Source organism: Lonchura striata, chromosome 2 (assembly GCF_050655825.1).
Source record: "Lonchura striata isolate lonStrDom1 chromosome 2, ASM5065582v1, whole genome shotgun sequence".
Classification (NCBI taxonomy): Eukaryota; Metazoa; Chordata; class Aves; order Passeriformes; family Estrildidae; genus Lonchura; species Lonchura striata.
The window spans coordinates 78204435-78274915 of NC_140704.1; positions in this window are offsets into that span (position 1 = coordinate 78204435).

Sequence of the window (70481 nt, forward strand, 5' to 3'; positions counted from 1 at the left end):
AACACTGCTCTTTCCAGGGCAATAGAGAAGCTGCTTTCTGACGGCCGTGATCTTTCGATTACTCTTGCCCAGCTCGTTGTTTTAACGTGCACGTGCCGTCCTGGCATTCAGTGCACAGTGAAAGCAATCGCAAAAGTCCAGCACCTCCTGACTCCCAAACACAAGGCGCTGGCTATGTTCTTGCTTCTCGACAACACAACGCAGCCCTTCATTTCTGCAGTTGCCATCAAGGTCTCTGCATGTGGGAGCCTCAGAGGACGAGCAGGAGTTTCCCAGGAGGGGCTGCATCAGGAGGAATTCAAAACTCAGGAAAATTGTCCTGGAACACCTTCCATAATGATGCTAGAATGGAATTGAAGAGGCAGGCGAGCGGCCACCACGGTCCTCTAGCAGTCCTCTAGTGTGCGCGCAGAAGCCTGGTGCTCTGCGGCTTCGTTCTTCGCCCTCGTACAAGCTACCGCTCTGTCCGGCTCCCGGAGCAGGAGAAGCGGCTGCTTCGCCCACACAACAGCCGTACGCTCCGAAGCGCTGCTTCAGCCGAAAGACGCCGGCGACCGGCGCTTGGCTTCGGACAGCTCCGGAGAGCCGTAGTGTGCGTCTGCACAAGACTGCATGATAACGAAAAGCTTTGGCAGTGTGTCTCGCAGGGAGATAGCTTAGGAGCGCAGCGCACTTATGCCTCCCTTGTCCAGAAACACGATTTTACTGCACACTCCAAAAACACTGCCCTTTCCAAGGCAATAGAGAAGCTGCTTTCTGACGGCCGTGATCTTTCGATTACTCTTGCCCAGCTCGTTGTTTTAACGTGCACGTGCCGTCCTGGCATTCAGTGCACAGTGAAAGCAATCGCAAAAGTCCAGCACCTCCTGACTCCCAAACACAAGGCGCTGGCTATGTTCTAGCTACACGACAACTCAACGCAGCCCTTCATTTCTGCAGTTGCCATCGAGGTCTCTGCATGTCGGAGCCTCAGAGGACGAGCAGGAGTTTCCCAGGAGGGGCTGCATCAGGAGGAATTCAAAACTCCGGAAAATTGTCCTGGAACACCTTCCATAATGATGCTAGAATGGAATTGAAGTGGCAGGCGAGCGGCCACCACCGTCCTTTAGCAGTCCTTAGGGTGCGCGCAGAAGCCCGGTGCTCTGCGGCTTCGTTCTTCGCCCTCGTACAAGCTACCGCTCTGTCCGGCTCCCGGAGCAGGAGAAGCGGCTGCTTCGCGCACACAACAGCCGTACGCTCCGAAGCGCTGCTTCAGCCGAAAGACGCCGGCGACCGGCGCTTGGCTTCGGACAGCTCCGGAGAGCCGTAGTGTGCGTCTGCACAAGACTGCATGATAACGAAAAGCTTTGGCAGTGTGTCTCGCAGGGAGATAGCTTAGGAGCGCAGCGCACTTATGCCTCCCTTGTCCAGAAACACGATTTTACTGCACACTCCAAAAACACTGCTCTTTCCAGGGCAATAGAGAAGCTGCTTTCTGACGGCCGTGATCTTTCGATTACTCTTGCCCAGCTCGTTGTTTTAACGTGCACGTGCCGTCCTGGCATTCAGTGCACAGTGAAAGCAATCGCAAAAGTCCAGCAGCTTCTGACTTCCAAACACAAGGCGCTGGCTATGTTCTTGCTTCTCGACAACTCAACGCAGCCCTTCATTTCTGCAGTTGCCATCGAGGTCTCTGCATGTCGGAGCCTCAGAGGACGAGCAGGAGTTTCCCAGGAGGGGCTGCATCAGGAGGAATTCAAAACTCCGGAAAATTGTCCTGGAACACCCTCCATAATGATGCTAGAATGGAATTGAAGTGGCAGGCGAGCGGCCACCACGGTCCTCTAGCAGTCCTCTAGTGTGCGCGCAGAAGCCTGGTGCTCTGCGGCTTCGTTCTTCGCCCTCGTACAAGCTACCGCTCTGTCCGCCTCCCGGAGCAGGAGAAGCGGCTGCTTCGCGCACACAACAGCGGAGCGGCAGCCGTACTCTCCGAAGAGCTGCTTCGGCCGAAAGACGCCGGCGACCGGCGCTTGGCTTCGGACAGCTCCGGAGAGCCGTAGTGTGCGTCTGCACAAGACTGCATGATAACGAAAAGCTTTGGCAGTGTGTCTCGCAGGGAGATAGCTTAGGAGCGCAGCGCACTTATGCCTCCCTTGTCCAGAAACACGATTTTACTGCACACTCCAAAAACACTGCTCTTTCCAGGGCAATAGAGAAGCTGCTTTCTGACGGCCGTGATCTTTCGATTACTCTTGCCCAGCTCGTTGTTTTAACGTGCACGTGCCGTCCTGGCATTCAGTGCACAGTGAAAGCAATCGCAAAAGTCCAGCACCTCCTGACTCCCAAACACAAGGCGCTGGCTATGTTCTTGCTTCTCGACAACACAACGCAGCCCTTCATTTCTGCAGTTGCCATCGAGGTCTCTGCATGTCGGAGCCTCAGAGGACGAGCAGGAGTTTCCCAGGAGGGGCTGCATCAGGAGGAATTCAAAACTCAGGAAAATTGTCCTGGAAAACCTTCCATAATGATGCTAGAATGGAATTGAAGTGGCAGGCGAGCGGCCACCACGGTCCTCTAGCAGTCCTCTAGTGTGCGCGCAGAAGCCCGGTGCTCTGCGGCTTCGTTCTTCGCCCTCGTACAAGCTACCGCTCTGTCCGGCTCCCGGAGCAGGAGAAGCGGCTGCTTCGCGCACACAACAGCCGTACGCTCCGAAGCGCTGCTTCAGCCGAAAGACGCCGGCGACCGGCGCTTGGCTTCGGACAGCTCCGGAGAGCCGTAGTGTGCGTCTGCACAAGACTGCATGATAACGAAAAGCTTTGGCAGTGTGTCTCGCAGGGAGATAGCTTAGGAGCGCAGCGCACTTATGCCTCCCTTGTCCAGAAACACGATTTTACTGCACACTCCAAAAACACTGCTCTTTCCAGGGCAATAGAGAAGCTGCTTTCTGACGGCCGTGATCTTTCGATTACTCTTGCCCAGCTCGTTGTTTTAACGTGCACGTGCCGTCCTGGCATTCAGTGCACAGTGAAAGCAATCGCAAAAGTCCAGCACCTCCTGACTCCCAAACACAAGGCGCTGGCTATGTTCTTGCTTCTCGACAACACAACGCAGCCCTTCATTTCTGCAGTTGCCATCGAGGTCTCTGCATGTCGGAGCCTCAGAGGACGAGCAGGAGTTTCCCAGGAGGGGCTGCATCAGGAGGAATTCAAAACTCCGGAAAATTGTCCTGGAACACCTTCCATAATGATGCTAGAATGGAATTGAAGTGGCAGGCGAGCGGCCACCACGGTCCTCTAGCAGTCCTCTAGTGTGCGCGCAGAAGCCCGGTGCTCTGCGGCTTCGTTCTTCGCCCTCGTACAAGCTACCGCTCTGTCCGGCTCCCGGAGCAGGAGAAGCGGCTGCTTCGCGCACACAACAGCCGTACGCTCCGAAGCGCTGCTTCAGCCGAAAGACGCCGGCGACCGGCGCTTGGCTTCGGACAGCTCCGGAGAGCCGTAGTGTGCGTCTGCACAAGACTGCATGATAACGAAAAGCTTTGGCAGTGTGTCTCGCAGGGAGATAGCTTAGGAGCGCAGCGCACTTATGCCTCCCTTGTCCAGAAACACGATTTTACTGCACACTCCAAAAACACTGCTCTTTCCAGGGCAATAGAGAAGCTGCTTTCTGACGGCCATGATCTTTCGATTACTCTTGCCCAGCTCGTTGTTTTAACGTGCACGTGCCGTCCTGGCATTCAGTGCACAGTGAAAGCAATCGCAAAAGTCCAGCACCTCCTGACTCCCAAACACAAGGCGCTGGCTATGTTCTTGCTTCTCGACAACACAACGCAGCCCTTCATTTCTGCAGTTGCCATCGAGGTCTCTGCATGTCGGAGCCTCAGAGGACGAGCAGGAGTTTCCCAGGAGGGGCTGCATCAGGAGGAATTCAAAACTCAGGAAAATTGTCCTGGAACACCTTCCATAATGATGCTAGAATGGAATTGAAGTGGCAGGCGAGCGGCCACCACGGTCCTCTAGCAGTCCTCTAGTGTGCGCGCAGAAGCCCGGTGCTCTGCGGCTTCGTTCTTCGCCCTCGTACAAGCTACCGCTCTGTCCGGCTCCCGGAGCAGGAGAAGCGGCTGCTTCGCGCACACAACAGCCGTACGCTCCGAAGCGCTGCTTCAGCCGAAAGACGCCGGCGACCGGCGCTTGGCTTCGGACAGCTCCGGAGAGCCGTAGTGTGCGTCTGCACAAGACTGCATGATAACGAAAAGCTTTGGCAGTGTGTCTCGCAGGGAGATAGCTTAGGAGCGCAGCGCACTTATGCCTCCCTTGTCCAGAAACACGATTTTACTGCACACTCCAAAAACACTGCTCTTTCCAGGGCAATAGAGAAGCTGCTTTCTGACGACCGTGATCTTTCGATTACTCTTGCCCAGCTCGTTGTTTTAACGTGCACGTGCCGTCCTGGCATTCAGTGCACAGTGAAAGCAATCGCAAAAGTCCAGCACCTCCTGACTCCCAAACACAAGGCGCTGGCTATGTTCTTGCTTCTCGACAACACAACGCAGCCCTTCATTTCTGCAGTTGCCATCGAGGTCTCTGCATGTCGGAGCCTCAGAGGACGAGCAGGAGTTTCCCAGGAGGGGCTGCATCAGGAGGAATTCAAAACTCAGGAAAATTGTCCTGGAACACCTTCCATAATGATGCTAGAATGGAATTGAAGTGGCAGGCGAGCGGCCACCACGGTCCTCTAGCAGTCCTCTAGTGTGCGCGCAGAAGCCTGGTGCTCTGCGGCTTCGTTCTTCGCCCTCGTACAAGCTACCGCTCTGTCCGGCTCCCGGAGCAGGAGAAGCGGCTGCTTCGCGCACACAACAGCCGTACGCTCCGAAGCGCTGCTTCAGCCGAAAGACGCCGGCGACCGGCGCTTGGCTTCGGACAGCTCCGGAGAGCCGTAGTGAGCGTCTGCACAAGACTGCATGATAACGAAAAGCTTTGGCAGTGTGTCTCGCAGGGAGATAGCTTAGGAGCGCAGCGCACTTATGCCTCCCTTGTCCAGAAACACGATTTTACTGCACACTCCAAAAACACTGCTCTTTCCAGGGCAATAGAGAAGCTGCTTTCTGACGGCCGTGATCTTTCGATTACTCTTGCCCAGCTCGTTGTTTTAACGTGCACGTGCCGTCCTGGCATTCAGTGCACAGTGAAAGCAATCGCAAAAGTCCAGCAGCTTCTGACTCCCAAACACAAGGCGCTGGCTATGTTCTTGCTTCTCGACAACACAACGCAGCCCTTCATTTCTGCAGTTGCCATCGAGGTCTCTGCATGTCGGAGCCTCAGAGGACGAGCAGGAGTTTCCCAGGAGGGGCTGCATCAGGAGGAATTCAAAACTCAGGAAAATTGTCCTGGAACACCTTCCATAATGATGCTAGAATGGAATTGAAGAGGCAGGCGAGCGGCCACCACGGTCCTCTAGCAGTCCTCTAGTGTGCGCGCAGAAGCCCGGTGCTCTGCGGCTTCGTTCTTCGCCCTCGTACAAGCTACCGCTCTGTCCGGCTCCCGGAGCAGGAGAAGCGGCTGCTTCGCGCACACAACAGCCGTACGCTCCGAAGCGCTGCTTCAGCCGAAAGACGCCGGCGACCGGCGCTTGGCTTCGGACAGCTCCGGAGAGCCGTAGTGTGCGTCTGCACTAGACTGCATGATAACGAAAAGCTTTGGCAGTGTGTCTCGCAGGGAGATAGCTTAGGAGCGCAGCGCACTTATGCCTCCCTTGTCCAGAAACACGATTTTACTGCACACTCCAAAAACACTGCTCTTTCCAGGGCAATAGAGAAGCTGCTTTCTGACGGCCGTGATCTTTCGATTACTCTTGCCCAGCTCGTTGTTTTAACGTGCACGTGCCGTCCTGGCATTCAGTGCACAGTGAAAGCAATCGCAAAAGTCCAGCACCTCCTGACTCCCAAACACAAGGCGCTGGCTATGTTCTTGCTTCTCGACAACACAACGCAGCCCTTCATTTCTGCAGTTGCCATCGAGGTCTCTGCATGTCGGAGCCTCAGAGGACGAGCAGGAGTTTCCCAGGAGGGGCTGCATCAGGAGGAATTCAAAACTCCGGAAAATTGTCCTGGAACACCTTCCATAACGATGCTAGAATGGAATTGAAGAGGCAGGCGAGCGGCCACCACGGTCCTCTAGCAGTCCTCTAGTGTGCGCGCAGAAGCCCGGTGCTCTGCGGCTTCGTTCTTCGCCCTCGTACAAGCTACCGCTCTGTCCGGCTCCCGGAGCAGGAGAAGCGGCTGCTTCGCGCACACAACAGCCGTACGCTCCGAAGCGCTGCTTCAGCCGAAAGACGCCGGCGACCGGCGCTTGGCTTCGGACAGCTCCGGAGAGCCGTAGTGTGCGTCTGCACAAGACTGCATGATAACGAAAAGCTTTGGCAGTGTGTCTCGCAGGGAGATAGCTTAGGAGCGCAGCGCACTTATGCCTCCCTTGTCCAGAAACACGATTTTACTGCACACTCCAAAAACACTGCTCTTTCCAGGGCAATAGAGAAGCTGCTTTCTGACGGCCGTGATCTTTCGATTACTCTTGCCCAGCTCGTTGTTTTAACGTGCACGTGCCGTCCTGGCATTCAGTGCACAGTGAAAGCAATCGCAAAAGTCCAGCACCTCCTGACTCCCAAACACAAGGCGCTGGCTATGTTCTTGCTTCTCGACAACACAACGCAGCCCTTCATTTCTGCAGTTGCCATCAAGGTCTCTGCATGTGGGAGCCTCAGAGGACGAGCAGGAGTTTCCCAGGAGGGGCTGCATCAGGAGGAATTCAAAACTCAGGAAAATTGTCCTGGAACACCTTCCATAATGATGCTAGAATGGAATTGAAGAGGCAGGCGAGCGGCCACCACGGTCCTCTAGCAGTCCTCTAGTGTGCGCGCAGAAGCCTGGTGCTCTGCGGCTTCGTTCTTCGCCCTCGTACAAGCTACCGCTCTGTCCGGCTCCCGGAGCAGGAGAAGCGGCTGCTTCGCCCACACAACAGCCGTACGCTCCGAAGCGCTGCTTCAGCCGAAAGACGCCGGCGACCGGCGCTTGGCTTCGGACAGCTCCGGAGAGCCGTAGTGTGCGTCTGCACAAGACTGCATGATAACGAAAAGCTTTGGCAGTGTGTCTCGCAGGGAGATAGCTTAGGAGCGCAGCGCACTTATGCCTCCCTTGTCCAGAAACACGATTTTACTGCACACTCCAAAAACACTGCTCTTTCCAGGGCAATAGAGAAGCTGCTTTCTGACGGCCGTGATCTTTCGATTACTCTTGCCCAGCTCGTTGTTTTAACGTGCACGTGCCGTCCTGGCATTCAGTGCACAGTGAAAGCAATCGCAAAAGTCCAGCACCTCCTGACTCCCAAACACAAGGCGCTGGCTATGTTCTTGCTTCTCGACAACTCAACGCAGCCCTTCATTTCTGCAGTTGCCATCGAGGTCTCTGCATGTCGGAGCCTCAGAGGACGAGCAGGAGTTTCCCAGGAGGGGCTGCATCAGGAGGAATTCAAAACTCCGGAAAATTGTCCTGGAACACCCTCCATAATGATGCTAGAATGGAATTGAAGTGGCAGGCGAGCGGCCACCACGGTCCTCTAGCAGTCCTCTAGTGTGCGCGCAGAAGCCCGGTGCTCTGCGGCTTCGTTCTTCGCCCTCGTACAAGCTACCGCTCTGTCCGGCTCCCGGAGCAGGAGAAGCGGCTGCTTCGCGCACACAACAGCCGTACGCTCCGAAGCGCTGCTTCAGCCGAAAGACGCCGGCGACCGGCGCTTGGCTTCGGACAGCTCCGGAGAGCCGTAGTGTGCGTCTGCACAAGACTGCATGATAACGAAAAGCTTTGGCAGTGTGTCTCGCAGGGAGATAGCTTAGGAGCGCAGCGCACTTATGCCTCCCTTGTCCAGAAACACGATTTTACTGCACACTCCAAAAACACTGCTCTTTCCAGGGCAATAGAGAAGCTGCTTTCTGACGGCCGTGATCTTTCGATTACTCTTGCCCAGCTCGTTGTTTTAACGTGCACGTGCCGTCCTGGCATTCAGTGCACAGTGAAAGCAATCGCAAAAGTCCAGCACCTCCTGACTCCCAAACACAAGGCGCTGGCTATGTTCTTGCTTCTCGACAACACAACGCAGCCCTTCATTTCTGCAGTTGCCATCGAGGTCTCTGCATGTCGGAGCCTCAGAGGACGAGCAGGAGTTTCCCAGGAGGGGCTGCATCAGGAGGAATTCAAAACTCAGGAAAATTGTCCTGGAACACCTTCCATAATGATGCTAGAATGGAATTGAAGTGGCAGGCGAGCGGCCACCACGGTCCTCTAGCAGTCCTCTAGTGTGCGCGCAGAAGCCTGGTGCTCTGCGGCTTCGTTCTTCGCCCTCGTACAAGCTACCGCTCTGTCCGGCTCCCGGAGCAGGAGAAGCGGCTGCTTCGCGCACACAACAGCCGTACGCTCCGAAGCGCTGCTTCAGCCGAAAGACGCCGGCGACCGGCGCTTGGCTTCGGACAGCTCCGGAGAGCCGTAGTGAGCGTCTGCACAAGACTGCATGATAACGAAAAGCTTTGGCAGTGTGTCTCGCAGGGAGATAGCTTAGGAGCGCAGCGCACTTATGCCTCCCTTGTCCAGAAACACGATTTTACTGCACACTCCAAAAACACTGCTCTTTCCAGGGCAATAGAGAAGCTGCTTTCTGACGGCCGTGATCTTTCGATTACTCTTGCCCAGCTCGTTGTTTTAACGTGCACGTGCCGTCCTGGCATTCAGTGCACAGTGAAAGCAATCGCAAAAGTCCAGCAGCTTCTGACTCCCAAACACAAGGCGCTGGCTATGTTCTTGCTTCTCGACAACACAACGCAGCCCTTCATTTCTGCAGTTGCCATCGAGGTCTCTGCATGTCGGAGCCTCAGAGGACGAGCAGGAGTTTCCCAGGAGGGGCTGCATCAGGAGGAATTCAAAACTCAGGAAAATTGTCCTGGAACACCTTCCATAATGATGCTAGAATGGAATTGAAGAGGCAGGCGAGCGGCCACCACGGTCCTCTAGCAGTCCTCTAGTGTGCGCGCAGAAGCCCGGTGCTCTGCGGCTTCGTTCTTCGCCCTCGTACAAGCTACCGCTCTGTCCGGCTCCCGGAGCAGGAGAAGCGGCTGCTTCGCGCACACAACAGCCGTACGCTCCGAAGCGCTGCTTCAGCCGAAAGACGCCGGCGACCGGCGCTTGGCTTCGGACAGCTCCGGAGAGCCGTAGTGTGCGTCTGCACTAGACTGCATGATAACGAAAAGCTTTGGCAGTGTGTCTCGCAGGGAGATAGCTTAGGAGCGCAGCGCACTTATGCCTCCCTTGTCCAGAAACACGATTTTACTGCACACTCCAAAAACACTGCTCTTTCCAGGGCAATAGAGAAGCTGCTTTCTGACGGCCGTGATCTTTCGATTACTCTTGCCCAGCTCGTTGTTTTAACGTGCACGTGCCGTCCTGGCATTCAGTGCACAGTGAAAGCAATCGCAAAAGTCCAGCACCTCCTGACTCCCAAACACAAGGCGCTGGCTATGTTCTTGCTTCTCGACAATACAACGCAGCCCTTCATTTCTGCAGTTGCCATCGAGGTCTCTGCATGTCGGAGCCTCAGAGGACGAGCAGGAGTTTCCCAGGAGGGGCTGCATCAGGAGGAATTCAAAACTCCGGAAAATTGTCCTGGAACACCTTCCATAACGATGCTAGAATGGAATTGAAGAGGCAGGCGAGCGGCCACCACGGTCCTCTAGCAGTCCTCTAGTGTGCGCGCAGAAGCCCGGTGCTCTGCGGCTTCGTTCTTCGCCCTCGTACAAGCTACCGCTCTGTCCGGCTCCCGGAGCAGGAGAAGCGGCTGCTTCGCGCACACAACAGCCGTACGCTCCGAAGCGCTGCTTCAGCCGAAAGACGCCGGCGACCGGCGCTTGGCTTCGGACAGCTCCGGAGAGCCGTAGTGTGCGTCTGCACAAGACTGCATGATAACGAAAAGCTTTGGCAGTGTGTCTCGCAGGGAGATAGCTTAGGAGCGCAGCGCACTTATGCCTCCCTTGTCCAGAAACACGATTTTACTGCACACTCCAAAAACACTGCTCTTTCCAGGGCAATAGAGAAGCTGCTTTCTGACGGCCGTGATCTTTCGATTACTCTTGCCCAGCTCGTTGTTTTAACGTGCACGTGCCGTCCTGGCATTCAGTGCACAGTGAAAGCAATCGCAAAAGTCCAGCACCTCCTGACTCCCAAACACAAGGCGCTGGCTATGTTCTTGCTTCTCGACAACACAACGCAGCCCTTCATTTCTGCAGTTGCCATCAAGGTCTCTGCATGTGGGAGCCTCAGAGGACGAGCAGGAGTTTCCCAGGAGGGGCTGCATCAGGAGGAATTCAAAACTCAGGAAAATTGTCCTGGAACACCTTCCATAATGATGCTAGAATGGAATTGAAGAGGCAGGCGAGCGGCCACCACGGTCCTCTAGCAGTCCTCTAGTGTGCGCGCAGAAGCCTGGTGCTCTGCGGCTTCGTTCTTCGCCCTCGTACAAGCTACCGCTCTGTCCGGCTCCCGGAGCAGGAGAAGCGGCTGCTTCGCCCACACAACAGCCGTACGCTCCGAAGCGCTGCTTCAGCCGAAAGACGCCGGCGACCGGCGCTTGGCTTCGGACAGCTCCGGAGAGCCGTAGTGTGCGTCTGCACAAGACTGCATGATAACGAAAAGCTTTGGCAGTGTGTCTCGCAGGGAGATAGCTTAGGAGCGCAGCGCACTTATGCCTCCCTTGTCCAGAAACACGATTTTACTGCACACTCCAAAAACACTGCTCTTTCCAGGGCAATAGAGAAGCTGCTTTCTGACGGCCGTGATCTTTCGATTACTCTTGCCCAGCTCGTTGTTTTAACGTGCACGTGCCGTCCTGGCATTCAGTGCACAGTGAAAGCAATCGCAAAAGTCCAGCAGCTTCTGACTTCCAAACACAAGGCGCTGGCTATGTTCTTGCTTCTCGACAACTCAACGCAGCCCTTCATTTCTGCAGTTGCCATCGAGGTCTCTGCATGTCGGAGCCTCAGAGGACGAGCAGGAGTTTCCCAGGAGGGGCTGCATCAGGAGGAATTCAAAACTCCGGAAAATTGTCCTGGAACACCCTCCATAATGATGCTAGAATGGAATTGAAGTGGCAGGCGAGCGGCCACCACGGTCCTCTAGCAGTCCTCTAGTGTGCGCGCAGAAGCCTGGTGCTCTGCGGCTTCGTTCTTCGCCCTCGTACAAGCTACCGCTCTGTCCGCCTCCCGGAGCAGGAGAAGCGGCTGCTTCGCGCACACAACAGCGGAGCAGCAGCCGTACTCTCCGAAGAGCTGCTTCGGCCGAAAGACGCCGGCGACCGGCGCTTGGCTTCGGACAGCTCCGGAGAGCCGTAGTGTGCGTCTGCACAAGACTGCATGATAACGAAAAGCTTTGGCAGTGTGTCTCGCAGGGAGATAGCTTAGGAGCGCAGCGCACTTATGCCTCCCTTGTCCAGAAACACGATTTTACTGCACACTCCAAAAACACTGCTCTTTCCAGGGCAATAGAGAAGCTGCTTTCTGACGGCCGTGATCTTTCGATTACTCTTGCCCAGCTCGTTGTTTTAACGTGCACGTGCCGTCCTGGCATTCAGTGCACAGTGAAAGCAATCGCAAAAGTCCAGCACCTCCTGACTCCCAAACACAAGGCGCTGGCTATGTTCTTGCTTCTCGACAACACAACGCAGCCCTTCATTTCTGCAGTTGCCATCGAGGTCTCTGCATGTCGGAGCCTCAGAGGACGAGCAGGAGTTTCCCAGGAGGGGCTGCATCAGGAGGAATTCAAAACTCAGGAAAATTGTCCTGGAACACCTTCCATAATGATGCTAGAATGGAATTGAAGTGGCAGGCGAGCGGCCACCACGGTCCTCTAGCAGTCCTCTAGTGTGCGCGCAGAAGCCCGGTGCTCTGCGGCTTCGTTCTTCGCCCTCGTACAAGCTACCGCTCTGTCCGGCTCCCGGAGCAGGAGAAGCGGCTGCTTCGCGCACACAACAGCCGTACGCTCCGAAGCGCTGCTTCAGCCGAAAGACGCCGGCGACCGGCGCTTGGCTTCGGACAGCTCCGGAGAGCCGTAGTGTGCGTCTGCACAAGACTGCATGATAACGAAAAGCTTTGGCAGTGTGTCTCGCAGGGAGATAGCTTAGGAGCGCAGCGCACTTATGCCTCCCTTGTCCAGAAACACGATTTTACTGCACACTCCAAAAACACTGCTCTTTCCAGGGCAATAGAGAAGCTGCTTTCTGACGGCCGTGATCTTTCGATTACTCTTGCCCAGCTCGTTGTTTTAACGTGCACGTGCCGTCCTGGCATTCAGTGCACAGTGAAAGCAATCGCAAAAGTCCAGCACCTCCTGACTCCCAAACACAAGGCGCTGGCTATGTTCTTGCTTCTCGACAACACAACGCAGCCCTTCATTTCTGCAGTTGCCATCGAGGTCTCTGCATGTCGGAGCCTCAGAGGACGAGCAGGAGTTTCCCAGGAGGGGCTGCATCAGGAGGAATTCAAAACTCAGGAAAATTGTCCTGGAACACCTTCCATAATGATGCTAGAATGGAATTGAAGTGGCAGGCGAGCGGCCACCACGGTCCTCTAGCAGTCCTCTAGTGTGCGCGCAGAAGCCCGGTGCTCTGCGGCTTCGTTCTTCGCCCTCGTACAAGCTACCGCTCTGTCCGGCTCCCGGAGCAGGAGAAGCGGCTGCTTCGCGCACACAACAGCCGTACGCTCCGAAGCGCTGCTTCAGCCGAAAGACGCCGGCGACCGGCGCTTGGCTTCGGACAGCTCCGGAGAGCCGTAGTGTGCGTCTGCACAAGACTGCATGATAACGAAAAGCTTTGGCAGTGTGTCTCGCAGGGAGATAGCTTAGGAGCGCAGCGCACTTATGCCTCCCTTGTCCAGAAACACGATTTTACTGCACACTCCAAAAACACTGCTCTTTCCAGGGCAATAGAGAAGCTGCTTTCTGACGGCCGTGATCTTTCGATTACTCTTGCCCAGCTCGTTGTTTTAACGTGCACGTGCCGTCCTGGCATTCAGTGCACAGTGAAAGCAATCGCAAAAGTCCAGCACCTCCTGACTCCCAAACACAAGGCGCTGGCTATGTTCTTGCTTCTCGACAACACAACGCAGCCCTTCATTTCTGCAGTTGCCATCGAGGTCTCTGCATGTCGGAGCCTCAGAGGACGAGCAGGAGTTTCCCAGGAGGGGCTGCATCAGGAGGAATTCAAAACTCAGGAAAATTGTCCTGGAACACCCTCCATAATGATGCTAGAATGGAATTGAAGTGGCAGGCGAGCGGCCACCACCGTCCTCTAGCAGTCCTCTAGTGTGCGCGCAGAAGCCCGGTGCTCTGCGGCTTCGTTCTTCGCCCTCGTACAAGCTACCGCTCTGTCCGGCTCCCGGAGCAGGAGAAGCGGCTGCTTCGCGCACACAACAGCCGTACGCTCCGAAGCGCTGCTTCAGCCGAAAGACGCCGGCGACCGGCGCTTGGCTTCGGACAGCTCCGGAGAGCCGTAGTGTGCGTCTGCACAAGACTGCATGATAACGAAAAGCTTTGGCAGTGTGTCTCGCAGGGAGATAGCTTAGGAGTGCAGCGCACTTATGCCTCCCTTGTCCAGAAACACGATTTTACTGCACACTCCAAAAACACTGCTCTTTCCAGGGCAATAGAGAAGCTGCTTTCTGACGGCCGTGATCTTTCGATTACTCTTGCCCAGCTCGTTGTTTTAACGTGCACGTGCCGTCCTGGCATTCAGTGCACAGTGAAAGCAATCGCAAAAGTCCAGCACCTCCTGACTCCCAAACACAAGGCGCTGGCTATGTTCTTGCTTCTCGACAACACAACGCAGCCCTTCATTTCTGCAGTTGCCATCGAGGTCTCTGCATGTCGGAGCCTCAGAGGACGAGCAGGAGTTTCCCAGGAGGGGCTGCATCAGGAGGAATTCAAAACTCAGGAAAATTGTCCTGGAACACCTTCCATAATGATGCTAGAATGGAATTGAAGTGGCAGGCGAGCGGCCACCACGGTCCTCTAGCAGTCCTCTAGTGTGCGCGCAGAAGCCTGGTGCTCTGCGGCTTCGTTCTTCGCCCTCGTACAAGCTACCGCTCTGTCCGGCTCCCGGAGCAGGAGAAGCGGCTGCTTCGCGCACACAACAGCCGTACGCTCCGAAGCGCTGCTTCAGCCGAAAGACGCCGGCGACCGGCGCTTGGCTTCGGACAGCTCCGGAGAGCCGTAGTGTGCGTCTGCACAAGACTGCATGATAACGAAAAGCTTTGGCAGTGTGTCTCGCAGGGAGATAGCTTAGGAGCGCAGCGCACTTATGCCTCCCTTGTCCAGAAACACGATTTTACTGCACACTCCAAAAACACTGCTCTTTCCAGGGCAATAGAGAAGCTGCTTTCTGACGGCCGTGATCTTTCGATTACTCTTGCCCAGCTCGTTGTTTTAACGTGCACGTGCCGTCCTGGCATTCAGTGCACAGTGAAAGCAATCGCAAAAGTCCAGCAGCTTCTGACTCCCAAACACAAGGCGCTGGCTATGTTCTTGCTTCTCGACAACACAACGCAGCCCTTCATTTCTGCAGTTGCCATCGAGGTCTCTGCATGTCGGAGCCTCAGAGGACGAGCAGGAGTTTCCCAGGAGGGGCTGCATCAGGAGGAATTCAAAACTCAGGAAAATTGTCCTGGAACACCTTCCATAATGATGCTAGAATGGAATTGAAGAGGCAGGCGAGCGGCCACCACGGTCCTCTAGCAGTCCTCTAGTGTGCGCGCAGAAGCCCGGTGCTCTGCGGCTTCGTTCTTCGCCCTCGTACAAGCTACCGCTCTGTCCGGCTCCCGGAGCAGGAGAAGCGGCTGCTTCGCGCACACAACAGCCGTACGCTCCGAAGCGCTGCTTCAGCCGAAAGACGCCGGCGACCGGCGCTTGGCTTCGGACAGCTCCGGAGAGCCGTAGTGTGCGTCTGCACTAGACTGCATGATAACGAAAAGCTTTGGCAGTGTGTCTCGCAGGGAGATAGCTTAGGAGCGCAGCGCACTTATGCCTCCCTTGTCCAGAAACACGATTTTACTGCACACTCCAAAAACACTGCTCTTTCCAGGGCAATAGAGAAGCTGCTTTCTGACGGCCGTGATCTTTCGATTACTCTTGCCCAGCTCGTTGTTTTAACGTGCACGTGCCGTCCTGGCATTCAGTGCACAGTGAAAGCAATCGCAAAAGTCCAGCACCTCCTGACTCCCAAACACAAGGCGCTGGCTATGTTCTTGCTTCTCGACAACACAACGCAGCCCTTCATTTCTGCAGTTGCCATCGAGGTCTCTGCATGTCGGAGCCTCAGAGGACGAGCAGGAGTTTCCCAGGAGGGGCTGCATCAGGAGGAATTCAAAACTCAGGAAAATTGTCCTGGAACACCTTCCATAACGATGCTAGAATGGAATTGAAGAGGCAGGCGAGCGGCCACCACGGTCCTCTAGCAGTCCTCTAGTGTGCGCGCAGAAGCCCGGTGCTCTGCGGCTTCGTTCTTCGCCCTCGTACAAGCTACCGCTCTGTCCGGCTCCCGGAGCAGGAGAAGCGGCTGCTTCGCACACACAACAGCCGTACGCTCCGAAGCGCTGCTTCAGCCGAAAGACGCCGGCGACCGGCGCTTGGCTTCGGACAGCTCCGGAGAGCCGTAGTGTGCGTCTGCACAAGACTGCATGATAACGAAAAGCTTTGGCAGTGTGTCTCGCAGGGAGATAGCTTAGGAGCGCAGCGCACTTATGCCTCCCTTGTCCAGAAACACGATTTTACTGCACACTCCAAAAACACTGCTCTTTCCAGGGCAATAGAGAAGCTGCTTTCTGACGGCCGTGATCTTTCGATTACTCTTGCCCAGCTCGTTGTTTTAACGTGCACGTGCCGTCCTGGCATTCAGTGCACAGTGAAAGCAATCGCAAAAGTCCAGCACCTCCTGACTCCCAAACACAAGGCGCTGGCTATGTTCTTGCTTCTCGACAACACAACGCAGCCCTTCATTTCTGCAGTTGCCATCGAGGTCTCTGCATGTCGGAGCCTCAGAGGACGAGCAGGAGTTTCCCAGGAGGGGCTGCATCAGGAGGAATTCAAAACTCAGGAAAATTGTCCTGGAACACCTTCCATAATGATGCTAGAATGGAATTGAAGTGGCAGGCGAGCGGCCACCACGGTCCTCTAGCAGTCCTCTAGTGTGCGCGCAGAAGCCTGGTGCTCTGCGGCTTCGTTCTTCGCCCTCGTACAAGCTACCGCTCTGTCCGGCTCCCGGAGCAGGAGAAGCGGCTGCTTCGCGCACACAACAGCCGTACGCTCCGAAGCGCTGCTTCAGCCGAAAGACGCCGGCGACCGGCGCTTGGCTTCGGACAGCTCCGGAGAGCCGTAGTGTGCGTCTGCACAAGACTGCATGATAACGAAAAGCTTTGGCAGTGTGTCTCGCAGGGAGATAGCTTAGGAGCGCAACGCACTTATGCCTCCCTTGTCCAGAAACACGATTTTACTGCACACTCCAAAAACACTGCTCTTTCCAGGGCAATAGAGAAGCTGCTTTCTGACGGCCGTGATCTTTCGATTACTCTTGCCCAGCTCGTTGTTTTAACGTGCACGTGCCGTCCTGGCATTCAGTGCACAGTGAAAGCAATCGCAAAAGTCCAGCAGCTTCTGACTTCCAAACACAAGGCGCTGGCTATGTTCTTGCTTCTCGACAACACAACGCAGCCCTTCATTTCTGCAGTTGCCATCGAGGTCTCTGCATGTCGGAGCCTCAGAGGACGAGCAGGAGTTTCCCAGGAGGGGCTGCATCAGGAGGAATTCAAAACTCCGGAAAATTGTCCTGGAACACCCTCCATAATGATGCTAGAATGGAATTGAAGTGGCAGGCGAGCGGCCACCACGGTCCTCTAGCAGTCCTCTAGTGTGCGCGCAGAAGCCTGGTGCTCTGCGGCTTCGTTCTTCGCCCTCGTACAAGCTACCGCTCTGTCCGCCTCCCGGAGCAGGAGAAGCGGCTGCTTCGCGCACACAACAGCGGAGCGGCAGCCGTACTCTCCGAAGAGATGCTTCGGCCGAAAGACGCCGGCGACCGGCGCTTGGCTTCGGACAGCTCCGGAGAGCCGTAGTGTGCGTCTGCACAAGACTGCATGATAACGAAAAGCTTTGGCAGTGTGTCTCGCAGGGAGATAGCTTAGGAGCGCAGCGCACTTATGCCTCCCTTGTCCAGAAACACGATTTTACTGCACACTCCAAAAACACTGCTCTTTCCAGGGCAATAGAGAAGCTGCTTTCTGACGGCCGTGATCTTTCGATTACTCTTGCCCAGCTCGTTGTTTTAACGTGCACGTGCCGTCCTGGCATTCAGTGCACAGTGAAAGCAATCGCAAAAGTCCAGCACCTCCTGACTCCCAAACACAAGGCGCTGGCTATGTTCTTGCTTCTCGACAACTCAACGCAGCCCTTCATTTCTGCAGTTGCCATCGAGGTCTCTGCATGTCGGAGCCTCAGAGGACGAGCAGGAGTTTCCCAGGAGCGGCTGCATCAGGAGGAATTCAAAACTCCGGAAAATTGTCCTGGAAAACCTTCCATAATGATGCTAGAATGGAATTGAAGTGGCAGGCGAGCGGCCACCACGGTCCTCTAGCAGTCCTCTAGTGTGCGCGCAGAAGCCCGGTGCTCTGCGGCTTCGTTCTTCGCCCTCGTACAAGCTACCGCTCTGTCCGGCTCCCGGAGCAGGAGAAGCGGCTGCTTCGCGCACACAACAGCCGTACGCTCCGAAGCGCTGCTTCAGCCGAAAGACGCCGGCGACCGGCGCTTGGCTTCGGACAGCTCCGGAGAGCCGTAGTGTGCGTCTGCACAAGACTGCATGATAACGAAAAGCTTTGGCAGTGTGTCTCGCAGGGAGATAGCTTAGGAGCGCAGCGCACTTATGCCTCCCTTGTCCAGAAACACGATTTTACTGCACACTCCAAAAACACTGCTCTTTCCAGGGCAATAGAGAAGCTGCTTTCTGACGGCCGTGATCTTTCGATTACTCTTGCCCAGCTCGTTGTTTTAACGTGCACGTGCCGTCCTGGCATTCAGTGCACAGTGAAAGCAATCGCAAAAGTCCAGCACCTCCTGACTCCCAAACACAAGGCGCTGGCTATGTTCTTGCTTCTCGACAACACAACGCAGCCCTTCATTTCTGCAGTTGCCATCGAGGTCTCTGCATGTCGGAGCCTCAGAGGACGAGCAGGAGTTTCCCAGGAGGGGCTGCATCAGGAGGAATTCAAAACTCAGGAAAATTGTCCTGGAACACCTTCCATAATGATGCTAGAATGGAATTGAAGTGGCAGGCGAGCGGCCACCACGGTCCTCTAGCAGTCCTCTAGTGTGCGCGCAGAAGCCTGGTGCTCTGCGGCTTCGTTCTTCGCCCTCGTACAAGCTACCGCTCTGTCCGGCTCCCGGAGCAGGAGAAGCGGCTGCTTCGCGCACACAACAGCCGTACGCTCCGAAGCGCTGCTTCAGCCGAAAGACGCCGGCGACCGGCGCTTGGCTTCGGACAGCTCCGGAGAGCCGTAGTGTGCGTCTGCACAAGACTGCATGATAACGAAAAGCTTTGGCAGTGTGTCTCGCAGGGAGATAGCTTAGGAGCGCAGCGCACTTATGCCTCCCTTGTCCAGAAACACGATTTTACTGCACACTCCAAAAACACTGCTCTTTCCAGGGCAATAGAGAAGCTGCTTTCTGACGGCCGTGATCTTTCGATTACTCTTGCCCAGCTCGTTGTTTTAACGTGCACGTGCCGTCCTGGCATTCAGTGCACAGTGAAAGCAATCGCAAAAGTCCAGCACCTCCTGACTCCCAAACACAAGGCGCTGGCTATGTTCTTGCTTCTCGACAACACAACGCAGCCCTTCATTTCTGCAGTTGCCATCGAGGTCTCTGCATGTCGGAGCCTCAGAGGACGAGCAGGAGTTTCCCAGGAGGGGCTGCATCAGGAGGAATTCAAAACTCAGGAAAATTGTCCTGGAACACCTTCCATAATGATGCTAGAATGGAATTGAAGTGGCAGGCGAGCGGCCACCACGGTCCTCTAGCAGTCCTCTAGTGTGCGCGCAGAAGCCCGGTGCTCTGCGGCTTCGTTCTTCGCCCTCGTACAAGCTACCGCTCTGTCCGGCTCCCGGAGCAGGAGAAGCGGCTGCTTCGCGCACACAACAGCCGTACGCTCCGAAGCGCTGCTTCAGCCGAAAGACGCCGGCGACCGGCGCTTGGCTTCGGACAGCTCCGGAGAGCCGTAGTGTGCGTCTGCACAAGACTGCATGATAACGAAAAGCTTTGGCAGTGTGTCTCGCAGGGAGATAGCTTAGGAGCGCAGCGCACTTATGCCTCCCTTGTCCAGAAACACGATTTTACTGCACACTCCAAAAACACTGCTCTTTCCAGGGCAATAGAGAAGCTGCTTTCTGACGGCCGTGATCTTTCGATTACTCTTGCCCAGCTCGTTGTTTTAACGTGCACGTGCCGTCCTGGCATTCAGTGCACAGTGAAAGCAATCGCAAAAGTCCAGCACCTCCTGACTCCCAAACACAAGGCGCTGGCTATGTTCTTGCTTCTCGACAACACAACGCAGCCCTTCATTTCTGCAGTTGCCATCGAGGTCTCTGCATGTCGGAGCCTCAGAGGACGAGCAGGAGTTTCCCAGGAGGGGCTGCATCAGGAGGAATTCAAAACTCAGGAAAATTGTCCTGGAACACCTTCCATAATGATGCTAGAATGGAATTGAAGTGGCAGGCGAGCGGCCACCACGGTCCTCTAGCAGTCCTCTAGTGTGCGCGCAGAAGCCCGGTGCTCTGCGGCTTCGTTCTTCGCCCTCGTACAAGCTACCGCTCTGTCCGGCTCCCGGAGCAGGAGAAGCGGCTGCTTCGCGCACACAACAGCCGTACGCTCCGAAGCGCTGCTTCAGCCGAAAGACGCCGGCGACCGGCGCTTGGCTTCGGACAGCTCCGGAGAGCCGTAGTGTGCGTCTGCACAAGACTGCATGATAACGAAAAGCTTTGGCAGTGTGTCTCGCAGGGAGATAGCTTAGGAGCGCAGCGCACTTATGCCTCCCTTGTCCAGAAACACGATTTTACTGCACACTCCAAAAACACTGCTCTTTCCAGGGCAATAGAGAAGCTGCTTTCTGACGGCCGTGATCTTTCGATTACTCTTGCCCAGCTCGTTGTTTTAACGTGCACGTGCCGTCCTGGCATTCAGTGCACAGTGAAAGCAATCGCAAAAGTCCAGCAGCTTCTGACTCCCAAACACAAGGCGCTGGCTATGTTCTTGCTTCTCGACAACACAACGCAGCCCTTCATTTCTGCAGTTGCCATCGAGGTCTCTGCATGTCGGAGCCTCAGAGGACGAGCAGGAGTTTCCCAGGAGGGGCTGCATCAGGAGGAATTCAAAACTCAGGAAAATTGTCCTGGAACACCTTCCATAATGATGCTAGAATGGAATTGAAGAGGCAGGCGAGCGGCCACCACGGTCCTCTAGCAGTCCTCTAGTGTGCGCGCAGAAGCCCGGTGCTCTGCGGCTTCGTTCTTCGCCCTCGTACAAGCTACCGCTCTGTCCGGCTCCCGGAGCAGGAGAAGCGGCTGCTTCGCGCACACAACAGCCGTACGCTCCGAAGCGCTGCTTCAGCCGAAAGACGCCGGCGACCGGCGCTTGGCTTCGGACAGCTCCGGAGAGCCGTAGTGTGCGTCTGCACTAGACTGCATGATAACGAAAAGCTTTGGCAGTGTGTCTCGCAGGGAGATAGCTTAGGAGCGCAGCGCACTTATGCCTCCCTTGTCCAGAAACACGATTTTACTGCACACTCCAAAAACACTGCTCTTTCCAGGGCAATAGAGAAGCTGCTTTCTGACGGCCGTGATCTTTCGATTACTCTTGCCCAGCTCGTTGTTTTAACGTGCACGTGCCGTCCTGGCATTCAGTGCACAGTGAAAGCAATCGCAAAAGTCCAGCACCTCCTGACTCCCAAACACAAGGCGCTGGCTATGTTCTTGCTTCTCGACAACACAACGCAGCCCTTCATTTCTGCAGTTGCCATCGAGGTCTCTGCATGTCGGAGCCTCAGAGGACGAGCAGGAGTTTCCCAGGAGGGGCTGCATCAGGAGGAATTCAAAACTCAGGAAAATTGTCCTGGAACACCTTCCATAATGATGCTAGAATGGAATTGAAGTGGCAGGCGAGCGGCCACCACGGTCCTCTAGCAGTCCTCTAGTGTGCGCGCAGAAGCCTGGTGCTCTGCGGCTTCGTTCTTCGCCCTCGTACAAGCTACCGCTCTGTCCGCCTCCCGGAGCAGGAGAAGCGGCTGCTTCGCGCACACAACAGCGGAGCGGCAGCCGTACTCTCCGAAGAGCTGCTTCGGCCGAAAGACGCCGGCGACCGGCGCTTGGCTTCGGACAGCTCCGGAGAGCCGTAGTGTGCGTCTGCACAAGACTGCATGATAACGAAAAGCTTTGGCAGTGTGTCTCGCAGGGAGATAGCTTAGGAGCGCAGCGCACTTATGCCTCCCTTGTCCAGAAACACGATTTTACTGCACACTCCAAAAACACTGCTCTTTCCAGGGCAATAGAGAAGCTGCTTTCTGACGGCCGTGATCTTTCGATTACTCTTGCCCAGCTCGTTGTTTTAACGTGCACGTGCCGTCCTGGCATTCAGTGCACAGTGAAAGCAATCGCAAAAGTCCAGCACCTCCTGACTCCCAAACACAAGGCGCTGGCTATGTTCTTGCTTCTCGACAACACAACGCAGCCCTTCATTTCTGCAGTTGCCATCGAGGTCTCTGCATGTCGGAGCCTCAGAGGACGAGCAGGAGTTTCCCAGGAGGGGCTGCATCAGGAGGAATTCAAAACTCCGGAAAATTGTCCTGGAAAACCTTCCATAATGATGCTAGAATGGAATTGAAGTGGCAGGCGAGCGGCCACCACGGTCCTCTAGCAGTCCTCTAGTGTGCGCGCAGAAGCCTGGTGCTCTGCGGCTTCGTTCTTCGCCCTCGTACAAGCTACCGCTCTGTCCGGCTCCCGGAGCAGGAGAAGCGGCTGCTTCGCGCACACAACAGCCGTACGCTCCGAAGCGCTGCTTCAGCCGAAAGACGCCGGCGACCGGCGCTTGGCTTCGGACAGCTCCGGAGAGCCGTAGTGTGCGTCTGCACAAGACTGCATGATAACGAAAAGCTTTGGCAGTGTGTCTCGCAGGGAGATAGCTTAGGAGCGCAGCGCACTTATGCCTCCCTTGTCCAGAAACACGATTTTACTGCACACTCCAAAAACACTGCTCTTTCCAGGGCAATAGAGAAGCTGCTTTCTGACGGCCGTGATCTTTCGATTACTCTTGCCCAGCTCGTTGTTTTAACGTGCACGTGCCGTCCTGGCATTCAGTGCACAGTGAAAGCAATCGCAAAAGTCCAGCACCTCCTGACTCCCAAACACAAGGCGCTGGCTATGTTCTTGCTTCTCGACAACACAACGCAGCCCTTCATTTCTGCAGTTGCCATCGAGGTCTCTGCATGTCGGAGCCTCAGAGGACGAGCAGGAGTTTCCCAGGAGGGGCTGCATCAGGAGGAATTCAAAACTCAGGAAAATTGTCCTGGAACACCTTCCATAATGATGCTAGAATGGAATTGAAGTGGCAGGCGAGCGGCCACCACGGTCCTCTAGCAGTCCTCTAGTGTGCGCGCAGAAGCCCGGTGCTCTGCGGCTTCGTTCTTCGCCCTCGTACAAGCTACCGCTCTGTCCGGCTCCTGGAGCAGGAGAAGCGGCTGCTTCGCGCACACAACAGCCGTACGCTCCGAAGCGCTGCTTCAGCCGAAAGACGCCGGCGACCGGCGCTTGGCTTCGGACAGCTCCGGAGAGCCGTAGTGTGCGTCTGCACAAGACTGCATGATAACGAAAAGCTTTGGCACTGTGTCTCGCAGGGAGATAGCTTAGGAGCGCAGCGCACTTATGCCTCCCTTGTCCAGAAACACGATTTTACTGCACACTCCAAAAACACTGCTCTTTCCAGGGCAATAGAGAAGCTGCTTTCTGACGGCCGTGATCTTTCGATTACTCTTGCCCAGCTCGTTGTTTTAACGTGCACGTGCCGTCCTGGCATTCAGTGCACAGTGAAAGCAATCGCAAAAGTCCAGCAGCTTCTGACTCCCAAACACAAGGCGCTGGCTATGTTCTTGCTTCTCGACAACACAACGCAGCCCTTCATTTCTGCAGTTGCCATCGAGGTCTCTGCATGTCGGAGCCTCAGAGGACGAGCAGGAGTTTCCCAGGAGGGGCTGCATCAGGAGGAATTCAAAACTCAGGAAAATTGTCCTGGAACACCTTCCATAATGATGCTAGAATGGAATTGAAGTGGCAGGCGAGCGGCCACCACGGTCCTCTAGCAGTCCTCTAGTGTGCGCGCAGAAGCCTGGTGCTCTGCGGCTTCGTTCTTCGCCCTCGTACAAGCTACCGCTCTGTCCGGCTCCCGGAGCAGGAGAAGCGGCTGCTTCGCGCACACAACAGCCGTACGCTCCGAAGCGCTGCTTCAGCCGAAAGACGCCGGCGACCGGCGCTTGGCTTCGGACAGCTCCGGAGAGCCGTAGTGAGCGTCTGCACAAGACTGCATGATAACGAAAAGCTTTGGCAGTGTGTCTCGCAGGGAGATAGCTTAGGAGCGCAGCGCACTTATGCCTCCCTTGTCCAGAAACACGATTTTACTGCACACTCCAAAAACACTGCTCTTTCCAGGGCAATAGAGAAGCTGCTTTCTGACGGCCGTGATCTTTCGATTACTCTTGCCCAGCTCGTTGTTTTAACGTGCACGTGCCGTCCTGGCATTCAGTGCACAGTGAAAGCAATCGCAAAAGTCCAGCAGCTTCTGACTCCCAAACACAAGGCGCTGGCTATGTTCTTGCTTCTCGACAACACAACGCAGCCCTTCATTTCTGCAGTTGCCATCGAGGTCTCTGCATGTCGGAGCCTCAGAGGACGAGCAGGAGTTTCCCAGGAGGGGCTGCATCAGGAGGAATTCAAAACTCAGGAAAATTGTCCTGGAACACCTTCCATAATGATGCTAGAATGGAATTGAAGAGGCAGGCGAGCGGCCACCACGGTCCTCTAGCAGTCCTCTAGTGTGCGCGCAGAAGCCCGGTGCTCTGCGGCTTCGTTCTTCGCCCTCGTACAAGCTACCGCTCTGTCCGGCTCCCGGAGCAGGAGAAGCGGCTGCTTCGCGCACACAACAGCCGTACGCTCCGAAGCGCTGCTTCAGCCGAAAGACGCCGGCGACCGGCGCTTGGCTTCGGACAGCTCCGGAGAGCCGTAGTGTGCGTCTGCACTAGACTGCATGATAACGAAAAGCTTTGGCAGTGTGTCTCGCAGGGAGATAGCTTAGGAGCGCAGCGCACTTATGCCTCCCTTGTCCAGAAACACGATTTTACTGCACACTCCAAAAACACTGCTCTTTCCAGGGCAATAGAGAAGCTGCTTTCTGACGGCCGTGATCTTTCGATTACTCTTGCCCAGCTCGTTGTTTTAACGTGCACGTGCCGTCCTGGCATTCAGTGCACAGTGAAAGCAATCGCAAAAGTCCAGCACCTCCTGACTCCCAAACACAAGGCGCTGGCTATGTTCTTGCTTCTCGACAACACAACGCAGCCCTTCATTTCTGCAGTTGCCATCGAGGTCTCTGCATGTCGGAGCCTCAGAGGACGAGCAGGAGTTTCCCAGGAGGGGCTGCATCAGGAGGAATTCAAAACTCCGGAAAATTGTCCTGGAACACCTTCCATAATGATGCTAGAATGGAATTGAAGAGGCAGGCGAGCGGCCACCACGGTCCTCTAGCAGTCCTCTAGTGTGCGCGCAGAAGCCCGGTGCTCTGCGGCTTCGTTCTTCGCCCTCGTACAATCTACCGCTCTGTCCGGCTCCCGGAGCAGGAGAAGCGGCTGCTTCGCGCACACAACAGCCATACGCTCCGAAGCGCTGCTTCAGCCGAAAGACGCCGGCGACCGGCGCTTGGCTTCGGACAGCTCCGGAGAGCCGTAGTGTGCGTCTGCACAAGACTGCATGATAACGAAAAGCTTTGGCAGTGTGTCTCGCAGGGAGATAGCTTAGGAGCGCAGCGCACTTATGCCTCCCTTGTCCAGAAACACGATTTTACTGCACACTCCAAAAACACTGCTCTTTCCAGGGCAATAGAGAAGCTGCTTTCTGACGGCCGTGATCTTTCGATTACTCTTGCCCAGCTCGTTGTTTTAACGTGCACGTGCCGTCCTGGCATTCAGTGCACAGTGAAAGCAATCGCAAAAGTCCAGCACCTCCTGACTCCCAAACACAAGGCGCTGGCTATGTTCTTGCTTCTCGACAACACAACGCAGCCCTTCATTTCTGCAGTTGCCATCGAGGTCTCTGCATGTCGGAGCCTCAGAGGACGAGCAGGAGTTTCCCAGGAGGGGCTGCATCAGGAGGAATTCAAAACTCAGGAAAATTGTCCTGGAACACCTTCCATAATGATGCTAGAATGGAATTGAAGTGGCAGGCGAGCGGCCACCACGGTCCTCTAGCAGTCCTCTAGTGTGCGCGCAGAAGCCTGGTGCTCTGCGGCTTCGTTCTTCGCCCTCGTACAAGCTACCGCTCTGTCCGGCTCCCGGAGCAGGAGAAGCGGCTGCTTCGCGCACACAACAGCCGTACGCTCCGAAGCGCTGCTTCAGCCGAAAGACGCCGGCGACCGGCGCTTGGCTTCGGACAGCTCCGGAGAGCCGTAGTGAGCGTCTGCACAAGACTGCATGATAACGAAAAGCTTTGGCAGTGTGTCTCGCAGGGAGATAGCTTAGGAGCGCAGCGCACTTATGCCTCCCTTGTCCAGAAACACGATTTTACTGCACACTCCAAAAACACTGCTCTTTCCAGGGCAATAGAGAAGCTGCTTTCTGACGGCCGTGATCTTTCGATTACTCTTGCCCAGCTCGTTGTTTTAACGTGCACGTGCCGTCCTGGCATTCAGTGCACAGTGAAAGCAATCGCAAAAGTCCAGCACCTCCTGACTCCCAAACACAAGGCGCTGGCTATGTTCTAGCTACACGACAACTCAACGCAGCCCTTCATTTCTGCAGTTGCCATCGAGGTCTCTGCATGTCGGAGCCTCAGAGGACGAGCAGGAGTTTCCCAGGAGGGGCTGCATCAGGAGGAATTCAAAACTCAGGAAAATTGTCCTGGAACACCTTCCATAATGATGCTAGAATGGAATTGAAGTGGCAGGCGAGCGGCCACCACCGTCCTTTAGCAGTCCTTAGGGTGCGCGCAGAAGCCCGGTGCTCTGCGGCTTCGTTCTTCGCCCTCGTACAAGCTACCGCTCTGTCCGGCTCCCGGAGCAGGAGAAGCGGCTGCTTCGCGCACACAACAGCCGTACGCTCCGAAGCGCTGCTTCAGCCGAAAGACGCCGGCGACCGGCGCTTGGCTTCGGACAGCTCCGGAGAGCCGTAGTGTGCGTCTGCACAAGACTGCATGATAACGAAAAGCTTTGGCAGTGTGTCTCGCAGGGAGATAGCTTAGGAGCGCAGCGCACTTATGCCTCCCTTGTCCAGAAACACGATTTTACTGCACACTCCAAAAACACTGCTCTTTCCAGGGCAATAGAGAAGCTGCTTTCTGACGGCCGTGATCTTTCGATTACTCTTGCCCAGCTCGTTGTTTTAACGTGCACGTGCCGTCCTGGCATTCAGTGCACAGTGAAAGCAATCGCAAAAGTCCAGCACCTCCTGACTCCCAAACACAAGGCGCTGGCTATGTTCTTGCTTCTCGACAACACAACGCAGCCCTTCATTTCTGCAGTTGCCATCGAGGTCTCTGCATGTCGGAGCCTCAGAGGACGAGCAGGAGTTTCCCAGGAGGGGCTGCATCAGGAGGAATTCAAAACTCAGGAAAATTGTCCTGGAACACCTTCCATAATGATGCTAGAATGGAATTGAAGTGGCAGGCGAGCGGCCACCACGGTCCTCTAGCAGTCCTCTAGTGTGCGCGCAGAAGCCTGGTGCTCTGCGGCTTCGTTCTTCGCCCTCGTACAAGCTACCGCTCTGTCCGGCTCCCGGAGCAGGAGAAGCGGCTGCTTCGCGCACACAACAGCCGTACGCTCCGAAGCGCTGCTTCAGCCGAAAGACGCCGGCGACCGGCGCTTGGCTTCGGACAGCTCCGGAGAGCCGTAGTGAGCGTCTGCACAAGACTGCATGATAACGAAAAGCTTTGGCAGTGTGTCTCGCAGGGAGATAGCTTAGGAGCGCAGCGCACTTATGCCTCCCTTGTCCAGAAACACGATTTTACTGCACACTCCAAAAACACTGCTCTTTCCAGGGCAATAGAGAAGCTGCTTTCTGACGGCCGTGATCTTTCGATTACTCTTGCCCAGCTCGTTGTTTTAACGTGCACGTGCCGTCCTGGCATTCAGTGCACAGTGAAAGCAATCGCAAAAGTCCAGCACCTCCTGACTCCCAAACACAAGGCGCTGGCTATGTTCTTGCTTCTCGACAACTCAACGCAGCCCTTCATTTCTGCAGTTGCCATCGAGGTCTCTGCATGTCGGAGCCTCAGAGGACGAGCAGGAGTTTCCCAGGAGGGGCTGCATCAGGAGGAATTCAAAACTCAGGAAAATTGTCCTGGAAAACCTTCCATAATGATGCTAGAATGGAATTGAAGTGGCAGGCGAGCGGCCACCACGGTCCTCTAGCAGTCCTCTAGTGTGCGCGCAGAAGCCCGGTGCTCTGCGGCTTCGTTCTTCGCCCTCGTACAAGCTACCGCTCTGTCCGGCTCCCGGAGCAGGAGAAGCGGCTGCTTCGCGCACACAACAGCCGTACGCTCCGAAGCGCTGCTTCAGCCGAAAGACGCCGGCGACCGGCGCTTGGCTTCGGACAGCTCCGGAGAGCCGTAGTGTGCGTCTGCACAAGACTGCATGATAACGAAAAGCTTTGGCAGTGTGTCTCGCAGGGAGATAGCTTAGGAGCGCAGCGCACTTATGCCTCCCTTGTCCAGAAACACGATTTTACTGCACACTCCAAAAACACTGCTCTTTCCAGGGCAATAGAGAAGCTGCTTTCTGACGGCCGTGATCTTTCGATTACTCTTGCCCAGCTCGTTGTTTTAACGTGCACGTGCCGTCCTGGCATTCAGTGCACAGTGAAAGCAATCGCAAAAGTCCAGCACCTCCTGACTCCCAAACACAAGGCGCTGGCTATGTTCTTGCTTCTCGACAACACAACGCAGCCCTTCATTTCTGCAGTTGCCATCGAGGTCTCTGCATGTCGGAGCCTCAGAGGACGAGCAGGAGTTTCCCAGGAGGGGCTGCATCAGGAGGAATTCAAAACTCAGGAAAATTGTCCTGGAACACCTTCCATAATGATGCTAGAATGGAATTGAAGTGGCAGGCGAGCGGCCACCACGGTCCTCTAGCAGTCCTCTAGTGTGCGCGCAGAAGCCCGGTGCTCTGCGGCTTCGTTCTTCGCCCTCGTACAAGCTACCGCTCTGTCCGGCTCCCGGAGCAGGAGAAGCGGCTGCTTCGCGCACACAACAGCCGTACGCTCCGAAGCGCTGCTTCAGCCGAAAGACGCCGGCGACCGGCGCTTGGCTTCGGACAGCTCCGGAGAGCCGTAGTGTGCGTCTGCACAAGACTGCATGATAACGAAAAGCTTTGGCAGTGTGTCTCGCAGGGAGATAGCTTAGGAGCGCAGCGCACTTATGCCTCCCTTGTCCAGAAACACGATTTTACTGCACACTCCAAAAACACTGCTCTTTCCAGGGCAATAGAGAAGCTGCTTTCTGACGGCCGTGATCTTTCGATTACTCTTGCCCAGCTCGTTGTTTTAACGTGCACGTGCCGTCCTGGCATTCAGTGCACAGTGAAAGCAATCGCAAAAGTCCAGCACCTCCTGACTCCCAAACACAAGGCGCTGGCTATGTTCTTGCTTCTCGACAACACAACGCAGCCCTTCATTTCTGCAGTTGCCATCGAGGTCTCTGCATGTCGGAGCCTCAGAGGACGAGCAGGAGTTTCCCAGGAGGGGCTGCATCAGGAGGAATTCAAAACTCAGGAAAATTGTCCTGGAACACCTTCCATAATGATGCTAGAATGGAATTGAAGTGGCAGGCGAGCGGCCACCACGGTCCTCTAGCAGTCCTCTAGTGTGCGCGCAGAAGCCTGGTGCTCTGCGGCTTCGTTCTTCGCCCTCGTACAAGCTACCGCTCTGTCCGGCTCCCGGAGCAGGAGAAGCGGCTGCTTCGCGCACACAACAGCCGTACGCTCCGAAGTGCTGCTTCAGCCGAAAGACGCCGGCGACCGGCGCTTGGCTTCGGACAGCTCCGGAGAGCCGTAGTGTGCGTCTGCACAAGACTGCATGATAACGAAAAGCTTTGGCAGTGTGTCTCGCAGGGAGATAGCTTAGGAGCGCAGCGCACTTATGCCTCCCTTGTCCAGAAACACGATTTTACTGCACACTCCAAAAACACTGCTCTTTCCAGGGCAATAGAGAAGCTGCTTTCTGACGGCCGTGATCTTTCGATTACTCTTGCCCAGCTCGTTGTTTTAACGTGCACGTGCCGTCCTGGCATTCAGTGCACAGTGAAAGCAATCGCAAAAGTCCAGCAGCTTCTGACTCCCAAACACAAGGCGCTGGCTATGTTCTTGCTTCTCGACAACACAACGCAGCCCTTCATTTCTGCAGTTGCCATCGAGGTCTCTGCATGTCGGAGCCTCAGAGGACGAGCAGGAGTTTCCCAGGAGGGGCTGCATCAGGAGGAATTCAAAACTCAGGAAAATTGTCCTGGAACACCTTCCATAATGATGCTAGAATGGAATTGAAGAGGCAGGCGAGCGGCCACCACGGTCCTCTAGCAGTCCTCTAGTGTGCGCGCAGAAGCCCGGTGCTCTGCGGCTTCGTTCTTCGCCCTCGTACAAGCTACCGCTCTGTCCGGCTCCCGGAGCAGGAGAAGCGGCTGCTTCGCGCACACAACAGCCGTACGCTCCGAAGCGCTGCTTCAGCCGAAAGACGCCGGCGACCGGCGCTTGGCTTCGGACAGCTCCGGAGAGCCGTAGTGTGCGTCTGCACTAGACTGCATGATAACGAAAAGCTTTGGCAGTGTGTCTCGCAGGGAGATAGCTTAGGAGCGCAGCGCACTTATGCCTCCCTTGTCCAGAAACACGATTTTACTGCACACTCCAAAAACACTGCTCTTTCCAGGGCAATAGAGAAGCTGCTTTCTGACGGCCGTGATCTTTCGATTACTCTTGCCCAGCTCGTTGTTTTAACGTGCACGTGCCGTCCTGGCATTCAGTGCACAGTGAAAGCAATCGCAAAAGTCCAGCACCTCCTGACTCCCAAACACAAGGCGCTGGCTATGTTCTTGCTTCTCGACAACACAACGCAGCCCTTCATTTCTGCAGTTGCCATCGAGGTCTCTGCATGTCGGAGCCTCAGAGGACGAGCAGGAGTTTCCCAGGAGGGGCTGCATCAGGAGGAATTCAAAACTCAGGAAAATTGTCCTGGAACACCTTCCATAATGATGCTAGAATGGAATTGAAGTGGCAGGCGAGCGGCCACCACGGTCCTCTAGCAGTCCTCTAGTGTGCGCGCAGAAGCCTGGTGCTCTGCGGCTTCGTTCTTCGCCCTCGTACAAGCTACCGCTCTGTCCGGCTCCCGGAGCAGGAGAAGCGGCTGCTTCGCGCACACAACAGCGGAGCGGCAGCCGTACTCTCCGAAGAGCTGCTTCGGCCGAAAGACGCCGGCGACCGGCGCTTGGCTTCGGACAGCTCCGGAGAGCCGTAGTGTGCGTCTGCACAAGACTGCATGATAACGAAAAGCTTTGGCAGTGTGTCTCGCAGGGAGATAGCTTAGGAGCGCAGCGCACTTATGCCTCCCTTGTCCAGAAACACGATTTTACTGCACACTCCAAAAACACTGCTCTTTCCAGGGCAATAGAGAAGCTGCTTTCTGACGGCCGTGATCTTTCGATTACTCTTGCCCAGCTCGTTGTTTTAACGTGCACGTGCCGTCCTGGCATTCAGTGCACAGTGAAAGCAATCGCAAAAGTCCAGCACCTCCTGACTCCCAAACACAAGGCGCTGGCTATGTTCTTGCTTCTCGACAACTCAACGCAGCCCTTCATTTCTGCAGTTGCCATCGAGGTCTCTGCATGTCGGAGCCTCAGAGGACGAGCAGGAGTTTCCCAGGAGGGGCTGCATCAGGAGGAATTCAAAACTCCGGAAAATTGTCCTGGAAAACCTTCCATAATGATGCTAGAATGGAATTGAAGTGGCAGGCGAGCGGCCACCACGGTCCTCTAGCAGTCCTCTAGTGTGCGCGCAGAAGCCCGGTGCTCTGCGGCTTCGTTCTTCGCCCTCGTACAAGCTACCGCTCTGTCCGGCTCCCGGAGCAGGAGAAGCGGCTGCTTCGCGCACACAACAGCCGTACGCTCCGAAGCGCTGCTTCAGCCGAAAGACGCCGGCGACCGGCGCTTGGCTTCGGACAGCTCCGGAGAGCCGTAGTGTGCGTCTGCACAAGACTGCATGATAACGAAAAGCTTTGGCAGTGTGTCTTGCAGGGAGATAGCTTAGGAGCGCAGCGCACTTATGCCTCCCTTGTCCAGAAACACGATTTTACTGCACACTCCAAAAACACTGCTCTTTCCAGGGCAATAGAGAAGCTGCTTTCTGACGGCCGTGATCTTTCGATTACTCTTGCCCAGCTCGTTGTTTTAACGTGCACGTGCCGTCCTGGCATTCAGTGCACAGTGAAAGCAATCGCAAAAGTCCAGCACCTCCTGACTCCCAAACACAAGGCGCTGGCTATGTTCTTGCTTCTCGACAACACAACGCAGCCCTTCATTTCTGCAGTTGCCATCGAGGTCTCTGCATGTCGGAGCCTCAGAGGACGAGCAGGAGTTTCCCAGGAGGGGCTGCATCAGGAGGAATTCAAAACTCAGGAAAATTGTCCTGGAACACCTTCCATAATGATGCTAGAATGGAATTGAAGTGGCAGGCGAGCGGCCACCACCGTCCTTTAGCAGTCCTTAGGGTGCGCGCAGAAGCCCGGTGCTCTGCGGCTTCGTTCTTCGCCCTCGTACAAGCTACCGCTCTGTCCGGCTCCCGGAGCAGGAGAAGCGGCTGCTTCGCGCACACAACAGCCGTACGCTCCGAAGCGCTGCTTCAGCCGAAAGACGCCGGCGACCGGCGCTTGGCTTCGGACAGCTCCGGAGAGCCGTAGTGTGCGTCTGCACAAGACTGCATGATAACGAAAAGCTTTGGCAGTGTGTCTCGCAGGGAGATAGCTTAGGAGCGCAGCGCACTTATGCCTCCCTTGTCCAGAAACACGATTTTACTGCACACTCCAAAAACACTGCTCTTTCCAGGGCAATAGAGAAGCTGCTTTCTGACGGCCGTGATCTTTCGATTACTCTTGCCCAGCTCGTTGTTTTAACGTGCACGTGCCGTCCTGGCATTCAGTGCACAGTGAAAGCAATCGCAAAAGTCCAGCAGCTTCTGACTCCCAAACACAAGGCGCTGGCTATGTTCTTGCTTCTCGACAACACAACGCAGCCCTTCATTTCTGCAGTTGCCATCGAGGTCTCTGCATGTCGGAGCCTCAGAGGACGAGCAGGAGTTTCCCAGGAGGGGCTGCATCAGGAGGAATTCAAAACTCAGGAAAATTGTCCTGGAACACCTTCCATAATGATGCTAGAATGGAATTGAAGTGGCAGGCGAGCGGCCACCACGGTCCTCTAGCAGTCCTCTAGTGTGCGCGCAGAAGCCTGGTGCTCTGCGGCTTCGTTCTTCGCCCTCGTACAAGCTACCGCTCTGTCCGGCTCCCGGAGCAGGAGAAGCGGCTGCTTCGCGCACACAACAGCCGTACGCTCCGAAGCGCTGCTTCAGCCGAAAGACGCCGGCGACCGGCGCTTGGCTTCGGACAGCTCCGGAGAGCCGTAGTGAGCGTCTGCACAAGACTGCATGATAACGAAAAGCTTTGGCAGTGTGTCTCGCAGGGAGATAGCTTAGGAGCGCAGCGCACTTATGCCTCCCTTGTCCAGAAACACGATTTTACTGCACACTCCAAAAACACTGCTCTTTCCAGGGCAATAGAGAAGCTGCTTTCTGACGGCCGTGATCTTTCGATTACTCTTGCCCAGCTCGTTGTTTTAACGTGCACGTGCCGTCCTGGCATTCAGTGCACAGTGAAAGCAATCGCAAAAGTCCAGCAGCTTCTGACTCCCAAACACAAGGCGCTGGCTATGTTCTTGCTTCTCGACAACACAACGCAGCCCTTCATTTCTGCAGTTGCCATCGAGGTCTCTGCATGTCGGAGCCTCAGAGGACGAGCAGGAGTTTCCCAGGAGGGGCTGCATCAGGAGGAATTCAAAACTCAGGAAAATTGTCCTGGAACACCTTCCATAATGATGCTAGAATGGAATTGAAGAGGCAGGCGAGCGGCCACCACGGTCCTCTAGCAGTCCTCTAGTGTGCGCGCAGAAGCCCGGTGCTCTGCGGCTTCGTTCTTCGCCCTCGTACAAGCTACCGCTCTGTCCGGCTCCCGGAGCAGGAGAAGCGGCTGCTTCGCGCACACAACAGCCGTACGCTCCGAAGCGCTGCTTCAGCCGAAAGACGCCGGCGACCGGCGCTTGGCTTCGGACAGCTCCGGAGAGCCGTAGTGTGCGTCTGCACTAGACTGCATGATAACGAAAAGCTTTGGCAGTGTGTCTCGCAGGGAGATAGCTTAGGAGCGCAGCGCACTTATGCCTCCCTTGTCCAGAAACACGATTTTACTGCACACTCCAAAAACACTGCTCTTTCCAGGGCAATAGAGAAGCTGCTTTCTGACGGCCGTGATCTTTCGATTACTCTTGCCCAGCTCGTTGTTTTAACGTGCACGTGCCGTCCTGGCATTCAGTGCACAGTGAAAGCAATCGCAAAAGTCCAGCACCTCCTGACTCCCAAACACAAGGCGCTGGCTATGTTCTTGCTTCTCGACAACACAACGCAGCCCTTCATTTCTGCAGTTGCCATCGAGGTCTCTGCATGTCGGAGCCTCAGAGGACGAGCAGGAGTTTCCCAGGAGGGGCTGCATCAGGAGGAATTCAAAACTCCGGAAAATTGTCCTGGAACACCTTCCATAATGATGCTAGAATGGAATTGAAGAGGCAGGCGAGCGGCCACCACGGTCCTCTAGCAGTCCTCTAGTGTGCGCGCAGAAGCCCGGTGCTCTGCGGCTTCGTTCTTCGCCCTCGTACAATCTACCGCTCTGTCCGGCTCCCGGAGCAGGAGAAGCGGCTGCTTCGCGCACACAACAGCCATACGCTCCGAAGCGCTGCTTCAGCCGAAAGACGCCGGCGACCGGCGCTTGGCTTCGGACAGCTCCGGAGAGCCGTAGTGTGCGTCTGCACAAGACTGCATGATAACGAAAAGCTTTGGCAGTGTGTCTCGCAGGGAGATAGCTTAGGAGCGCAGCGCACTTATGCCTCCCTTGTCCAGAAACACGATTTTACTGCACACTCCAAAAACACTGCTCTTTCCAGGGCAATAGAGAAGCTGCTTTCTGACGGCCGTGATCTTTCGATTACTCTTGCCCAGCTCGTTGTTTTAACGTGCACGTGCCGTCCTGGCATTCAGTGCACAGTGAAAGCAATCGCAAAAGTCCAGCAGCTTCTGACTCCCAAACACAAGGCGCTGGCTATGTTCTTGCTTCTCGACAACACAACGCAGCCCTTCATTTCTGCAGTTGCCATCGAGGTCTCTGCATGTCGGAGCCTCAGAGGACGAGCAGGAGTTTCCCAGGAGGGGCTGCATCAGGAGGAATTCAAAACTCAGGAAAATTGTCCTGGAACACCTTCCATAATGATGCTAGAATGGAATTGAAGTGGCAGGCGAGCGGCCACCACGGTCCTCTAGCAGTCCTCTAGTGTGCGCGCAGAAGCCTGGTGCTCTGCGGCTTCGTTCTTCGCCCTCGTACAAGCTACCGCTCTGTCCGGCTCCCGGAGCAGGAGAAGCGGCTGCTTCGCGCACACAACAGCCGTACGCTCCGAAGCGCTGCTTCAGCCGAAAGACGCCGGCGACCGGCGCTTGGCTTCGGACAGCTCCGGAGAGCCGTAGTGAGCGTCTGCACAAGACTGCATGATAACGAAAAGCTTTGGCAGTGTGTCTCGCAGGGAGATAGCTTAGGAGCGCAGCGCACTTATGCCTCCCTTGTCCAGAAACACGATTTTACTGCACACTCCAAAAACACTGCTCTTTCCAGGGCAATAGAGAAGCTGCTTTCTGACGGCCGTGATCTTTCGATTACTCTTGCCCAGCTCGTTGTTTTAACGTGCACGTGCCGTCCTGGCATTCAGTGCACAGTGAAAGCAATCGCAAAAGTCCAGCACCTCCTGACTCCCAAACACAAGGCGCTGGCTATGTTCTAGCTACACGACAACTCAACGCAGCCCTTCATTTCTGCAGTTGCCATCGAGGTCTCTGCATGTCGGAGCCTCAGAGGACGAGCAGGAGTTTCCCAGGAGGGGCTGCATCAGGAGGAATTCAAAACTCAGGAAAATTGTCCTGGAACACCTTCCATAATGATGCTAGAATGGAATTGAAGTGGCAGGCGAGCGGCCACCACCGTCCTTTAGCAGTCCTTAGGGTGCGCGCAGAAGCCCGGTGCTCTGCGGCTTCGTTCTTCGCCCTCGTACAAGCTACCGCTCTGTCCGGCTCCCGGAGCAGGAGAAGCGGCTGCTTCGCGCACACAACAGCCGTACGCTCCGAAGCGCTGCTTCAGCCGAAAGACGCCGGCGACCGGCGCTTGGCTTCGGACAGCTCCGGAGAGCCGTAGTGTGCGTCTGCACAAGACTGCATGATAACGAAAAGCTTTGGCAGTGTGTCTCGCAGGGAGATAGCTTAGGAGCGCAGCGCACTTATGCCTCCCTTGTCCAGAAACACGATTTTACTGCACACTCCAAAAACACTGCTCTTTCCAGGGCAATAGAGAAGCTGCTTTCTGACGGCCGTGATCTTTCGATTACTCTTGCCCAGCTCGTTGTTTTAACGTGCACGTGCCGTCCTGGCATTCAGTGCACAGTGAAAGCAATCGCAAAAGTCCAGCACCTCCTGACTCCCAAACACAAGGCGCTGGCTATGTTCTTGCTTCTCGACAACACAACGCAGCCCTTCATTTCTGCAGTTGCCATCGAGGTCTCTGCATGTCGGAGCCTCAGAGGACGAGCAGGAGTTTCCCAGGAGGGGCTGCATCAGGAGGAATTCAAAACTCAGGAAAATTGTCCTGGAACACCTTCCATAATGATGCTAGAATGGAATTGAAGTGGCAGGCGAGCGGCCACCACGGTCCTCTAGCAGTCCTCTAGTGTGCGCGCAGAAGCCTGGTGCTCTGCGGCTTCGTTCTTCGCCCTCGTACAAGCTACCGCTCTGTCCGGCTCCCGGAGCAGGAGAAGCGGCTGCTTCGCGCACACAACAGCCATACGCTCCGAAGCGCTGCTTCAGCCGAAAGACGCCGGCGACCGGCGCTTGGCTTCGGACAGCTCCGGAGAGCCGTAGTGTGCGTCTGCACAAGACTGCATGATAACGAAAAGCTTTGGCAGTGTGTCTCGCAGGGAGATAGCTTAGGAGCGCAGCGCACTTATGCCTCCCTTGTCCAGAAACACGATTTTACTGCACACTCCAAAAACACTGCTCTTTCCAGGGCAATAGAGAAGCTGCTTTCTGACGGCCGTGATCTTTCGATTACTCTTGCCCAGCTCGTTGTTTTAACGTGCACGTGCCGTCCTGGCATTCAGTGCACAGTGAAAGCAATCGCAAAAGTCCAGCACCTCCTGACTCCCAAACACAAGGCGCTGGCTATGTTCTTGCTTCTCGACAACTCAACGCAGCCCTTCATTTCTGCAGTTGCCATCGAGGTCTCTGCATGTCGGAGCCTCAGAGGACGAGCAGGAGTTTCCCAGGAGGGGCTGCATCAGGAGGAATTCAAAACTCAGGAAAATTGTCCTGGAAAACCTTCCATAATGATGCTAGAATGGAATTGAAGTGGCAGGCGAGCGGCCACCACGGTCCTCTAGCAGTCCTCTAGTGTGCGCGCAGAAGCCCGGTGCTCTGCGGCTTCGTTCTTCGCCCTCGTACAAGCTACCGCTCTGTCCGGCTCCCGGAGCAGGAGAAGCGGCTGCTTCGCGCACACAACAGCCGTACGCTCCGAAGCGCTGCTTCAGCCGAAAGACGCCGGCGACCGGCGCTTGGCTTCGGACAGCTCCGGAGAGCCGTAGTGTGCGTCTGCACAAGACTGCATGATAACGAAAAGCTTTGGCAGTGTGTCTCGCAGGGAGATAGCTTAGGAGCGCAGCGCACTTATGCCTCCCTTGTCCAGAAACACGATTTTACTGCACACTCCAAAAACACTGCTCTTTCCAGGGCAATAGAGAAGCTGCTTTCTGACGGCCGTGATCTTTCGATTACTCTTGCCCAGCTCGTTGTTTTAACGTGCACGTGCCGTCCTGGCATTCAGTGCACAGTGAAAGCAATCGCAAAAGTCCAGCACCTCCTGACTCCCAAACACAAGGCGCTGGCTATGTTCTTGCTTCTCGACAACACAACGCAGCCCTTCATTTCTGCAGTTGCCATCGAGGTCTCTGCATGTCGGAGCCTCAGAGGACGAGCAGGAGTTTCCCAGGAGGGGCTGCATCAGGAGGAATTCAAAACTCCGGAAAATTGTCCTGGAACACCTTCCATAATGATGCTAGAATGGAATTGAAGAGGCAGGCGAGCGGCCACCACGGTCCTCTAGCAGTCCTCTAGTGTGCGCGCAGAAGCCCGGTGCTCTGCGGCTTCGTTCTTCACCCTCGTACAATCTACCGCTCTGTCCGGCTCCCGGAGCAGGAGAAGCGGCTGCTTCGCGCACACAACAGCCGTACGCTCCGAAGCGCTGCTTCAGCCGAAAGACGCCGGCGACCGGCGCTTGGCTTCGGACAGCTCCGGAGAGCCGTAGTGTGCGTCTGCACAAGACTGCATGATAACGAAAAGCTTTGGCAGTGTGTCTCGCAGGGAGATAGCTTAGGAGCGCAGCGCACTTATGCCTCCCTTGTCCAGAAACACGATTTTACTGCACACTCCAAAAACACTGCTCTTTCCAGGGCAATAGAGAAGCTGCTTTCTGACGGCCGTGATCTTTCGATTACTCTTGCCCAGCTCGTTGTTTTAACGTGCACGTGCCGTCCTGGCATTCAGTGCACAGTGAAAGCAATCGCAAAAGTCCAGCACCTCCTGACTCCCAAACACAAGGCGCTGGCTATGTTCTTGCTTCTCGACAACACAACGCAGCCCTTCATTTCTGCAGTTGCCATCGAGGTCTCTGCATGTCGGAGCCTCAGAGGACGAGCAGGAGTTTCCCAGGAGGGGCTGCATCAGGAGGAATTCAAAACTCAGGAAAATTGTCCTGGAACACCTTCCATAATGATGCTAGAATGGAATTGAAGTGGCAGGCGAGCGGCCACCACGGTCCTCTAGCAGTCCTCTAGTGTGCGCGCAGAAGCCTGGTGCTCTGCGGCTTCGTTCTTCGCCCTCGTACAAGCTACCGCTCTGTCCGGCTCCCGGAGCAGGAGAAGCGGCTGCTTCGCGCACACAACAGCCGTACGCTCCGAAGCGCTGCTTCAGCCGAAAGACGCCGGCGACCGGCGCTTGGCTTCGGACAGCTCCGGAGAGCCGTAGTGAGCGTCTGCACAAGACTGCATGATAACGAAAAGCTTTGGCAGTGTGTCTCGCAGGGAGATAGCTTAGGAGCGCAGCGCACTTATGCCTCCCTTGTCCAGAAACACGATTTTACTGCACACTCCAAAAACACTGCTCTTTCCAGGGCAATAGAGAAGCTGCTTTCTGACGGCCGTGATCTTTCGATTACTCTTGCCCAGCTCGTTGTTTTAACGTGCACGTGCCGTCCTGGCATTCAGTGCACAGTGAAAGCAATCGCAAAAGTCCAGCACCTCCTGACTCCCAAACACAAGGCGCTGGCTATGTTCTTGCTTCTCGACAACACAACGCAGCCCTTCATTTCTGCAGTTGCCATCGAGGTCTCTGCATGTCGGAGCCTCAGAGGACGAGCAGGAGTTTCCCAGGAGGGGCTGCATCAGGAGGAATTCAAAACTCAGGAAAATTGTCCTGGAACACCTTCCATAATGATGCTAGAATGGAATTGAAGAGGCAGGCGAGCGGCCACCACGGTCCTCTAGCAGTCCTCTAGTGTGCGCGCAGAAGCCCGGTGCTCTGCGGCTTCGTTCTTCGCCCTCGTACAAGCTACCGCTCTGTCCGGCTCCCGGAGCAGGAGAAGCGGCTGCTTCGCGCACACAACAGCCGTACGCTCCGAAGCGCTGCTTCAGCCGAAAGACGCCGGCGACCGGCGCTTGGCTTCGGACAGCTCCGGAGAGCCGTAGTGTGCGTCTGCACAAGACTGCATGATAACGAAAAGCTTTGGCAGTGTGTCTCGCAGGGAGATAGCTTAGGAGCGCAGCGCACTTATGCCTCCCTTGTCCAGAAACACGATTTTACTGCACACTCCAAAAACACTGCTCTTTCCAGGGCAATAGAGAAGCTGCTTTCTGACGGCCGTGATCTTTCGATTACTCTTGCCCAGCTCGTTGTTTTAACGTGCACGTGCCGTCCTGGCATTCAGTGCACAGTGAAAGCAATCGCAAAAGTCCAGCACCTCCTGACTCCCAAACACAAGGCGCTGGCTATGTTCTTGCTTCTCGACAACACAACGCAGCCCTTCATTTCTGCAGTTGCCATCGAGGTCTCTGCATGTCGGAGCCTCAGAGGACGAGCAGGAGTTTCCCAGGAGGGGCTGCATCAGGAGGAATTCAAAACTCAGGAAAATTGTCCTGGAACACCTTCCATAATGATGCTAGAATGGAATTGAAGAGGCAGGCGAGCGGCCACCACGGTCCTCTAGCAGTCCTCTAGTGTGCGCGCAGAAGCCCGGTGCTCTGCGGCTTCGTTCTTCGCCCTCGTACAATCTACCGCTCTGTCCGGCTCCCGGAGCAGGAGAAGCGGCTGCTTCGCGCACACAACAGCCGTACGCTCCGAAGCGCTGCTTCAGCCGAAAGACGCCGGCGACCGGCGCTTGGCTTCGGACAGCTCCGGAGAGCCGTAGTGTGCGTCTGCACAAGACTGCATGATAACGAAAAGCTTTGGCAGTGTGTCTCGCAGGGAGATAGCTTAGGAGCGCAGCGCACTTATGCCTCCCTTGTCCAGAAACACGATTTTACTGCACACTCCAAAAACACTGCTCTTTCCAGGGCAATAGAGAAGCTGCTTTCTGACGGCCGTGATCTTTCGATTACTCTTGCCCAGCTCGTTGTTTTAACGTGCACGTGCCGTCCTGGCATTCAGTGCACAGTGAAAGCAATCGCAAAAGTCCAGCACCTCCTGACTCCCAAACACAAGGCGCTGGCTATGTTCTTGCTTCTCGACAACACAACGCAGCCCTTCATTTCTGCAGTTGCCATCGAGGTCTCTGCATGTCGGAGCCTCAGAGGACGAGCAGGAGTTTCCCAGGAGGGGCTGCATCAGGAGGAATTCAAAACTCCGGAAAATTGTCCTGGAACACCTTCCATAATGATGCTAGAATGGAATTGAAGTGGCAGGCGAGCGGCCACCACGGTCCTCTAGCAGTCCTCTAGTGTGCGCGCAGAAGCCTGGTGCTCTGCGGCTTCGTTCTTCGCCCTCGTACAAGCTACCGCTCTGTCCGGCTCCCGGAGCAGGAGAAGCGGCTGCTTCGCGCACACAACAGCCGTACGCTCCGAAGCGCTGCTTCAGCCGAAAGACGCCGGCGACCGGCGCTTGGCTTCGGACAGCTCCGGAGAGCCGTAGTGTGCGTCTGCACAAGACTGCATGATAACGAAAAGCTTTGGCAGTGTGTCTCGCAGGGAGATAGCTTAGGAGCGCAGCGCACTTATGCCTCCCTTGTCCAGAAACACGATTTTACTGCACACTCCAAAAACACTGCTCTTTCCAGGGCAATAGAGAAGCTGCTTTCTGACGGCCGTGATCTTTCGATTACTCTTGCCCAGCTCGTTGTTTTAACGTGCACGTGCCGTCCTGGCATTCAGTGCACAGTGAAAGCAATCGCAAAAGTCCAGCAGCTTCTGACTTCCAAACACAAGGCGCTGGCTATGTTCTTGCTTCTCGACAACTCAACGCAGCCCTTCATTTCTGCAGTTGCCATCGAGGTCTCTGCATGTCGGAGCCTCAGAGGACGAGCAGGAGTTTCCCAGGAGGGGCTGCATCAGGAGGAATTCAAAACTCCGGAAAATTGTCCTGGAACACCCTCCATAATGATGCTAGAATGGAATTGAAGTGGCAGGCGAGCGGCCACCACGGTCCTCTAGCAGTCCTCTAGTGTGCGCGCAGAAGCCTGGTGCTCTGCGGCTTCGTTCTTCGCCCTCGTACAAGCTACCGCTCTGTCCGCCTCCCGGAGCAGGAGAAGCGGCTGCTTCGCGCACACAACAGCGGAGCGGCAGCCGTACTCTCCGAAGAGCTGCTTCGGCCGAAAGACGCCGGCGACCGGCGCTTGGCTTCGGACAGCTCCGGAGAGCCGTAGTGTGCGTCTGCACAAGACTGCATGATAACGAAAAGCTTTGGCAGTGTGTCTCGCAGGGAGATAGCTTAGGAGCGCAGCGCACTTATGCCTCCCTTGTCCAGAAACACGATTTTACTGCACACTCCAAAAACACTGCTCTTTCCAGGGCAATAGAGAAGCTGCTTTCTGACGGCCGTGATCTTTCGATTACTCTTGCCCAGCTCGTTGTTTTAACGTGCACGTGCCGTCCTGGCATTCAGTGCACAGTGAAAGCAATCGCAAAAGTCCAGCACCTCCTGACTCCCAAACACAAGGCGCTGGCTATGTTCTTGCTTCTCGACAACACAACGCAGCCCTTCATTTCTGCAGTTGCCATCGAGGTCTCTGCATGTCGGAGCCTCAGAGGACGAGCAGGAGTTTCCCAGGAGGGGCTGCATCAGGAGGAATTCAAAACTCAGGAAAATTGTCCTGGAAAACCTTCCATAATGATGCTAGAATGGAATTGAAGTGGCAGGCGAGCGGCCACCACGGTCCTCTAGCAGTCCTCTAGTGTGCGCGCAGAAGCCTGGTGCTCTGCGGCTTCGTTCTTCGCCCTCGTACAAGCTACCGCTCTGTCCGGCTCCCGGAGCAGGAGAAGCGGCTGCTTCGCGCACACAACAGCCGTACGCTCCGAAGCGCTGCTTCAGCCGAAAGACGCCGGCGACCGGCGCTTGGCTTCGGACAGCTCCGGAGAGCCGTAGTGTGCGTCTGCACAAGACTGCATGATAACGAAAAGCTTTGGCAGTGTGTCTCGCAGGGAGATAGCTTAGGAGCGCAGCGCACTTATGCCTCCCTTGTCCAGAAACACGATTTTACTGCACACTCCAAAAACACTGCTCTTTCCAGGGCAATAGAGAAGCTGCTTTCTGACGGCCGTGATCTTTCGATTACTCTTGCCCAGCTCGTTGTTTTAACGTGCACGTGCCGTCCTGGCATTCAGTGCACAGTGAAAGCAATCGCAAAAGTCCAGCACCTCCTGACTCCCAAACACAAGGCGCTGGCTATGTTCTTGCTTCTCGACAACACAACGCAGCCCTTCATTTCTGCAGTTGCCATCGAGGTCTCTGCATGTCGGAGCCTCAGAGGACGAGCAGGAGTTTCCCAGGAGGGGCTGCATCAGGAGGAATTCAAAACTCAGGAAAATTGTCCTGGAACACCTTCCATAATGATGCTAGAATGGAATTGAAGTGGCAGGCGAGCGGCCACCACGGTCCTCTAGCAGTCCTCTAGTGTGCGCGCAGAAGCCCGGTGCTCTGCGGCTTCGTTCTTCGCCCTCGTACAAGCTACCGCTCTGTCCGGCTCCCGGAGCAGGAGAAGCGGCTGCTTCGCGCACACAACAGCCGTACGCTCCGAAGCGCTGCTTCAGCCGAAAGACGCCGGCGACCGGCGCTTGGCTTCGGACAGCTCCGGAGAGCCGTAGTGTGCGTCTGCACAAGACTGCATGATAACGAAAAGCTTTGGCAGTGTGTCTCGCAGGGAGATAGCTTAGGAGCGCAGCGCACTTATGCCTCCCTTGTCCAGAAACACGATTTTACTGCACACTCCAAAAACACTGCTCTTTCCAGGGCAATAGAGAAGCTGCTTTCTGACGGCCGTGATCTTTCGATTACTCTTGCCCAGCTCGTTGTTTTAACGTGCACGTGCCGTCCTGGCATTCAGTGCACAGTGAAAGCAATCGCAAAAGTCCAGCACCTCCTGACTCCCAAACACAAGGCGCTGGCTATGTTCTTGCTTCTCGACAACACAACGCAGCCCTTCATTTCTGCAGTTGCCATCGAGGTCTCTGCATGTCGGAGCCTCAGAGGACGAGCAGGAGTTTCCCAGGAGGGGCTGCATCAGGACGAATTCAAAACTCAGGAAAATTGTCCTGGAACACCTTCCATAATGATGCTAGAATGGAATTGAAGTGGCAGGCGAGCGGCCACCACGGTCCTCTAGCAGTCCTCTAGTGTGCGCGCAGAAGCCCGGTGCTCTGCGGCTTCGTTCTTCGCCCTCGTACAAGCTACCGCTCTGTCCGGCTCCCGGAGCAGGAGAAGCGGCTGCTTCGCGCACACAACAGCCGTACGCTCCGAAGCGCTGCTTCAGCCGAAAGACGCCGGCGACCGGCGCTTGGCTTCGGACAGCTCCGGAGAGCCGTAGTGTGCGTCTGCACAAGACTGCATGATAACGAAAAGCTTTGGCAGTGTGTCTCGCAGGGAGATAGCTTAGGAGCGCAGCGCACTTATGCCTCCCTTGTCCAGAAACACGATTTTACTGCACACTCCAAAAACACTGCTCTTTCCAGGGCAATAGAGAAGCTGCTTTCTGACGGCCGTGATCTTTCGATTACTCTTGCCCAGCTCGTTGTTTTAACGTGCACGTGCCGTCCTGGCATTCAGTGCACAGTGAAAGCAATCGCAAAAGTCCAGCACCTCCTGACTCCCAAACACAAGGCGCTGGCTATGTTCTTGCTTCTCGACAACACAACGCAGCCCTTCATTTCTGCAGTTGCCATCGAGGTCTCTGCATGTCGGAGCCTCAGAGGACGAGCAGGAGTTTCCCAGGAGGGGCTGCATCAGGAGGAATTCAAAACTCAGGAAAATTGTCCTGGAACACCTTCCATAATGATGCTAGAATGGAATTGAAGTGGCAGGCGAGCGGCCACCACGGTCCTCTAGCAGTCCTCTAGTGTGCGCGCAGAAGCCTGGTGCTCTGCGGCTTCGTTCTTCGCCCTCGTACAAGCTACCGCTCTGTCCGGCTCCCGGAGCAGGAGAAGCAGCTGCTTCGCGCACACAACAGCCGTACGCTCCGAAGCGCTGCTTCAGCCGAAAGACGCCGGCGACCGGCGCTTGGCTTCGGACAGCTCCGGAGAGCCGTAGTGAGCGTCTGCACAAGACTGCATGATAACGAAAAGCTTTGGCAGTGTGTCTCGCAGGGAGATAGCTTAGGAGCGCAGCGCACTTATGCCTCCCTTGTCCAGAAACACGATTTTACTGCACACTCCAAAAACACTGCTCTTTCCAGGGCAATAGAGAAGCTGCTTTCTGACGGCCGTGATCTTTCGATTACTCTTGCCCAGCTCGTTGTTTTAACGTGCACGTGCCGTCCTGGCATTCAGTGCACAGTGAAAGCAATCGCAAAAGTCCAGCACCTCCTGACTCCCAAACACAAGGCGCTGGCTATGTTCTTGCTTCTCGACAACACAACGCAGCCCTTCATTTCTGCAGTTGCCATCGAGGTCTCTGCATGTCGGAGCCTCAGAGGACGAGCAGGAGTTTCCCAGGAGGGGCTGCATCAGGAGGAATTCAAAACTCCGGAAAATTGTCCTGGAAAACCTTCCATAATGATGCTAGAATGGAATTGAAGTGGCAGGCGAGCGGCCACCACGGTCCTCTAGCAGTCCTCTAGTGTGCGCGCAGAAGCCCGGTGCTCTGCGGCTTCGTTCTTCGCCCTCGTACAAGCTACCGCTCTGTCCGCCTCCCGGAGCAGGAGAAGCGGCTGCTTCGCGCACACAACAGCCGTACGCTCCGAAGCGCTGCTTCAGCCGAAAGACGCCGGCGACCGGCGCTTGGCTTCGGACAGCTCCGGAGAGCCGTAGTGTGCGTCTGCACAAGACTGCATGATAACGAAAAGCTTTGGCAGTGTGTCTCGCAGGGAGATAGCTTAGGAGCGCAGCGCACTTATGCCTCCCTTGTCCAGAAACACGATTTTACTGCACACTCCAAAAACACTGCTCTTTCCAGGGCAATAGAGAAGCTGCTTTCTGACGGCCGTGATCTTTCGATTACTCTTGCCCAGCTCGTTGTTTTAACGTGCACGTGCCGTCCTGGCATTCAGTGCACAGTGAAAGCAATCGCAAAAGTCCAGCACCTCCTGACTCCCAAACACAAGGCGCTGGCTATGTTCTTGCTTCTCGACAACACAACGCAGCCCTTCATTTCTGCAGTTGCCATCGAGGTCTCTGCATGTCGGAGCCTCAGAGGACGAGCAGGAGTTTCCCAGGAGGGGCTGCATCAGGAGGAATTCAAAACTCAGGAAAATTGTCCTGGAACACCTTCCATAATGATGCTAGAATGGAATTGAAGTGGCAGGCGAGCGGCCACCACCGTCCTCTAGCAGTCCTCTAGTGTGCGCGCAGAAGCCCGGTGCTCTGCGGCTTCGTTCTTCGCCCTCGTACAAGCTACCGCTCTGTCCGGCTCCCGGAGCAGGAGAAGCGGCTGCTTCGCGCACACAACAGCCGTACGCTCCGAAGCGCTGCTTCAGCCGAAAGACGCCGGCGACCGGCGCTTGGCTTCGGACAGCTCCGGAGAGCCGTAGTGTGCGTCTGCACAAGACTGCATGATAACGAAAAGCTTTGGCAGTGTGTCTCGCAGGGAGATAGCTTAGGAGCGCAGCGCACTTATGCCTCCCTTGTCCAGAAACACGATTTTACTGCACACTCCAAAAACACTGCTCTTTCCAGGGCAATAGAGAAGCTGCTTTCTGACGGCCGTGATCTTTCGATTACTCTTGCCCAGCTCGTTGTTTTAACGTGCACGTGCCGTCCTGGCATTCAGTGCACAGTGAAAGCAATCGCAAAAGTCCAGCACCTCCTGACTCCCAAACACAAGGCGCTGGCTATGTTCTTGCTTCTCGACAACACAACGCAGCCCTTCATTTCTGCAGTTGCCATCGAGGTCTCTGCATGTCGGAGCCTCAGAGGACGAGCAGGAGTTTCCCAGGAGGGGCTGCATCAGGAGGAATTCAAAACTCAGGAAAATTGTCCTGGAACACCTTCCATAATGATGCTAGAATGGAATTGAAGTGGCAGGCGAGCGGCCACCACGGTCCTCTAGCAGTCCTCTAGTGTGCGCGCAGAAGCCCGGTGCTCTGCGGCTTCGTTCTTCGCCCTCGTACAAGCTACCGCTCTGTCCGGCTCCCGGAGCAGGAGAAGCGGCTGCTTCGCGCACACAACAGCCGTACGCTCCGAAGCGCTGCTTCAGCCGAAAGACGCCGGCGACCGGCGCTTGGCTTCGGACAGCTCCGGAGAGCCGTAGTGTGCGTCTGCACAAGACTGCATGATAACGAAAAGCTTTGGCAGTGTGTCTCGCAGGGAGATAGCTTAGGAGCGCAGCGCACTTATGCCTCCCTTGTCCAGAAACACGATTTTACTGCACACTCCAAAAACACTGCTCTTTCCAGGGCAATAGAGAAGCTGCTTTCTGACGGCCGTGATCTTTCGATTACTCTTGCCCAGCTCCTTGTTTTAACGTGCACGTGCCGTCCTGGCATTCAGTGCACAGTGAAAGCAATCGCAAAAGTCCAGCACCTCCTGACTCCCAAACACAAGGCGCTGGCTATGTTCTTGCTTCTCGACAACACAACGCAGCCCTTCATTTCTGCAGTTGCCATCGAGGTCTCTGCATGTCGGAGCCTCAGAGGACGAGCAGGAGTTTCCCAGGAGGGGCTGCATCAGGAGGAATTCAAAACTCAGGAAAATTGTCCTGGAACACCTTCCATAATGATGCTAGAATGGAATTGAAGTGGCAGGCGAGCGGCCACCACGGTCCTCTAGCAGTCCTCTAGTGTGCGCGCAGAAGCCTGGTGCTCTGCGGCTTCGTTCTTCGCCCTCGTACAAGCTACCGCTCTGTCCGCCTCCCGGAGCAGGAGAAGCGGCTGCTTCGCGCACACAACAGCCGTACGCTCCGAAGCGCTGCTTCAGCCGAAAGACGCCGGCGACCGGCGCTTGGCTTCGGACAGCTCCGGAGAGCCGTAGTGTGCGTCTGCACAAGACTGCATGATAACGAAAAGCTTTGGCAGTGTGTCTCGCAGGGAGATAGCTTAGGAGCGCAGCGCACTTATGCCTCCCTTGTCCAGAAACACGATTTTACTGCACACTCCAAAAACACTGCTCTTTCCAGGGCAATAGAGAAGCTGCTTTCTGACGGCCGTGATCTTTCGATTACTCTTGCCCAGCTCCTTGTTTTAACGTGCACGTGCCGTCCTGGCATTCAGTGCACAGTGAAAGCAATCGCAAAAGTCCAGCACCTCCTGACTCCCAAACACAAGGCGCTGGCTATGTTCTTGCTTCTCGACAACACAACGCAGCCCTTCATTTCTGCAGTTGCCATCGAGGTCTCTGCATGTCGGAGCCTCAGAGGACGAGCAGGAGTTTCCCAGGAGGGGCTGCATCAGGAGGAATTCAAAACTCCGGAAAATTGTCCTGGAACACCTTCCATAATGATGCTAGAATGGAATTGAAGTGGCAGGCGAGCGGCCACCACCGTCCTTTAGCAGTCCTTAGGGTGCGCGCAGAAGCCCGGTGCTCTGCGGCTTCGTTCTTCGCCCTCGTACAAGCTACCGCTCTGTCCGGCTCCCGGAGCAGGAGAAGCGGCTGCTTCGCGCACACAACAGCGGAGCGGCAGCCGTACTCTCCGAAGAGCTGCTTCGGCCGAAAGACGCCGGCGACCGGCGCTTGGCTTCGGACAGCTCCGGAGAGCCGTAGTGTGCGTCTGCACAAGACTGCATGATAACGAAAAGCTTTGGCAGTGTGTCTCGCAGGGAGATAGCTTAGGAGCGCAGCGCACTTATGCCTCCCTTGTCCAGAAACACGATTTTACTGCACACTCCAAAAACACTGCTCTTTCCAGGGCAATAGAGAAGCTGCTTTCTGACGGCCGTGATCTTTCGATTACTCTTGCCCAGCTCGTTGTTTTAACGTGCACGTGCCGTCCTGGCATTCAGTGCACAGTGAAAGCAATCGCAAAAGTCCAGCACCTCCTGACTCCCAAACACAAGGCGCTGGCTATGTTCTTGCTTCTCGACAACACAACGCAGCCCTTCATTTCTGCAGTTGCCATCGAGGTCTCTGCATGTCGGAGCCTCAGAGGACGAGCAGGAGTTTCCCAGGAGGGGCTGCATCAGGAGGAATTCAAAACTCAGGAAAATTGTCCTGGAACACCTTCCATAATGATGCTAGAATGGAATTGAAGTGGCAGGCGAGCGGCCACCACGGTCCTCTAGCAGTCCTCTAGTGTGCGCGCAGAAGCCCGGTGCTCTGCGGCTTCGTTCTTCGCCCTCGTACAAGCTACCGCTCTGTCCGGCTCCCGGAGCAGGAGAAGCGGCTGCTTCGCGCACACAACAGCCGTACGCTCCGAAGCGCTGCTTCAGCCGAAAGACGCCGGCGACCGGCGCTTGGCTTCGGACAGCTCCGGAGAGCCGTAGTGTGCGTCTGCACAAGACTGCATGATAACGAAAAGCTTTGGCAGTGTGTCTCGCAGGGAGATAGCTTAGGAGCGCAGCGCACTTATGCCTCCCTTGTCCAGAAACACGATTTTACTGCACACTCCAAAAACACTGCTCTTTCCAGGGCAATAGAGAAGCTGCTTTCTGACGGCCGTGATCTTTCGATTACTCTTGCCCAGCTCGTTGTTTTAACGTGCACGTGCCGTCCTGGCATTCAGTGCACAGTGAAAGCAATCGCAAAAGTCCAGCAGCTTCTGACTTCCAAACACAAGGCGCTGGCTATGTTCTTGCTTCTCGACAACTCAACGCAGCCCTTCATTTCTGCAGTTGCCATCGAGGTCTCTGCATGTCGGAGCCTCAGAGGACGAGCAGGAGTTTCCCAGGAGGGGCTGCATCAGGAGGAATTCAAAACTCCGGAAAATTGTCCTGGAACACCTTCCATAATGATGCTAGAATGGAATTGAAGTGGCAGGCGAGCGGCCACCACGGTCCTCTAGCAGTCCTCTAGTGTGCGCGCAGAAGCCTGGTGCTCTGCGGCTTCGTTCTTCGCCCTCGTACAAGCTACCGCTCTGTCCGCCTCCCGGAGCAGGAGAAGCGGCTGCTTCGCGCACACAACAGCGGAGCGGCAGCCGTAGTCTCCGAAGCGCTGCTTCAGCCGAAAGACGCCGGCGACCGGCGCTTGGCTTCGGACAGCTCCGGAGAGCCGTAGTGTGCGTCTGCACAAGACTGCATGATAACGAAAAGCTTTGGCAGTGTGTCTCGCAGGGAGATAGCTTAGGAGCGCAGCGCACTTATGCCTCCCTTGTCCAGAAACACGATTTTACTGCACACTCCAAAAACACTGCTCTTTCCAGGGCAATAGAGAAGCTGCTTTCTGACGGCCGTGATCTTTCGATTACTCTTGCCCAGCTCGTTGTTTTAACGTGCACGTGCCGTCCTGGCATTCAGTGCACAGTGAAAGCAATCGCAAAAGTCCAGCACCTCCTGACTCCCAAACACAAGGCGCTGGCTATGTTCTTGCTTCTCGACAACACAACGCAGCCCTTCATTTCTGCAGTTGCCATCGAGGTCTCTGCATGTCGGAGCCTCAGAGGACGAGCAGGAGTTTCCCAGGAGGGGCTGCATCAGGAGGAATTCAAAACTCCGGAAAATTGTCCTGGAAAACCTTCCATAATGATGCTAGAATGGAATTGAAGTGGCAGGCGAGCGGCCACCACGGTCCTCTAGCAGTCCTCTAGTGTGCGCGCAGAAGCCCGGTGCTCTGCGGCTTCGTTCTTCGCCCTCGTACAAGCTACCGCTCTGTCCGGCTCCCGGAGCAGGAGAAGCGGCTGCTTCGCGCACACAACAGCCGTACGCTCCGAAGCGCTGCTTCAGCCGAAAGACGCCGGCGACCGGCGCTTGGCTTCGGACAGCTCCGGAGAGCCGTAGTGTGCGTCTGCACAAGACTGCATGATAACGAAAAGCTTTGGCAGTGTGTCTCGCAGGGAGATAGCTTAGGAGCGCAGCGCACTTATGCCTCCCTTGTCCAGAAACAAGATTTTGCTGCACACTCCAAAAACACTGCTCTTTCCAGGGCAATAGAGAAGCTGCTTTCTGACGGCCGTGATCTTTCGATTACTCTTGCCCAGCTCGTTGTTTTAACGTGCACGTGCCGTCCTGGCATTCAGTGCACAGTGAAAGCAATCGCAAAAGTCCAGCACCTCCTGACTCCCAAACACAAGGCGCTGGCTATGTTCTTGCTTCTCGACAACACAACGCAGCCCTTCATTTCTGCAGTTGCCATCGAGGTCTCTGCATGTCGGAGCCTCAGAGGACGAGCAGGAGTTTCCCAGGAGGGGCTGCATCAGGAGGAATTCAAAACTCAGGAAAATTGTCCTGGAACACCTTCCATAATGATGCTAGAATGGAATTGAAGTGGCAGGCGAGCGGCCACCACGGTCCTCTAGCAGTCCTCTAGTGTGCGCGCAGAAGCCCGGTGCTCTGCGGCTTCGTTCTTCGCCCTCGTACAAGCTACCGCTCTGTCCGGCTCCCGGAGCAGGAGAAGCGGCTGCTTCGCGCACACAACAGCCGTACGCTCCGAAGCGCTGCTTCAGCCGAAAGACGCCGGCGACCGGCGCTTGGCTTCGGACAGCTCCGGAGAGCCGTAGTGTGCGTCTGCACAAGACTGCATGATAACGAAAAGCTTTGGCAGTGTGTCTCGCAGGGAGATAGCTTAGGAGCGCAGCGCACTTATGCCTCCCTTGTCCAGAAACACGATTTTACTGCACACTCCAAAAACACTGCTCTTTCCAGGGCAATAGAGAAGCTGCTTTCTGACGGCCGTGATCTTTCGATTACTCTTGCCCAGCTCCTTGTTTTAACGTGCACGTGCCGTCCTGGCATTCAGTGCACAGTGAAAGCAATCGCAAAAGTCCAGCACCTCCTGACTCCCAAACACAAGGCGCTGGCTATGTTCTTGCTTCTCGACAACACAACGCAGCCCTTCATTTCTGCAGTTGCCATCGAGGTCTCTGCATGTCGGAGCCTCAGAGGACGAGCAGGAGTTTCCCAGGAGGGGCTGCATCAGGAGGAATTCAAAACTCAGGAAAATTGTCCTGGAACACCTTCCATAATGATGCTAGAATGGAATTGAAGTGGCAGGCGAGCGGCCACCACGGTCCTCTAGCAGTCCTCTAGTGTGCGCGCAGAAGCCCGGTGCTCTGCGGCTTCGTTCTTCGCCCTCGTACAAGCTACCGCTCTGTCCGGCTCCCGGAGCAGGAGAAGCGGCTGCTTCGCGCACACAACAGCCGTACGCTCCGAAGCGCTGCTTCAGCCGAAAGACGCCGGCGACCGGCGCTTGGCTTCGGACAGCTCCGGAGAGCCGTAGTGTGCGTCTGCACAAGACTGCATGATAACGAAAAGCTTTGGCAGTGTGTCTCGCAGGGAGATAGCTTAGGAGCGCAGCGCACTTATGCCTCCCTTGTCCAGAAACACGATTTTACTGCACACTCCAAAAACACTGCTCTTTCCAGGGCAATAGAGAAGCTGCTTTCTGACGGCCGTGATCTTTCGATTACTCTTGCCCAGCTCCTTGTTTTAACGTGCACGTGCCGTCCTGGCATTCAGTGCACAGTGAAAGCAATCGCAAAAGTCCAGCACCTCCTGACTCCCAAACACAAGGCGCTGGCTATGTTCTTGCTTCTCGACAACACAACGCAGCCCTTCATTTCTGCAGTTGCCATCGAGGTCTCTGCATGTCGGAGCCTCAGAGGACGAGCAGGAGTTTCCCAGGAGGGGCTGCATCAGGAGGAATTCAAAACTCAGGAAAATTGTCCTGGAACACCTTCCATAATGATGCTAGAATGGAATTGAAGTGGCAGGCGAGCGGCCACCACGGTCCTCTAGCAGTCCTCTAGTGTGCGCGCAGAAGCCCGGTGCTCTGCGGCTTCGTTCTTCGCCCTCGTACAAGCTACCGCTCTGTCCGGCTCCCGGAGCAGGAGAAGCGGCTGCTTCGCGCACACAACAGCCGTACGCTCCGAAGCGCTGCTTCAGCCGAAAGACGCCGGCGACCGGCGCTTGGCTTCGGACAGCTCCGGAGAGCCGTAGTGTGCGTCTGCACAAGACTGCATGATAACGAAAAGCTTTGGCAGTGTGTCTCGCAGGGAGATAGCTTAGGAGCGCAGCGCACTTATGCCTCCCTTGTCCAGAAACACGATTTTACTGCACACTCCAAAAACACTGCTCTTTCCAGGGCAATAGAGAAGCTGCTTTCTGACGGCCGTGATCTTTCGATTACTCTTGCCCAGCTCCTTGTTTTAACGTGCACGTGCCGTCCTGGCATTCAGTGCACAGTGAAAGCAATCGCAAAAGTCCAGCACCTCCTGACTCCCAAACACAAGGCGCTGGCTATGTTCTTGCTTCTCGACAACACAACGCAGCCCTTCATTTCTGCAGTTGCCATCGAGGTCTCTGCATGTCGGAGCCTCAGAGGACGAGCAGGAGTTTCCCAGGAGGGGCTGCATCAGGAGGAATTCAAAACTCAGGAAAATTGTCCTGGAACACCTTCCATAATGATGCTAGAATGGAATTGAAGTGGCAGGCGAGCGGCCACCACGGTCCTCTAGCAGTCCTCTAGTGTGCGCGCAGAAGCCCGGTGCTCTGCGGCTTCGTTCTTCGCCCTCGTACAAGCTACCGCTCTGTCCGGCTCCCGGAGCAGGAGAAGCGGCTGCTTCGCGCACACAACAGCCGTACGCTCCGAAGCGCTGCTTCAGCCGAAAGACGCCGGCGACCGGCGCTTGGCTTCGGACAGCTCCGGAGAGCCGTAGTGTGCGTCTGCACAAGACTGCATGATAACGAAAAGCTTTGGCAGTGTGTCTCGCAGGGAGATAGCTTAGGAGCGCAGCGCACTTATGCCTCCCTTGTCCAGAAACACGATTTTACTGCACACTCCAAAAACACTGCTCTTTCCAGGGCAATAGAGAAGCTGCTTTCTGACGGCCGTGATCTTTCGATTACTCTTGCCCAGCTCCTTGTTTTAACGTGCACGTGCCGTCCTGGCATTCAGTGCACAGTGAAAGCAATCGCAAAAGTCCAGCAGCTTCTGACTTCCAAACACAAGGCGCTGGCTATGTTCTTGCTTCTCGACAACTCAACGCAGCCCTTCATTTCTGCAGTTGCCATCGAGGTCTCTGCATGTCGGAGCCTCAGAGGACGAGCAGGAGTTTCCCAGGAGGGGCTGCATCAGGAGGAATTCAAAACTCAGGAAAATTGTCCTGGAACACCCTCCATAATGATGCTAGAATGGAATTGAAGTGGCAGGCGAGCGGCCACCACGGTCCTCTAGCAGTCCTCTAGTGTGCGCGCAGAAGCCCGGTGCTCTGCGGCTTCGTTCTTCGCCCTCGTACAAGCTACCGCTCTGTCCGGCTCCCGGAGCAGGAGAAGCGGCTGCTTCGCGCACACAACAGCCGTACGCTCCGAAGCGCTGCTTCAGCCGAAAGACGCCGGCGACCGGCGCTTGGCTTCGGACAGCTCCGGAGAGCCGTAGTGTGCGTCTGCACAAGACTGCATGATAACGAAAAGCTTTGGCAGTGTGTCTCGCAGGGAGATAGCTTAGGAGCGCAGCGCACTTATGCCTCCCTTGTCCAGAAACACGATTTTACTGCACACTCCAAAAACACTGCTCTTTCCAGGGCAATAGAGAAGCTGCTTTCTGACGGCCGTGATCTTTCGATTACTCTTGCCCAGCTTGTTGTTTTAACGTGCACGTGCCGTCCTGGCATTCAGTGCACAGTGAAAGCAATCGCAAAAGTCCAGCACCTCCTGACTCCCAAACACAAGGCGCTGGCTATGTTCTTGCTTCTCGACAACACAACGCAGCCCTTCATTTCTGCAGTTGCCATCGAGGTCTCTGCATGTCGGAGCCTCAGAGGACGAGCAGGAGTTTCCCAGGAGGGGCTGCATCAGGAGGAATTCAAAACTCAGGAAAATTGTCCTGGAACACCTTCCATAATGATGCTAGAATGGAATTGAAGTGGCAGGCGAGCGGCCACCACGGTCCTCTAGCAGTCCTCTAGTGTGCGCGCAGAAGCCCGGTGCTCTGCGGCTTCGTTCTTCGCCCTCGTACAAGCTACCGCTCTGTCCGGCTCCCGGAGCAGGAGAAGCGGCTGCTTCGCGCACACAACAGCCGTACGCTCCGAAGCGCTGCTTCAGCCGAAAGACGCCGGCGACCGGCGCTTGGCTTCGGACAGCTCCGGAGAGCCGTAGTGTGCGTCTGCACAAGACTGCATGATAACGAAAAGCTTTGGCAGTGTGTCTCGCAGGGAGATAGCTTAGGAGCGCAGCGCACTTATGCCTCCCTTGTCCAGAAACACGATTTTACTGCACACTCCAAAAACACTGCTCTTTCCAGGGCAATAGAGAAGCTGCTTTCTGACGGCCGTGATCTTTCGATTACTCTTGCCCAGCTCCTTGTTTTAACGTGCACGTGCCGTCCTGGCATTCAGTGCACAGTGAAAGCAATCGCAAAAGTCCAGCACCTCCTGACTCCCAAACACAAGGCGCTGGCTATGTTCTTGCTTCTCGACAACACAACGCAGCCCTTCATTTCTGCAGTTGCCATCGAGGTCTCTGCATGTCGGAGCCTCAGAGGACGAGCAGGAGTTTCCCAGGAGGGGCTGCATCAGGAGGAATTCAAAACTCAGGAAAATTGTCCTGGAACACCTTCCATAATGATGCTAGAATGGAATTGAAGTGGCAGGCGAGCGGCCACCACGGTCCTCTAGCAGTCCTCTAGTGTGCGCGCAGAAGCCCGGTGCTCTGCGGCTTCGTTCTTCGCCCTCGTACAAGCTACCGCTCTGTCCGGCTCCCGGAGCAGGAGAAGCGGCTGCTTCGCGCACACAACAGCCGTACGCTCCGAAGCGCTGCTTCAGCCGAAAGACGCCGGCGACCGGCGCTTGGCTTCGGACAGCTCCGGAGAGCCGTAGTGTGCGTCTGCACAAGACTGCATGATAACGAAAAGCTTTGGCAGTGTGTCTCGCAGGGAGATAGCTTAGGAGCGCAGCGCACTTATGCCTCCCTTGTCCAGAAACACGATTTTACTGCACACTCCAAAAACACTGCTCTTTCCAGGGCAATAGAGAAGCTGCTTTCTGACGGCCGTGATCTTTCGATTACTCTTGCCCAGCTCCTTGTTTTAACGTGCACGTGCCGTCCTGGCATTCAGTGCACAGTGAAAGCAATCGCAAAAGTCCAGCACCTCCTGACTCCCAAACACAAGGCGCTGGCTATGTTCTTGCTTCTCGACAACACAACGCAGCCCTTCATTTCTGCAGTTGCCATCGAGGTCTCTGCATGTCGGAGCCTCAGAGGACGAGCAGGAGTTTCCCAGGAGGGGCTGCATCAGGAGGAATTCAAAACTCAGGAAAATTGTCCTGGAACACCTTCCATAATGATGCTAGAATGGAATTGAAGTGGCAGGCGAGCGGCCACCACGGTCCTCTAGCAGTCCTCTAGTGTGCGCGCAGAAGCCCGGTGCTCTGCGGCTTCGTTCTTCGCCCTCGTACAAGCTACCGCTCTGTCCGGCTCCCGGAGCAGGAGAAGCGGCTGCTTCGCGCACACAACAGCCGTACGCTCCGAAGCGCTGCTTCAGCCGAAAGACGCCGGCGACCGGCGCTTGGCTTCGGACAGCTCCGGAGAGCCGTAGTGTGCGTCTGCACAAGACTGCATGATAACGAAAAGCTTTGGCAGTGTGTCTCGCAGGGAGATAGCTTAGGAGCGCAGCGCACTTATGCCTCCCTTGTCCAGAAACACGATTTTACTGCACACTCCAAAAACACTGCTCTTTCCAGGGCAATAGAGAAGCTGCTTTCTGACGGCCGTGATCTTTCGATTACTCTTGCCCAGCTCGTTGTTTTAACGTGCACGTGCCGTCCTGGCATTCAGTGCACAGTGAAAGCAATCGCAAAAGTCCAGCAGCTTCTGACTTCCAAACACAAGGCGCTGGCTATGTTCTTGCTTCTCGACAACTCAACGCAGCCCTTCATTTCTGCAGTTGCCATCGAGGTCTCTGCATGTCGGAGCCTCAGAGGACGAGCAGGAGTTTCCCAGGAGGGGCTGCATCAGGAGGAATTCAAAACTCAGGAAAATTGTCCTGGAACACCCTCCATAATGATGCTAGAATGGAATTGAAGTGGCAGGCGAGCGGCCACCACGGTCCTCTAGCAGTCCTCTAGTGTGCGCGCAGAAGCCTGGTGCTCTGCGGCTTCGTTCTTCGCCCTCGTACAAGCTACCGCTCTGTCCGCCTCCCGGAGCAGGAGAAGCGGCTGCTTCGCGCACACAACAGCGGAGCGGCAGCCGTACTCTCCGAAGAGCTGCTTCAGCCGAAAGACGCCGGCGACCGGCGCTTGGCTTCGGACAGCTCCGGAGAGCCGTAGTGTGCGTCTGCACAAGACTGCATGATAACGAAAAGCTTTGGCAGTGTGTCTCGCAGGGAGATAGCTTAGGAGCGCAGCGCACTTATGCCTCCCTTGTCCAGAAACACGATTTTACTGCACACTCCAAAAACACTGCTCTTTCCAGGGCAATAGAGAAGCTGCTTTCTGACGGCCGTGATCTTTCGATTACTCTTGCCCAGCTCCTTGTTTTAACGTGCACGTGCCGTCCTGGCATTCAGTGCACAGTGAAAGCAATCGCAAAAGTCCAGCACCTCCTGACTCCCAAACACAAGGCGCTGGCTATGTTCTTGCTTCTCGACAACACAACGCAGCCCTTCATTTCTGCAGTTGCCATCGAGGTCTCTGCATGTCGGAGCCTCAGAGGACGAGCAGGAGTTTCCCAGGAGGGGCTGCATCAGGAGGAATTCAAAACTCAGGAAAATTGTCCTGGAAAACCTTCCATAATGATGCTAGAATGGAATTGAAGTGGCAGGCGAGCGGCCACCACGGTCCTCTAGCAGTCCTCTAGTGTGCGCGCAGAAGCCCGGTGCTCTGCGGCTTCGTTCTTCGCCCTCGTACAAGCTACCGCTCTGTCCGGCTCCCGGAGCAGGAGAAGCGGCTGCTTCGCGCACACAACAGCCGTACGCTCCGAAGCGCTGCTTCAGCCGAAAGACGCCGGCGACCGGCGCTTGGCTTCGGACAGCTCCGGAGAGCCGTAGTGTGCGTCTGCACAAGACTGCATGATAACGAAAAGCTTTGGCAGTGTGTCTCGCAGGGAGATAGCTTAGGAGCGCAGCGCACTTATGCCTCCCTTGTCCAGAAACACGATTTTACTGCACACTCCAAAAACACTGCTCTTTCCAGGGCAATAGAGAAGCTGCTTTCTGACGGCCGTGATCTTTCGATTACTCTTGCCCAGCTCGTTGTTTTAACGTGCACGTGCCGTCCTGGCATTCAGTGCACAGTGAAAGCAATCGCAAAAGTCCAGCACCTCCTGACTCCCAAACACAAGGCGCTGGCTATGTTCTTGCTTCTCGACAACACAACGCAGCCCTTCATTTCTGCAGTTGCCATCGAGGTCTCTGCATGTCGGAGCCTCAGAGGACGAGCAGGAGTTTCCCAGGAGGGGCTGCATCAGGAGGAATTCAAAACTCAGGAAAATTGTCCTGGAAAACCTTCCATAATGATGCTAGAATGGAATTGAAGTGGCAGGCGAGCGGCCACCACGGTCCTCTAGCAGTCCTCTAGTGTGCGCGCAGAAGCCCGGTGCTCTGCGGCTTCGTTCTTCGCCCTCGTACAAGCTACCGCTCTGTCCGGCTCCCGGAGCAGGAGAAGCGGCTGCTTCGCGCACACAACAGCCGTACGCTCCGAAGCGCTGCTTCAGCCGAAAGACGCCGGCGACCGGCGCTTGGCTTCGGACAGCTCCGGAGAGCCGTAGTGTGCGTCTGCACAAGACTGCATGATAACGAAAAGCTTTGGCAGTGTGTCTCGCAGGGAGATAGCTTAGGAGCGCAGCGCACTTATGCCTCCCTTGTCCAGAAACACGATTTTACTGCACACTCCAAAAACACTGCTCTTTCCAGGGCAATAGAGAAGCTGCTTTCTGACGGCCGTGATCTTTCGATTACTCTTGCCCAGCTCGTTGTTTTAACGTGCACGTGCCGTCCTGGCATTCAGTGCACAGTGAAAGCAATCGCAAAAGTCCAGCACCTCCTGACTCCCAAACACAAGGCGCTGGCTATGTTCTTGCTTCTCGACAACACAACGCAGCCCTTCATTTCTGCAGTTGCCATCGAGGTCTCTGCATGTCGGAGCCTCAGAGGACGAGCAGGAGTTTCCCAGGAGGGGCTGCATCAGGAGGAATTCAAAACTCCGGAAAATTGTCCTGGAACACCTTCCATAATGATGCTAGAATGGAATTGAAGTGGCAGGCGAGCGGCCACCACGGTCCTCTAGCAGTCCTCTAGTGTGCGCGCAGAAGCCCGGTGCTCTGCGGCTTCGTTCTTCGCCCTCGTACAAGCTACCGCTCTGTCCGGCTCCCGGAGCAGGAGAAGCGGCTGCTTCGCGCACACAACAGCCGTACGCTCCGAAGCGCTGCTTCAGCCGAAAGACGCCGGCGACCGGCGCTTGGCTTCGGACAGCTCCGGAGAGCCGTAGTGTGCGTCTGCACAAGACTGCATGATAACGAAAAGCTTTGGCAGTGTGTCTCGCAGGGAGATAGCTTAGGAGCGCAGCGCACTTATGCCTCCCTTGTCCAGAAACACGATTTTACTGCACACTCCAAAAACACTGCTCTTTCCAGGGCAATAGAGAAGCTGCTTTCTGACGGCCGTGATCTTTCGATTACTCTTGCCCAGCTCGTTGTTTTAACGTGCACGTGCCGTCCTGGCATTCAGTGCACAGTGAAAGCAATCGCAAAAGTCCAGCACCTCCTGACTCCCAAACACAAGGCGCTGGCTATGTTCTTGCTTCTCGACAACACAACGCAGCCCTTCATTTCTGCAGTTGCCATCGAGGTCTCTGCATGTCGGAGCCTCAGAGGACGAGCAGGAGTTTCCCAGGAGGGGCTGCATCAGGAGGAATTCAAAACTCAGGAAAATTGTCCTGGAACACCTTCCATAATGATGCTAGAATGGAATTGAAGTGGCAGGCGAGCGGCCACCACGGTCCTCTAGCAGTCCTCTAGTGTGCGCGCAGAAGCCCGGTGCTCTGCGGCTTCGTTCTTCGCCCTCGTACAAGCTACCGCTCTGTCCGGCTCCCGGAGCAGGAGAAGCGGCTGCTTCGCGCACACAACAGCCGTACGCTCCGAAGCGCTGCTTCAGCCGAAAGACGCCGGCGACCGGCGCTTGGCTTCGGACAGCTCCGGAGAGCCGTAGTGTGCGTCTGCACAAGACTGCATGATAACGAAAAGCTTTGGCAGTGTGTCTCGCAGGGAGATAGCTTAGGAGCGCAGCGCACTTATGCCTCCCTTGTCCAGAAACACGATTTTACTGCACACTCCAAAAACACTGCTCTTTCCAGGGCAATAGAGAAGCTGCTTTCTGACGGCCGTGATCTTTCGATTACTCTTGCCCAGCTCCTTGTTTTAACGTGCACGTGCCGTCCTGGCATTCAGTGCACAGTGAAAGCAATCGCAAAAGTCCAGCACCTCCTGACTCCCAAACACAAGGCGCTGGCTATGTTCTTGCTTCTCGACAACACAACGCAGCCCTTCATTTCTGCAGTTGCCATCGAGGTCTCTGCATGTCGGAGCCTCAGAGGACGAGCAGGAGTTTCCCAGGAGGGGCTGCATCAGGAGGAATTCAAAACTCAGGAAAATTGTCCTGGAACACCTTCCATAATGATCCTAGAATGGAATTGAAGTGGCAGGCGAGCGGCCACCACCGTCCTCTAGCAGTCCTCTAGTGTGCGCGCAGAAGCCTGGTGCTCTGCGGCTTCGTTCTTCGCCCTCGTACAAGCTACCGCTCTGTCCGGCTCCCGGAGCAGGAGAAGCGGCTGCTTCGCGCACACAACAGCCGTACGCTCCGAAGCGCTGCTTCAGCCGAAAGACGCCGGCGACCGGCGCTTGGCTTCGGACAGCTCCGGAGAGCCGTAGTGTGCGTCTGCACAAGACTGCATGATAACGAAAAGCTTTGGCAGTGTGTCTCGCAGGGAGATAGCTTAGGAGCGCAGCGCACTTATGCCTCCCTTGTCCAGAAACACGATTTTACTGCACACTCCAAAAACACTGCTCTTTCCAGGGCAATAGAGAAGCTGCTTTCTGACGGCCGTGATCTTTCGATTACTCTTGCCCAGCTCCTTGTTTTAACGTGCACGTGCCGTCCTGGCATTCAGTGCACAGTGAAAGCAATCGCAAAAGTCCAGCACCTCCTGACTCCCAAACACAAGGCGCTGGCTATGTTCTTGCTTCTCGACAACACAACGCAGCCCTTCATTTCTGCAGTTGCCATCGAGGTCTCTGCATGTCGGAGCCTCAGAGGACGAGCAGGAGTTTCCCAGGAGGGGCTGCATCAGGAGGAATTCAAAACTCAGGAAAATTGTCCTGGAACACCTTCCATAATGATGCTAGAATGGAATTGAAGTGGCAGGCGAGCGGCCACCACCGTCCTCTAGCAGTCCTCTAGTGTGCGCGCAGAAGCCTGGTGCTCTGCGGCTTCGTTCTTCGCCCTCGTACAAGCTACCGCTCTGTCCGGCTCCCGGAGCAGGAGAAGCGGCTTCTTCGCGCACACAACAGCCGTACGCTCCGAAGCGCTGCTTCAGCCGAAAGACGCCGGCGACCAGCGCTTGGCTTCGGACAGCTCCGGAGAGCCGTAGTGAGCGTCTGCACAAGACTGCATGATAACGAAAAGCTTTGGCAGTGTGTCTCGCAGGGAGATAGCTTAGGAGCGCAGCGCACTTATGCCTCCCTTGTCCAGAAACACGATTTTACTGCACACTCCAAAAACACTGCTCTTTCCAGGGCAATAGAGAAGCTGCTTTCTGACGGCCGTGATCTTTCGATTACTCTTGCCCAGCTCGTTGTTTTAACGTGCACGTGCCGTCCTGGCATTCAGTGCACAGTGAAAGCAATCGCAAAAGTCCAGCACCTCCTGACTCCCAAACACAAGGCGCTGGCTATGTTCTTGCTTCTCGACAACACAACGCAGCCCTTCATTTCTGCAGTTGCCATCGAGGTCTCTGCATGTCGGAGCCTCAGAGGACGAGCAGGAGTTTCCCAGGAGGGGCTGCATCAGGAGGAATTCAAAACTCAGGAAAATTGTCCTGGAAAACCTTCCATAATGATGCTAGAATGGAATTGAAGTGGCAGGCGAGCGGCCACCACGGTCCTCTAGCAGTCCTCTAGTGTGCGCGCAGAAGCCCGGTGCTCTGCGGCTTCGTTCTTCGCCCTCGTACAAGCTACCGCTCTGTCCGGCTCCCGGAGCAGGAGAAGCGGCTGCTTCGCGCACACAACAGCCGTACGCTCCGAAGCGCTGCTTCAGCCGAAAGACGCCGGCGACCGGCGCTTGGCTTCGGACAGCTCCGGAGAGCCGTAGTGTGCGTCTGCACAAGACTGCATGATAACGAAAAGCTTTGGCAGTGTGTCTCGCAGGGAGATAGCTTAGGAGCGCAGCGCACTTATGCCTCCCTTGTCCAGAAACACGATTTTACTGCACACTCCAAAAACACTGCTCTTTCCAGGGCAATAGAGAAGCTGCTTTCTGACGGCCGTGATCTTTCGATTACTCTTGCCCAGCTCGTTGTTTTAACGTGCACGTGCCGTCCTGGCATTCAGTGCACAGTGAAAGCAATCGCAAAAGTCCAGCACCTCCTGACTCCCAAACACAAGGCGCTGGCTATGTTCTTGCTTCTCGACAACACAACGCAGCCCTTCATTTCTGCAGTTGCCATCGAGGTCTCTGCATGTCGGAGCCTCAGAGGACGAGCAGGAGTTTCCCAGGAGGGGCTGCATCAGGAGGAATTCAAAACTCAGGAAAATTGTCCTGGAAAACCTTCCATAATGATGCTAGAATGGAATTGAAGTGGCAGGCGAGCGGCCACCACGGTCCTCTAGCAGTCCTCTAGTGTGCGCGCAGAAGCCCGGTGCTCTGCGGCTTCGTTCTTCGCCCTCGTACAAGCTACCGCTCTGTCCGGCTCCCGGAGCAGGAGAAGCGGCTGCTTCGCGCACACAACAGCCGTACGCTCCGAAGCGCTGCTTCAGCCGAAAGACGCCGGCGACCGGCGCTTGGCTTCGGACAGCTCCGGAGAGCCGTAGTGTGCGTCTGCACAAGACTGCATGATAACGAAAAGCTTTGGCAGTGTGTCTCGCAGGGAGATAGCTTAGGAGCGCAGCGCACTTATGCCTCCCTTGTCCAGAAACACGATTTTACTGCACACTCCAAAAACACTGCTCTTTCCAGGGCAATAGAGAAGCTGCTTTCTGACGGCCGTGATCTTTCGATTACTCTTGCCCAGCTCGTTGTTTTAACGTGCACGTGCCGTCCTGGCATTCAGTGCACAGTGAAAGCAATCGCAAAAGTCCAGCACCTCCTGACTCCCAAACACAAGGCGCTGGCTATGTTCTTGCTTCTCGACAACACAACACAGCCCTTCATTTCTGCAGTTGCCATCGAGGTCTCTGCATGTCGGAGCCTCAGAGGACGAGCAGGAGTTTCCCAGGAGGGGCTGCATCAGGAGGAATTCAAAACTCAGGAAAATTGTCCTGGAAAACCTTCCATAATGATGCTAGAATGGAATTGAAGTGGCAGGCGAGCGGCCACCACGGTCCTCTAGCAGTCCTCTAGTGTGCGCGCAGAAGCCCGGTGCTCTGCGGCTTCGTTCTTCGCCCTCGTACAAGCTACCGCTCTGTCCGGCTCCCGGAGCAGGAGAAGCGGCTGCTTCGCGCACACAACAGCCGTACGCTCCGAAGCGCTGCTTCAGCCGAAAGACGCCGGCGACCGGCGCTTGGCTTCGGACAGCTCCGGAGAGCCGTAGTGTGCGTCTGCACAAGACTGCATGATAACGAAAAGCTTTGGCAGTGTGTCTCGCAGGGAGATAGCTTAGGAGCGCAGCGCACTTATGCCTCCCTTGTCCAGAAACACGATTTTACTGCACACTCCAAAAACACTGCTCTTTCCAGGGCAATAGAGAAGCTGCTTTCTGACGGCCGTGATCTTTCGATTACTCTTGCCCAGCTCGTTGTTTTAACGTGCACGTGCCGTCCTGGCATTCAGTGCACAGTGAAAGCAATCGCAAAAGTCCAGCACCTCCTGACTCCCAAACACAAGGCGCTGGCTATGTTCTTGCTTCTCGACAACACAACGCAGCCCTTCATTTCTGCAGTTGCCATCGAGGTCTCTGCATGTCGGAGCCTCAGAGGACGAGCAGGAGTTTCCCAGGAGGGGCTGCATCAGGAGGAATTCAAAACTCAGGAAAATTGTCCTGGAACACCTTCCATAATGATGCTAGAATGGAATTGAAGTGGCAGGCGAGCGGCCACCACGGTCCTCTAGCAGTCCTCTAGTGTGCGCGCAGAAGCCCGGTGCTCTGCGGCTTCGTTCTTCGCCCTCGTACAAGCTACCGCTCTGTCCGGCTCCCGGAGCAGGAGAAGCGGCTGCTTCGCGCACACAACAGCCGTACGCTCCGAAGCGCTGCTTCAGCCGAAAGACGCCGGCGACCGGCGCTTGGCTTCGGACAGCTCCGGAGAGCCGTAGTGTGCGTCTGCACAAGACTGCATGATAACGAAAAGCTTTGGCAGTGTGTCTCGCAGGGAGATAGCTTAGGAGCGCAGCGCACTTATGCCTCCCTTGTCCAGAAACACGATTTTACTGCACACTCCAAAAACACTGCTCTTTCCAGGGCAATAGAGAAGCTGCTTTCTGACGGCCGTGATCTTTCGATTACTCTTGCCCAGCTCGTTGTTTTAACGTGCACGTGCCGTCCTGGCATTCAGTGCACAGTGAAAGCAATCGCAAAAGTCCAGCACCTCCTGACTCCCAAACACAAGGCGCTGGCTATGTTCTTGCTTCTCGACAACTCAACGCAGCCCTTCATTTCTGCAGTTGCCATCGAGGTCTCTGCATGTCGGAGCCTCAGAGGACGAGCAGGAGTTTCCCAGGAGGGGCTGCATCAGGAGGAATTCAAAACTCAGGAAAATTGTCCTGGAACACCTTCCATAATGATGCTAGAATGGAATTGAAGTGGCAGGCGAGCGGCCACCACGGTCCTCTAGCAGTCCTCTAGTGTGCGCGCAGAAGCCTGGTGCTCTGCGGCTTCGTTCTTCGCCCTCGTACAAGCTACCGCTCTGTCCGGCTCCCGGAGCAGGAGAAGCGGCTGCTTCGCGCACACAACAGCCGTACGCTCCGAAGCGCTGCTTCAGCCGAAAGACGCCGGCGACCGGCGCTTGGCTTCGGACAGCTCCGGAGAGCCGTAGTGAGCGTCTGCACAAGACTGCATGATAACGAAAAGCTTTGGCAGTGTGTCTCGCAGGGAGATAGCTTAGGAGCGCAGCGCACTTATGCCTCCCTTGTCCAGAAACACGATTTTACTGCACACTCCAAAAACACTGCTCTTTCCAGGGCAATAGAGAAGCTGCTTTCTGACGGCCGTGATCTTTCGATTACTCTTGCCCAGCTCGTTGTTTTAACGTGCACGTGCCGTCCTGGCATTCAGTGCACAGTGAAAGCAATCGCAAAAGTCCAGCACCTCCTGACTCCCAAACACAAGGCGCTGGCTATGTTCTTGCTTCTCGACAACACAACGCAGCCCTTCATTTCTGCAGTTGCCATCGAGGTCTCTGCATGTCGGAGCCTCAGAGGACGAGCAGGAGTTTCCCAGGAGGGGCTGCATCAGGAGGAATTCAAAACTCAGGAAAATTGTCCTGGAACACCATCCATAATGATGCTAGAATGGAATTGAAGAGGCAGGCGAGCGGCCACCACGGTCCTCTAGCAGTCCTCTAGTGTGCGCGCAGAAGCCCGGTGCTCTGCGGCTTCGTTCTTCGCCCTCGTACAAGCTACCGCTCTGTCCGGCTCCCGGAGCAGGAGAAGCGGCTGCTTCGCGCACACAACAGCCGTACGCTCCGAAGCGCTGCTTCAGCCGAAAGACGCCGGCGACCGGCGCTTGGCTTCGGACAGCTCCGGAGAGCCGTAGTGTGCGTCTGCACTAGACTGCATGATAACGAAAAGCTTTGGCAGTGTGTCTCGCAGGGAGATAGCTTAGGAGCGCAGCGCACTTATGCCTCCCTTGTCCAGAAACACGATTTTACTGCACACTCCAAAAACACTGCTCTTTCCAGGGCAATAGAGAAGCTGCTTTCTGATGGCCGTGATCTTTCGATTACTCTTGCCCAGCTCGTTGTTTTAACGTGCACGTGCCGTCCTGGCATTCAGTGCACAGTGAAAGCAATCGCAAAAGTCCAGCACCTCCTGACTCCCAAACACAAGGCGCTGGCTATGTTCTTGCTTCTCGACAACACAACGCAGCCCTTCATTTCTGCAGTTGCCATCGAGGTCTCTGCATGTCGGAGCCTCAGAGGACGAGCAGGAGTTTCCCAGGAGGGGCTGCATCAGGAGGAATTCAAAACTCAGGAAAATTGTCCTGGAACACCTTCCATAATGATGCTAGAATGGAATTGAAGTGGCAGGCGAGCGGCCACCACGGTCCTCTAGCAGTCCTCTAGTGTGCGCGCAGAAGCCCGGTGCTCTGCGGCTTCGTTCTTCGCCCTCGTACAAGCTACCGCTCTGTCCGGCTCCCGGAGCAGGAGAAGCGGCTGCTTCGCGCACACAACAGCCGTACGCTCCGAAGCGCTGCTTCAGCCGAAAGACGCCGGCGACCGGCGCTTGGCTTCGGACAGCTCCGGAGAGCCGTAGTGTGCGTCTGCACAAGACTGCATGATAACGAAAAGCTTTGGCAGTGTGTCTCGCAGGGAGATAGCTTAGGAGCGCAGCGCACTTATGCCTCCCTTGTCCAGAAACACGATTTTACTGCACACTCCAAAAACACTGCTCTTTCCAGGGCAATAGAGAAGCTGCTTTCTGACGGCCGTGATCTTTCGATTACTCTTGCCCAGCTCGTTGTTTTAACGTGCACGTGCCGTCCTGGCATTCAGTGCACAGTGAAAGCAATCGCAAAAGTCCAGCACCTCCTGACTCCCAAACACAAGGCGCTGGCTATGTTCTTGTTTCTCGACAACACAACGCAGCCCTTCATTTCTGCAGTTGCCATCGAGGTCTCTGCATGTCGGAGCCTCAGAGGACGAGCAGGAGTTTCCCAGGAGGGGCTGCATCAGGAGGAATTCAAAACTCCGGAAAATTGTCCTGGAACACCTTCCATAATGATGCTAGAATGGAATTGAAGTGGCAGGCGAGCGGCCACCACGGTCCTCTAGCAGTCCTCTAGTGTGCGCGCAGAAGCCTGGTGCTCTGCGGCTTCGTTCTTCGCCCTCGTACAAGCTACCGCTCTGTCCGGCTCCCGGAGCAGGAGAAGCGGCTGCTTCGCGCACACAACAGCCGTACGCTCCGAAGCGCTGCTTCAGCCGAAAGACGCCGGCGACCGGCGCTTGGCTTCGGACAGCTCCGGAGAGCCGTAGTGTGCGTCTGCACTAGACTGCATGATAACGAAAAGCTTTGGCAGTGTGTCTCGCAGGGAGATAGCTTAGGAGCGCAGCGCACTTATGCCTCCCTTGTCCAGAAACACGATTTTACTGCACACTCCAAAAACACTGCCCTTTCCAAGGCAATAGAGAAGCTGCTTTCTGACGGCCGTGATCTTTCGATTACTCTTGCCCAGCTCGTTGTTTTAACGTGCACGTGCCGTCCTGGCATTCAGTGCACAGTGAAAGCAATCGCAAAAGTCCAGCACCTCCTGACTCCCAAACACAAGGCGCTGGCTATGTTCTAGCTACACGACAACTCAACGCAGCCCTTCATTTCTGCAGTTGCCATCGAGGTCTCTGCATGTCGGAGCCTCAGAGGACGAGCAGGAGTTTCCCAGGAGGGGCTGCATCAGGAGGAATTCAAAACTCCGGAAAATTGTCCTGGAACACCTTCCATAATGATGCTAGAATGGAATTGAAGTGGCAGGCGAGCGGCCACCACCGTCCTTTAGCAGTCCTTAGGGTGCGCGCAGAAGCCCGGTGCTCTGCGGCTTCGTTCTTCGCCCTCGTACAAGCTACCGCTCTGTCCGGCTCCCGGAGCAGGAGAAGCGGCTGCTTCGCGCACACAACAGCGGAGCGGCAGCCGTACTCTCCGAAGAGCTGCTTCGGCCGAAAGACGCCGGCGACCGGCGCTTGGCTTCGGACAGCTCCGGAGAGCCGTAGTGTGCGTCTGCACAAGACTGCATGATAACGAAAAGCTTTGGCAGTGTGTCTCGCAGGGAGATAGCTTAGGAGCGCAGCGCACTTATGCCTCCCTTGTCCAGAAACACGATTTTACTGCACACTCCAAAAACACTGCTCTTTCCAGGGCAATAGAGAAGCTGCTTTCTGACGGCCGTGATCTTTCGATTACTCTTGCCCAGCTCGTTGTTTTAACGTGCACGTGCCGTCCTGGCATTCAGTGCACAGTGAAAGCAATCGCAAAAGTCCAGCACCTCCTGACTCCCAAACACAAGGCGCTGGCTATGTTCTTGCTTCTCGACAACACAACGCAGCCCTTCATTTCTGCAGTTGCCATCGAGGTCTCTGCATGTCGGAGCCTCAGAGGACGAGCAGGAGTTTCCCAGGAGGGGCTGCATCAGGAGGAATTCAAAACTCAGGAAAATTGTCCTGGAACACCTTCCATAATGATGCTAGAATGGAATTGAAGTGGCAGGCGAGCGGCCACCACGGTCCTCTAGCAGTCCTCTAGTGTGCGCGCAGAAGCCCGGTGCTCTGCGGCTTCGTTCTTCGCCCTCGTACAAGCTACCGCTCTGTCCGGCTCCCGGAGCAGGAGAAGCGGCTGCTTCGCGCACACAACAGCCGTACGCTCCGAAGCGCTGCTTCAGCCGAAAGACGCCGGCGACCGGCGCTTGGCTTCGGACAGCTCCGGAGAGCCGTAGTGTGCGTCTGCACAAGACTGCATGATAACGAAAAGCTTTGGCAGTGTGTCTCGCAGGGAGATAGCTTAGGAGCGCAGCGCACTTATGCCTCCCTTGTCCAGAAACACGATTTTACTGCACACTCCAAAAACACTGCTCTTTCCAGGGCAATAGAGAAGCTGCTTTCTGACGGCCGTGATCTTTCGATTACTCTTGCCCAGCTCGTTGTTTTAACGTGCACGTGCCGTCCTGGCATTCAGTGCACAGTGAAAGCAATCGCAAAAGTCCAGCACCTCCTGACTCCCAAACACAAGGCGCTGGCTATGTTCTTGCTTCTCGACAACACAACGCAGCCCTTCATTTCTGCAGTTGCCATCGAGGTCTCTGCATGTCGGAGCCTCAGAGGACGAGCAGGAGTTTCCCAGGAGGGGCTGCATCAGGAGGAATTCAAAACTCAGGAAAATTGTCCTGGAACACCTTCCATAATGATGCTAGAATGGAATTGAAGTGGCAGGCGAGCGGCCACCACGGTCCTCTAGCAGTCCTCTAGTGTGCGCGCAGAAGCCTGGTGCTCTGCGGCTTCGTTCTTCGCCCTCGTACAAGCTACCGCTCTGTCCGGCTCCCGGAGCAGGAGAAGCGGCTGCTTCGCGCACACAACAGCCGTACGCTCCGAAGCGCTGCTTCAGCCGAAAGACGCCGGCGACCGGCGCTTGGCTTCGGACAGCTCCGGAGAGCCGTAGTGTGCGTCTGCACAAGACTGCATGATAACGAAAAGCTTTGGCAGTGTGTCTCGCAGGGAGATAGCTTAGGAGCGCAGCGCACTTATGCCTCCCTTGTCCAGAAACACGATTTTACTGCACACTCCAAAAACACTGCCCTTTCCAGGGCAATAGAGAAGCTGCTTTCTGACGGCCGTGATCTTTCGATTACTCTTGCCCAGCTCGTTGTTTTAACGTGCACGTGCCGTCCTGGCATTCAGTGCACAGTGAAAGCAATCGCAAAAGTCCAGCACCTCCTGACTCCCAAACACAAGGCGCTGGCTATGTTCTAGCTACACGACAACTCAACGCAGCCCTTCATTTCTGCAGTTGCCATCGAGGTCTCTGCATGTCGGAGCCTCAGAGGACGAGCAGGAGTTTCCCAGGAGGGGCTGCATCAGGAGGAATTCAAAACTCCGGAAAATTGTCCTGGAACACCTTCCATAATGATGCTAGAATGGAATTGAAGTGGCAGGCGAGCGGCCACCACGGTCCTCTAGCAGTCCTCTAGTGTGCGCGCAGAAGCCCGGTGCTCTGCGGCTTCGTTCTTCGCCCTCGTACAAGCTACCGCTCTGTCCGGCTCCCGGAGCAGGAGAAGCGGCTGCTTCGCGCACACAACAGCGGAGCGGCAGCCGTACTCTCCGAAGAGCTGCTTCGGCCGAAAGACGCCGGCGACCGGCGCTTGGCTTCGGACAGCTCCGGAGAGCCGTAGTGTGCGTCTGCACAAGACTGCATGATAACGAAAAGCTTTGGCAGTGTGTCTCGCAGGGAGATAGCTTAGGAGCGCAGCGCACTTATGCCTCCCTTGTCCAGAAACACGATTTTACTGCACACTCCAAAAACACTGCTCTTTCCAGGGCAATAGAGAAGCTGCTTTCTGACGGCCGTGATCTTTCGATTACTCTTGCCCAGCTCGTTGTTTTAACGTGCACGTGCCGTCCTGGCATTCAGTGCACAGTGAAAGCAATCGCAAAAGTCCAGCACCTCCTGACTCCCAAACACAAGGCGCTGGCTATGTTCTTGCTTCTCGACAACACAACGCAGCCCTTCATTTCTGCAGTTGCCATCGAGGTCTCTGCATGTCGGAGCCTCAGAGGACGAGCAGGAGTTTCCCAGGAGGGGCTGCATCAGGAGGAATTCAAAACTCAGGAAAATTGTCCTGGAACACCTTCCATAATGATGCTAGAATGGAATTGAAGTGGCAGGCGAGCGGCCACCACGGTCCTCTAGCAGTCCTCTAGTGTGCGCGCAGAAGCCTGGTGCTCTGCGGCTTCGTTCTTCGCCCTCGTACAAGCTACCGCTCTGTCCGGCTCCCGGAGCAGGAGAAGCGGCTGCTTCGCGCACACAACAGCCGTACGCTCCGAAGCGCTGCTTCAGCCGAAAGACGCCGGCGACCGGCGCTTGGCTTCGGACAGCTCCGGAGAGCCGTAGTGTGCGTCTGCACAAGACTGCATGATAACGAA